Below are 72,089 nucleotides of genomic sequence, written 5' to 3'. Positions count from 1 at the left end.
CCTCTTTAGTCTTGTATTGCTCTATGGACCTGTCTAATCTTTGGCTAAAGGGTGAACCTCAGGAGTGACTTCATTACTGAGCTAAAAGGGTGTCTGGAAGCCATACTCTCAGGGTTTCTTCAGTATCTGTCAGGTCAGTAAATCTGGTCTTTTTTTGTGAGTTGGAACTTTGTCCAGGTCTTTTTCTCCAGGTCTGTCTGGGACCTTCTATTGTGATCCCTGTCAGAGAAGTCAGTGGTGGTGGCCGGGCATCATCTAGTTGTACTGCACTAGGTCTGGTGGAGACCATGATAGTTGTGGTCCATTAGTCTTTTGGACTAATTTTCCCCTTGTATCTTTAGTTTTCTCCCTTGCTCAAGAAGGGGTGAGACCAGCAGAGTATTCTAGGTGGCTACTCACAGGCTTTTAAGGCTCCAGACGCTACTTACCAAAGTAGAATGTAGAACATTTTCTTTATAAACTATGCCATGCCAACTTGAGTTAGATGTTCCCTGAGAACATGGTCCCCACAATTCAGAACAGCAATTCAGTCCCTCAGGGAATTTGGATGTATTTATGGAGCTTCCATGACCTTCCCTTGTACAAGTTGCGCTGGCTTCCCCAGTTTTGTGTACTGTCTTACCCTTCACCAAAGTTACCACTTATCTAATCGTCTATGTATTGTTTTTCCATTCCCACCCCTCCCCTCCCTCAACACCATCAAAGATTATTTTTTTTGTGTGTGTAAACCTTTTCATGAATTTTTATAGTAGTGGTCTCATACAATATTTGTCCTTTTGTGACTGACTTATGGCATGGATTGAATTACATCCCCCAAAGAATGTGTGTATCAACTTGGTTAGGCAATGATTCCCAGTATTCTGTGGTAGTCCTCCATTGTAACTTTATGATAAAGAGGATTAGGGTGGGATTGTAACATCACCCTTACCCAGGTCTCATCCCAGATCCAATGTAAAGGGAGTTTCCCCGAGGTGTGGCCTGTACCACCTTTTATCTCTCAAGAGATAAAAAGGAAAGGGAAGCAAGCAGAGAGTTGGGGGCCTCATACTACTGAGAAAGCAGTGCCAGGAGCAGAGCGCGTCCTTTGGACCTGGGATCCCTGTGTGAAGAAGCTCCTAGTCTGGGGGGACATTGAAGGGAAGGTTGACAGAGAGAGCATGTCTTCCCCTGGAACTGATGCCCTGAGTTTGGACTTTTAGCCTACTTTACTGTGAGGAAATAAATTTTCTTTGTTAAAGCATCTGCTTATGGTATTTCTGTTAGAGCAGCACTAGATGACTAAGACAACTTATTTCATTCAGCATAATACCCTCCAAATTCGTCCATATTGTGAGATGCTTTGCAGATCCTTTGTCATTCTTTATCTTTGCGTAGTACTCCATCAAGTGTCTATACCGTAGTTTGTTTATCCATTCATCTGATGAAGGGCATTTGTTTCCATCTTTTTGCTATCGTGAACAATGCTGCAATGAACATGGGTGTGTCTATGTCTATTCGTGTGACAACTCTTATTTCTCTAGGATATAGTCCTAGGTGTGGAATTGCTGAATCTTATGGTATTTCTATTTCTAGCTTTCTAAGAAAGCCTCATATCATTTTCCATTATGGTATCATTTTGCATTCCCACTAGAAGAGTATAAGAGTTCTGATCTCCCTGCAGCCTTTCCAACATTTGTTATTTCCTGTTTTTTTGATTTGTGCCAGTAATGCCAGGATGAGGTGGTATCTCATTGTGGTTTTCATTTGCACTTCTCTAACAACTAGTGATCTCAAGCATTTCGTCATGTGTCTGTTAGCCACTTGAATGTCTTCTTTGGCGAAGTGTCAGTTCATTTTCTTTGCTCGTTTTCGAATTGGATTATTTGTGTTTTCATTGGATTTTCCTTTAGATTTTAAAGATTAGATCTTTGTCGGATTTGCCATTGCCAATTTTTTTCCCCCAGTCTGGAGCTTCTCTTTTTAGTCTTTTGGTGAAGTCTTTTGATGAGCATAAGTGTTTAATTTTTAGAAGATCTCAGTTACCTAGCTTATCTTCTGGAGTTTGTGTGTTGTTAGCTGTGGTTTGTATCCTGGTAATGCCATGCATTAGAACCTCTAACTTTGATCCTATTTTTTCTCCTATGACCTTTATTGTTTTGGCTTTATATTTAGGTCTTTGATCTATTTCAAATTAGTTTTTCTTTATGGTGTGAGGTAGGGGTCCTGTTTCGCCAGCACCATTTGCTAAAAAGACTGTCTTTTCCCCATTCGATGGACATTGGGCCCTTGTTGAAGATCAGGTGACCACACCCAAAAACCCACTGCTGTCGAGTCAATTCTGACTCACAGCGACACCATACGACAGAGTAGAACTGCCCTGTAGAGTTTCCAGGGAGCACCTTGCGGATTCGAGCTGCCAACCTTTTGGTTAGTAGCTGTAGCACTTAACCACTATGCCACCAGTGTTTCCCAGGTGACCATAGGTGGTTGGATTTACAGCTGGGTTCTCAATTCTGTTTCATTGGTCATTATATCTGTCTTTGTATAAGTTCCAGGGTGTTTTGACTACCATAGCTAGATAGTAGGTTCTGAGGTCAGGTAATGTGAATCCTCCTACTTTACTCTTCTTCTTCACTAGTGCTTTAGTTATCAAGAGCTTCTCCTCTTTCCATATAAAGTTAATGATTAGTTTTTCCACCTCTTTTAAGAATGTTGTTGGTATTTGGATTAGGACTGCATTGTATTTGTAAATCGCTTTGGGTACTATTGTCATTTTCACAACATTGAGTCTACCTATCCATAAGAATGGTATGTTTTTCCATTTATGTAGGTCTCTTTTGGTTTCTTGCAGTAGTGTTTTGTAGTTTTCTTTGTATAGGTCTTTCACACGCCTGGTTAGACTTATTCCTAAGTATTTTATTTTTTTAGGGGCTATTATAAATGGTATTGTTTTCCAGATTTTCTTTTCATTATTCTCTTTATTGGTATATAGGAATCCAACTGATTTTTGTATGTTTATCATGTATCCTGCTACTCTGCTGAATCTTTCTATTAGTTCCAGTAGTTTTCTCCTGGAGTCTTTTGGAGTCTTGGAGTCATCTACAAATAGGGACACTTTTACTTCTTCCTCATTAATGTAAACCCAGCTAATGTGGCAGCCCTTTATTTCTTTTTCTTGCCTTATTGCTCTAGTTAGGAATTCTAACACAATGGTAAATAGTGATGGTGATAAAGGGCATCCTTGTCTTTTCCCTGTTCTCAAGGGGAATGTTTTCAGCCCCTCTCCACTAAGAATGCTCTTGGTATTATACCACCATGGTAGTTAAAACAGCCTGGTACTGGTACAACAACAGATATATAGACCAGTGGAACAGAACTGAGAATCCAGACTTAAATCCATCCACATATGAGCAACTGATATTTGACAAAGGCCCAAAGTCTGTTAAATGGGGAAAAGACAGTCTCTTTAACAAATGGTGGTGGCATAACCGGATATCCATTTGCAAAAAAATGAAACAAGACCCATACCTCATACCATGCACAAAAACTAACTCAAAATGGATCAAAGACCTAAATCTAAAGAGATAAAATTCATGGAAGGAAAAATAGAAACAATGCTAGGAGCCCTAATACATGGCATAAACAACATAAAAAACGTTACTAGAACTGCAAAACAGCAAAAAAGAAATTAGATAACCAGGAGCTCCTAAAAGTCAAACACCTACACTCATCCAAAGGCTTCACCAAAAGAGTAAAAAGATTACCTACAGATTGGGAAAAAGTTTTTAGCTATGACATCTCCGATCAGCAGGTGATCTCTAAAATCTACATTTTACTGTAAATACTCATCTACAAAAAGACAAATAACCCAATTAAAAATGGGCAAAGGATACAAACAGACACTTCACTAAAGAAGACATTCAGGTAGCTAACAGATACATGAGGAAATGCTCACGATCATTAGCCATTAGACAAATGCAAATCAAAACTACAATGAGATTCCATCTCACTCCAACAAGGCTGGCATTAATCCAAAAAACAGAGAATAATAAATGTTGGAGAGGCTGTGGAGAGATTGGAACACTTATACACTGCTGGTAGGAATGTAAAATGGCACAATCACTGTGGAAATTGATTTGGCGCTTCCTTAAAAAACTAGGAATAGAACTACCATACGATCCAGCAATCCCATTCCTTGGACCATATGCTAGAGAAATAAGAGCCTTTACATGAACAGATATATGCACACCCATGTTTATTGCAGCACTGTTTACAATAGCAAAAAGATGGAGTCAACTGAGGTGCCCATCAATGGATGAATGGATAAATAAATTATGATATATTCACACGATGGAATACTATGCATTGATAAAGAACAATGACGAATCCATGAAACATTTCATGACATGGAGGAACCTGGAAGGCATTATGCTGAGTGAAATTAGTCAGTTGCAAAACGACAAATATTGTATGAGACCACTATTATAAGAACTCAAGAAATATTTTAAACAGGTAAGAAAATAGTCTTTGATGGTTACAAAAGGGGGGGAGGGAGAGAGGAATGGAAAAGGAGACTCACTAATCAGATAGTAGACAAGAACAAATTTAGGTGAAGGGAAAGACAACACACAATACAGGAGAGGTCAATACTGGACTATACAAAAAGCAAAGAAGTTTCCTGAATAAACTGAGCGCTTCGAAGGCCAGGGTAGCGGGGGGACCATGGTTTCAGGGGATATCTAGGTCATTTGGCAAAATAAAAGCTATTAACTGCATCCCATTTTGGAGAGTGCTGTCTGGGGTCTTAAACACTAGCAAGCACCCATCTAAGATGTAACAATTGGTCTCAACCCACCTGGAGTAAAGGCAAATGAAAAACACCAAAGACACAAGGTAAGTATGAGCCCAAGAGTCAGAATGGGCCACATAAATCAAAGACTACATCAGCCTGAGACCAGGAGAACTAGATTGTGTCCAGCTACAACCGATGACTGCCCTGACAGGGAGCACAACAGAGAATCCCTGAAGGAGTAGGAGAGCAATGGGATGCAGACCCCAAATTCTAGAAAAAGGCCAGACTTAATGGTCTGAATGAGACCAGAGGGATCCCAGAGGTCATGGTCCCCAGACCTTCTGTTAGCCCAAGACAGGAATGGGTGCAGGATATATTATTCTCAGTTGGTGATTTTTTTTTTTTCTTTCAAGGTTTTATATATGTCATCTTATTGCCTTCTTGCCTGCATGGTTTCTGCCAAGTAATCAGAGCTTAGTCTTGTTGTTTCTTCTCTATTTTTGACTTTTGGTTTTTCTCAAGCTACTCTCAAGGCTCTTTCTTTGTCTTTGGTTTTAGTGAGTATGATTATGACATGCTTTGGTGATTTTCTTTTGGGGTCTATCCTCTATGGGGTTCATTGAGTTTCTTGGATGGTCAGTTTTTTGTCATTGATGATATTAGGGAAGTTTTCTGTCAGCAATTCTTTGATGATCCTCTCTGTGTTTTCTATTTACTCCCCGTGTTCTGGAACTCTGATCACGTGCAAATTTTTGCTTTTGATTGTATCCTACACAATTCTCAGAGTTTCTTCATTTTTCTTTGTTCTTTATTTCTGATTTTTCCTCAAACAGTGTGGTATCCAAGTATTTGTCTTCAATTTTCCTGATCCTCTCTTCAATTGTTTCAAGTCTGCTCCTCAGACTTTGTACGACACTGTCCATTTCTGAAATCTTGTTGTTTTCTTTTGGATTTCTAATTGTTGTTTTTCGTGATTTCCATTTGTGAATTTACTTTGACATTTTGTTCCTGTATCACTTTCCTGAATTCTTCCATTTTTTGGTCTGTATTTTCCATGAATTTGTCTGCCTTTTCCATAAATTTGTCTATTTTTCCTCATTTTTGACTGCTTTTTGCTTCAACTCTTGGAGAACTCTGAATATTAGAGATTTGAATTCCCTATCAGATAACTCTAGTGCCTTTTCTTCTACTGGAATGTCATCTGGTGTTTTATTATGAATACCAACAGGAACCATCCTGTCCTATATATATATATATATATATATATATATATATATATATATATATATATATATGTTTTGATATTGTCTGCTGTCTTCGGAACATTCAGCTGTTATTTTCTTCATTTATTGATTGTAGATTTGTTTGTTTAATCCTGCTGTTTTGTTTTATTTGGTTATGTCTAAGCAGATGAGCTGTGCATTCTTTGTTGTTTGGTCATCTGTGAGCATGATACTTATCACCTTATCCAATGGGCAGGGCCACTAGCTCAGCTGTGGTGCAGCAGGGCAGGTCCAGCTGAAGGGGAGAGCTGGGATGGGTTGTTTTGTGGTACTTACTGGCACCAACAGGGCAGGCCAGGGGTCAGTGCAGGGCAGGTTCCAGTAGGCTGTGCCTGTGCTGCTGGTGGGGGGAGGGGTGTTGTGATATTCAGCTCATGGTGCAGGTAGGACCAAGGAATGAGGGAGGTTGTGATGTATGGAGCTAAGATGGATATGTGAAAGAAGAGAGAGAGGAGAGACAAACAGAAGCTAAATAAACACCAAACAAAAAAAGCTTTGAGGGAGCTTGCCATTGGAGTGGAGAGGCGAGAAACTGAGAAATGAAGAAAAACAAAAATAAAAAAATAAGTAAATAAAAACTTAAAAATAAAAAAAAAGAAATGCCCCCAGGGATCCTACTGGTGACTGGGGAAGTGGCTCCCAGGTCTCAGGGCACAGCCCTTCTGGAAGGGACAGCAATGGCACACAGTGCCAAGTATTCAGGACACAGGGAAAGAAGGAAAGCAGAGAGAGATGAGAAACTGAGAAATGAAGAAAAAGAGAAAAGAAATAAAAAAAAAAAAAGAGGCTCTCAGGGATCCCACTGACACAGCTGCGCATTCCAGGGAAGTGGCTCCCAAGCCGTGCAGCATAGCCTGGCTAGAAGGACAAAGGTGGCACACAAAAGCACATATTCAGGAGACAGAAAAGAAGGTAAGTAGAGAGATGAGAAACTGAGAAATGAAGAAACACAAAAATGAAAATAGAAATAAATGCCCCCAGGGATACCACCGATGCTGCTGGGGAAGTGGCTCCCAAGCCGTGCAGTACATCCCAGCTAGAAGGGGCTCCCAAGCCATGAAAAGAAAAAGAAAACAAACAAACAAAACAAAAAAGGCACTGGGGATTCCACCAACCTGGTGGCGAGGACTGGGGCAGCAGTTCCCCAGTCAAGCGGAACTTCACAATCTGTCAAGAAGAAGCAAAGACGGCACATGGAGCCAAGGTTTGAAAGAAAGGAAGCAGAGGAGGTGAGAGGCAAGGAAGAAGCCAAGAAAAGCAACACCAGGGACAAAGAAATAACACTGAAGGACCTGACCAGTGTGCGTGGGGCAAATCCAAACTACATGGGACTGGCACCTCCCAGCCAGCTGAGCAACCTCTGCCCACTGGGAAGAGGCGGTAGCCAAGCAGAGGGAAGAAGGGTGGGGGGTGGGAAAGCATATATTCCTGGCTACTGGGTGCTATGTCTCCTGCTGGGGGCTCTGTGAAGCTATTTTCCCGTACTGCCTGCCAGCTGATCTCCAACAGGAGTACAAAATGCGGAATTCATGCTGTGTTAGCTGATAGGGGACCTCCGCTCATCTCTTTCCTCACCCTCTGTTCTCTGTCAGTTTCTTATTCCATTTGGCAAGTTCTTTATCTCTTCCTCTGACACTTAGGGTTCCAGGACTGACATTTGTCTCTGCTTTATTTGGTTTTTAGGTTCTTTGCTATGGAGGGACAGCATGGTGCATCTATCTATAGTGCCACTTTGGCTCAGCCTAAAATTCAGAGATCTTAAGTGACAAGTATATAAACCAGTGTAACCACCACCCAAAACAAGATGCAGAACATTATCACTCTAAAAATTCCCCTTGCCACTTTCCAGTCCGTAATCCGATTACATTTTTTGTTTAGTTTACTCTGGCTGCAGTATGGAGAATGGGTAATTGGGATGGAGGTACAGCAACATCTAGGCAAAATGATGGTGGACTATACATGGATAGTAGCAATGGGGATGGAGAGAGGAGGATGAACTCAAGAAATATTTAGAAGGTAAATTTGTAGAACTTGGAGATGGCTAGGAAGAAGCAGTGAGGGAGAGGAGTAGTTGAGAATGACTTCAAGGTTTCTGACCTGAGGAAATGGAGAGATAGCTAATCAGCTTGAGGGAGAAAAGGAACCTGGAAGGCTTTCCAGAACAGATAACATGGATGCTGAGTTTTGTAGAAAAAATAAGAGTCACCCAGATAAGAGGAGTTAAATCCAGTGCCGTGGAGTCTATTCCGACTCATAGTGAGAGGAGTTAGAAGAACATTTTAGGAAGGAGTGTGGTAAAAGGAAATGCAAGGTCTAAAAAGAGGTTCTTTCAGGAAACCACAAGTCATTCATCATGCCTGGAGCACAGAGAGCCACGAGAAGGGGGAAAAAAGAGACAGGGCTTGAGGCAAGAGTCCAATCACAGAGAGCTGGGTAAGTCACTAAGAGGTTTTTAGCTTTTTCCTGCAGGTAATGGAAACCCTTAAAGATTTGGACAGGAGAGTGCGTGATCAGATTTGCATTTTAGGAAGATCTGTCTGGTGGGAGCAGTAAGAATGGAAAAGAGGCGGAGAAATAAACTGAAATGCTGTTAAAGTAGTTTAGGTGAGAAATGATAAGGGCTTGAGCTAAAAGCATGGTTATGGGGAAAAAAAGAAAATAGTTGTTTGAGAGCTATTTATGAGGCTTACTCAGTAGAATTGAGTGAATAATGAAGTAAGAAAAAGGAAAAATCAAGAATTAGTCCTGAGTTTCTGGCCCAGAGAACTAATGCAGTACCATTTACTAGATAGAGTCCTTAAGTGGTATAAATGGTTAGCACACTCAGCTGCTAACTGAACAGTTAGAGGTTTGAGTCAACCTACAGGCTCCTTGGAAGAAATGCCTGGCAATCTACTTCCAGGAAAAAAAAAGAGTCATTAAAAACCATATGGAGCACAGTTCTACTCTAACACACATGAGGTTGCCATGAGTTGGAATGGATTCAACAGGGGCTATAGAAGAAAGAGGAGGTAATAATTTCCATTTTTAGTGACTTGAGTTTCAGTGCCCAAGATGAAGATGTTGTTGTTAGGTGCCCTCAAGTCAGTTCCAACTCACAGCAACCCTAAGTACAACAGAACGAAACACTGCCAAGTCCTGCACCATCCTCACAATACTTTGGTATGTGTGAGCCCATTGTTGTAGCCACTGTGTCAATTCATCTCATTGAGGGACTTCCTCTTTTTTGCTGGCCCTCTGCTTTACTAACCATGATGTCGTTTTTTCAGGGACTGGTCCCTCTTGATAACATGTCCAAAGTATGTAAGAGGAAGTCTTGCCATCCTTGCTTCTTTTAAGCATTCTGGTTGTACTTCTTCCAAGACAGATTTGTTCTTTCTTCTGGCAGTCCATGGTATATTAAGTATTCTTCACCAATACCATAATTCAAAGGTATCAGATCTTCCTCAGTCTTCCTTATTCATTGACCAGCTTTCACCGGTGTATGAGGAGATTTGAAAACACCATGGCTTGGGTCAAGCACACCTTAATCCTTAAAGTGACATCTCTGCTTTTTAACACTTTAAAGAAATCTTTTGCAGCAGATTTGCCCAATGTGATGTGTCTTTTGATTTCTTGACTGCTGCTTCCATGGGTGTGGATTCTGGATCCAAGTAAAATGAAATCCTTGACAACTTTAATCTTTTCTCCATTTTTTGTGATGTTGCTTATTGGTCCAGTTGTGAGGATTTTTGTTCTCTTTATGTTGAGGTCTAATCCATACTGAAGTTTGTGTTTTTTTATTTTCCTCAATAAGTGCTTGATGTCCTCTTCACTTTCAGCAAACAAGGTTGTGCCATCTGCATAATGCAGGTTGTTAATGAGTCTTCCTCCAATCCTGATGCCCCATTCTTCTTCATATAGTCCAGCTTCTCAGCTTATTTGCTCACCATACAAATTGAATAAGTATGGTAAAAGGATACAACCCTGACACACAGCTTTCCTTATTTTAAACCACATAGTATCCTCTTGTTCTTTTCAAATGATTGCCTCTTGGTCTAAGTACAGGTTCCTCATGAGCACAATTAAGTGTTTTGGAATTTCCATTTTTCACAATGTTATCCATAATTGGTTATGACCCTCACAGTTGAACACCTTTGCACAGTCAATAAAACACAGGTATACATCTTTCTGGTATTCTTTTTTTTCAGCCATGATCCATCTGACATCAGCAATGATATCCCTTGTTCCATGTCCTCTTCTGAATCTGGCTTGAATTTCTGGTAGTTCCCTACCAATGTACTGCTATAACCACTTTTGAATGACATTCAGTAAAAATTTTCCTTGTGTATGATATTAGTGATATTGTTCAATAATTTCTGCATTCTGTTGAATCTCCTTTCTTCAGAATGGGTGCAAATATGTATCTCTTCCTGTCAGTTGGCCAGGTAGCTGTCTTCCAAATTTATTGGTATAGACAAGTAGCGCTTCCAGCGCTGCATCCATTTGTGAAAACATCTCAGTTGGTATTCTGTCAATTCCTGGAGTCTTGTTTTTCACCAGTGCCTTCAGTGCCACCGGTTCTTAATCATATGCTGCCTCCTGAAATGGTTGAACATTAGCCAATTCCTTTTGGTGCAGTGACTCTGTATATTCCTTCAATCTTCTTTTGATGCTTCCTGTATTGTTTAATATTTTCCCTGTAGAATCCTTCAATATTGCAACTCGAGGCTTGAAATTTTTTTTCAGTTCTTTCAGCTTGAGAAATGCTAAGCGTGTTCTTCCATTTTGGTTTTCTATCTTCAGGTCTTTGGACATTTCATTATAATATTTTACCTTGTGTTACCAAGCTGCCCTTTGAAATCTATTTAGCTCTTTTACTTCGTCATTTCTTTCCTTCACTTTAGCTACTCTACGTTCAAGAACAACTTTCAGAGTCTCTTCTGACATCATTTTTGGCCTTTTTCCTTCTCTCCTGTCTTTAATGACATCTTGCTTTCTTCACGTGTAATATCCCTGATGTAGTTCCACATCTCATCTGGTTGTCGGCCCTCAGTGTTCAATGCATCAAATCTACTCTTCAGATGGTCTCTAAATTCAGGTGGGTTATACTCAAGTTAGTACTTTGGCTCTCCTGGAACTGTTCTAATTTTCTTCAACTTCAACTTGAACTTGCGTATGAGCAATTGATGGTCTGTTCCACAGTTGGCCCCTGGCTTTGTTCTGACTGATGATATTGAGCTTTTCCATCGTCTCTTTCCACACAGTAGTTGATTTGATTCCTGTGTATTCTGTCTGGTGAGTTCCAGCATATTTGTTGTTGATGAGGAGTAGGAAATTGGATGAAGATAAGCAGCAGGAATTGCATACATGGTCTTAGACCTCTGAAAAGACAAATGGACTAGAAATGTATACAAAGCAAATCATCACACCAAAGACTTAAGCAGTAGAATGACCTACTGGTAACTTTACATGTGTGTTTTCCTCTGACAAGAAATTACCTTGTCAGTCCTTTGAGAGTATGAAAAGGGAGGGGAATTACTCTTCAAGAAAGAATAGAAGGCATCATCTTTCCTAGGAAAAGTAAACAGGCTCTTTTATGGTTTCCGGGGTCTAGATCTTTCTTAATGAACCATTGAGAACTTCCTCACGGATTGTTAAGCTCTTTTGTGGGAGAAAATAGCAGAGTGAACTCTCTTGAGTTTGGGAGTGCAATATGGGGCTGTGGAGTCCCTGGGACAACACGGACATCTGTTGCCTTGGACTGCCTAGTGTCATTCCCCCTTTTTCTGGCAACAGCATATTGACTTCCCTTTAGCGAACCACCGCGTATCCCCTCTCAGTCCACATGTTTTTGGTGGGGCTGCCACTACCTCTCTCCTGGCTCTGGAGATGAACATGTAACCTTGACCTTGCAAAGTACTTATCCATTCCCCTGGACATGTGCCTGATTTAGGAATAATATGTGGTTCAGGTGGCTCGGTGAGACTCAATCCACGATCTATGATAGAACTACTGGGAAACAGAAATATGATAGCCAACTTGCCACCCCAAGGGAAGAGCCTGAGGATGAATACAGACCATGGAAGCAGAGCTGAGAGATGTAAAAGAAGTCCTGACAACAGTTTGAGCATCTGAACCTAGCCTCTCCTTCAGCGTATCCTTAGACATTTTAGATATGTGAGAAAGCAAATTCTCATTTGTCTTAAGCCAGTTTCAGACACTTGCAACAAAAAGAGTTGTTACTAATACTGACCCTGGGAGAAAATTCAAAGGAATGGGAAAGGAGATGAAAAGGGGATCTAGGTCTGGGTTATTGAGCCCCATCACAATTCTGGTTCTAGAATCCATTTGTGTCCTGGTGTTACTAGAATAAGGTTCTTGCCTCTCACTGGTCAAGAATGAGCAGGTAAGGCATGTAGAGTTTTCCACACGAGTAGGGCCTAAAGCAACGCTTACCCCTGTCTCACAGAACAAAAGACGGGACTGGACTTTTAAAAGTTCTTGAGAGGGAAAAGATCCATGTTTATTCATAGGCACAGACGAGGATATGTTAACTAAGGTGCACACGCAGCAGCTTTCTAAGATGGCTCCTGTCCCAGCGGCCTCTGAGATCCGTAGCAGGGCTTATTATGGGGTGTCATGCCTGTGCAGTGTCTCGCTCCCCAGGTTTTGATTCCCTGGCTGCTGCAGCCCCTCACTTACCCTGGTGGAAGGTCACATAGCAGTCACAGGTGGATGTTCTGCGCATGTCCTTGGGGCTGGTTTTCTCCAGCTGCTTCTGAAGGACAACTTTAAAGAAGTTTGCGAGCTGTATTCTGATACCCTGCCCCATTGTTCTGGGGAATGTCTTTGTTTCTGTGCCCTGGCCCATTTTGTTACAGGACAAGGCTTCCCAGCTTGGGACTAAGCCCTGCCTAGGTTCTTACCTTCTTCTGACCAAGAATGACCAGGAGGTCAGAGGCTCCACACGAACACAGGTTTATTAGGGACAGAAAAAAAGTAAAAGGCTTCCGAGGGAAAGAGGGAGAAGGGTTTCCTCCTACACTAGCCTCCAGTCTCTCACTGAACAAAGGATTCCCTAGGCCTTATGAAAGTTTTAGGTGGCGGGGGGGAAAGGCATTATCTTTATTCGTTAGATGGGTGGAGATATCCAGGAGAAGGGGAGGGATTATGAAAATCAAATGCACGTGCAGTTGGAATTCAGGATGGACGTCCTCGCAGAGGTTGCTGGAACCAAGATGGAGTCTGTCACAAATGCTGCCAGGATGTCAAACGGGACTTATTCTGGAATGTTGTACATGCGTGATGCATCTGGATCTTGGTTCGAGCCCCGGCGAGGGGTCCCAGTTCATGTTTGTCTCACGTGGAAGGTCATTCATAGTGCACGTTGATCTTTACTGCGCATGCTCTGCGCCTGGTGAGACCTTGAAAAACAACTCAGGAGGATTATCAGTAATTTATAGCTGGTCATGCACACAGAGCTTTGAAATGTAGCCCCTTATCTTGTCTAAGCACCTAGTTTGTTAACCACAAGTAGTTTTTAGGTGCCAGCAGTAAAAGTTATGGGGGTCTGCACTTAGGTTTAGGTTTAATTGTAGCTGGTTGAACACACAGGGCCTTGAAATGTAGCCCTTATTTAATTCAGCCAGCCCGATCACTTCCCTGTCTCAGTTTCTCATTACTTTGCAGATTTGGGGGTTCCCTATCTTACTGGAAGTGCTTGGTACAGCAGAGTTGGGAAAGTGATTGAGTAAGGGGTATCATTTGAGCGTCCAGGCACAGTGGCTGGACTGCAGAACCTGCTCCCATAGTGCAGTCAGGGACCTCTCCCTGCTGTGTGAGCCTACTATACATTAAGACACTCTCCTGACCAAGGCTTGAGGACTCCTGACAGCAACACACCCCCAAAACTCATAAGCTCCAGGGATCCCTGGAAACTTGCCAGGTAGGATAGTTCCTCAACCATCCTTTCTTTGAGTGGGGGAGGCTGGCCATATCAGTACACCCCAACCTAGGGACAGCAGAGAGTGGCAACCTCCATTACATGAATTTGAGAGTCATTTGCTCTCAGTAGACATTGAAGTCATGTGAGTGGATGAAGTCATTCAAGAATATGTTGCTTATGAAGAGAATAGGGTAAGGACAGAAACCTGGAGCCCACTAACATTTAAGGGACAGGCAGAGAAGGAATGGTTAGGAAGACAGAAAATCATTCAGGAGAGTGTGGCTTATGAGAAGCCAAGAATTAAACAAATGCTCAACTGTGCCATCAGTTAAGTATCACAAGGATTGAAAGGAATCCATGACTTAGAAATTGAATGTTGCAAAGAGGCAACACCGTATGTTCCCCCAAGGAAATACATAAGAGTTTGAAGGGTACTGAAGGGGTAATAGGGAAGTTTGCAAGAGAAGCCCAAAGGCCTCATGGGAGGGAAGGGACTCAGATACCCCCTCTCTATCCCCTTCTCCCCAGTAATCTGCTGAGGTGAATAAAGTGGCCCTAACAAAAGCCTTCCCTAGAGGCAGGAAAGGTCAGCAAGGGCCCTGAAATAATATCACCATGAGCATAAGAAAGTAGACCATGGACTAGCCTGTGACAGAGTCAGCGGTGGTTGAGGAGGAATGGTGGTACTGGGTTGTTGAGAAGGCAGACACTGGGACTTTCCCAACCCAACCCTGCTTGGGGAAGAGTTGTAAATAACCTGTGCTCTCCCACTCCCGGCCGGTTTTGGTGTGAAACTTCCCTGGCCAAACCTAAATTGAAGGAACCGAGGTGGCCTTAGGCAGCACCAGGACCACAAGGCTCAGCCTACCAACCCCAGTCAGTGTCTCTGAGCATCTGAGTTGGAATTTACAAGTGCTCAGGCAGGAGCAAGCAGGACTTGCCCCTCAGATAATCAATGGGCACCAGTGGCTTCCAGGACTCATGAGGAAAAGGGACCAGGAGGGAGCTACGAGACTCCTATAAATCTCAGCATATGGCTGACTGGGCACTGAACTTAGGCACCTCCGCACACTATTTTCTGCACCCCAAAACAAAGCCATGATGCTGGAAACAGGGTGTCCATGGATGCCATTGACCAGTGTCATTTCAGTGAAGAAATGGGGTGGAAACCATCCTAATGAGGTACGGATGCAGGGAGGAAGTTGAGACAGTAAATGTAGGAAATCTTTCAATGGAGATAAAACCTTGCCTGTGGAAGGAGAGAAATGGGGCTTGAGTTAGAAGAATGTGTAGGAAGAAAAACTCTGAGAACAGTCATTTCCTGAAGGAAAACAGGTTGTGAGGGAGAGGTTGGAGATAAGAGGAAAAGAATTAAAGCCCCTGAAGAGATGCAAGAGAAGGAAATCCAGAGCCCACCCTTAGAAGAGGGGGCTCTTTCCTTCTGTGAGACAGGAAGGAGCGAGCTGAGGAACAGAGCTCAGAAAGTGCCATGCCATCAAGAAGCAGGCTTTCGTGACCTAATAAAGCCTGCCCAAGGATTCCAGAAACCCTGAATCTGTCCCGACCAGGTCTCCTAGCAACCAGATGGTGGGGCCATGGCACTCTTAACACCCCAGGGAGTGAAAGAAGTCTTCCAACTTCAGGTGAAGAGAAAAAGAAGCTTCTAAAAGAAACTTTGTTCAGATTGGTCTAATAGTGATATGTGTGTGTGATAGAAGCAGCTCCATGACAGTGCCTCTTTAGAGGACACCTTGGATACCCACCCAGTTCATAACCATGTGTTTACTAGCTAGGACTGGAGGCCCATGGCTCACCAGCCCCGACAGCTTACAGTTACTTTGGGGGCCTACAATGACAGCCCCAAGGTGGCAGAGCCTGTCTGGGAAGGAGCAGCCTTACTGGAGGCATTCTGCCTGCCTGAGGAAGGGCTAGAGAAAATCCCTGGGACAATTTTATAATCTTCTTTCTAAAGACAGGATTTTCACCAGGGAGCCGCCAGGCCCTATGAATCCTCTGGAATTGTATGCTAATAAGTATAGAGGGTGTGTGTGTGTGTTGAGGGAGAGGAGGGCTTCTGTTGCTTTGGGGTAGATTTATTGTTAGTTGTTAGTTGTAGTCCAGTCTTGGCAACCCCAAGTACAGCAGAAAGAAATGTTGCCCAATCCCAAACCATCCTCAAGACTGTTGGTATGCTCCTATGCATTTTTGCAGCCACAGTGAATTTTGAGTGCCTTCCAACCTAGGCGGGTCATCTTCCAGCACTATATCAGACAGTGTTCTGTTGTGATCCATAGGGTTTCTATTGGCTGATTTTCAGAAATACATAGACCTTTATTCCTACTGGAAACCCTGGTGGCGTAGTGGTTAAGTGCTACGGCTGCTAACCAAAGGGTTGGCAGTTCAAATCCACCAGGCGCTCCTTGGAAACTCTATGGGACAGTTCTACTCTGTCTTATAGGGTTGCTATGAGTTGGAATTGACTCAACAGCCCTGGGTTTGGCTTTTCTTTCTTCTTCTTCTTTTTTTTTTTTTTTCGGTTCTTCCTACTGCAACTTAACCTGGAAGCTTTGCTGCAACTTGTCCACCATGGGTGACCCTGCTGGTATTTGAAATACCGGTAGCATAGCTTCCAGCATCATAGCAACATGCAAGCCACCACAAGGGTAGAGAGGAGGGCAAATTTCATCAGTTTCTCAGAACCAATTCTCAACCCAAAAGGGTGAGCAAGGAGGGCATGTGGAGTCATGGAGGCCCGGAAGGCACACGAGGACCTAACCTGTGGGGCCCCTAAGGCTTCTCTGCAAGCTCCTTCCAAAGATAGGTCTGTCCAAGAAGGGTTTCAGGGCACAGCTCCCAACTTCAAGTAAGAGGACCATGTGTGAACTGTGTGTACAGTTGGGCATCATCTGATCCACAGTCACATGCTGCCCCCTTGGCTGGGTTCTTCCTCCCCATCCTGGGACATATATGTGCTTTCATGAATCTTCTCTAGACCTTGCAATCATCTGTCCCATCCCCTCCAACCTGAGGCCCCAAGTGGGGATCTATGAGGACAGGAAGGAAGGGTTACCTGAGCTGGGCACAAGTAGTGGTGGAAGGGGAATCCCTGGGGGCTGAGGACAGGACTGTGGACCTCCCCCTATCGCCAAGCCTGCCATAAGTCCCCTCAGGGTCCTCTCAGCCAGAGCAATCCTTGCTCTAAGGAGAAAACATTCTTGTGTGTGGTGAGTCTCTGCTACACAAGAAAACATTCTTGTGTGTGGTGAGTCTCTGCTACCTTTTATTACCTCTCCTTTAAGTGGGTCTTGATTCTCCTCTATCTGGTAGTGACCTATAAGAACACTTCTGGAAGGACCAGTCAAACCCTCAAGTAAAATAGGTTTTTACATAGGATAAAAGATACCTCAATCAGTCTTTTCCTCCTGGCCTGCCAGAGTGCCTGAATTTTCACCAAGCAAAACACATTTCTTCTGCCAAAGTATTGCCTCACCAAGTCTCTTCTCAGTCAGTCATTTACACTTTAACATGAATTTCATTATCAGATCACTACTTTCTGGGGCAGCTAGCTGAGAGTAGGCTCTGAGGGAAACTAAATTGCACTGGGGAAGAGGGAAGAGGGACTATAATTTAGAGCTTGATGCCTCAAGTATATAAACGTGGGGCTGCAGTTCCTAGTATGATAACTGTCAGTAGAAAAGGCAGTGCTAGAAAGAAGAGCACATCATCCCTACAAAGGGGAGGGAAAACTGCCCAGAAGCCAAATCACAATTCTGCTTGGTGTATCCACATTTCTGCTCACTCTTCAGGGCTCTGGGAAGCTGCTGTGGAGTCCTCAACAGTGTTTTCCCAGTAAGGATGGCATCTTGACTCCCCAAACCCACCACCTCCTTATCTCATGCCCTGCAGAAACCAGAGGGTCGTAAACATCTGTGGGCATTGCTGAACTGGGAAGAGTTTGATGAAGTGAGAGACTTCCGCAGAAGCATCCTGCTGGACACTCTTTATGAAAGCATTGTCTTTGCAGTGGGCAAAGGCTTCCCATGGGTCAAGGTGGCCCAGGTGGCCAAGTTCACAGAGGAACTGCTCCAGGAAGCCAAAGGTAAGGAGTATCCACAACCCCACGAGGCCTCTGAGCAGCTGGGGCCCTTCCTTTCCCTGACATTTAGTCTCCTTATGAGCTTGTAAACCATGTCCCCGTCAAGGTTTTCTGAAGAGTGGAGCAAACCTTGCTCGCTCCTTACTAGTCTCCCTGGCTGCAAATCTCACACCACTCCAAGCTGTTCACACAGCAGCCAGGGTGTTTGTGTTTTGTTTTTTGCTTGGCTTAAGTCAAACACGTCATTCTCCTGCTTAAAACCTTTAATTGACTTCCAGTTACACTCCTGAAAGATGGTATATTTTCCTTCAGGTTTTGCTCTGCCAAATGTCTCAGGGGAAGTTGGACATGTACCAGTTTGCTGACACATAAATGAGGGAGTTGCAGGCAGAGGAGTTTTTAGAGCATCTCTACCGCCCTCTGCCTTGTGGTGGGCTTTCATGGGAAAGGTCACGAATGCCTCTCCCCTGCAGCCCCATGACACGAAGTTGGTCACCTCTTGGGCTGTGAAATGTAGATTCATTCATCGAGCAGCCTTTCTGTGGTGACCATCCTAGTAATAATTAACTCAGCCAAGAAACATCAATAGGTTCTCAGACTAGTGAGCGAATTCTTGATAAGGGACAGGATGCTCAAATACAAAGAGCTTCCCCACAACACACTTACTGATTCCAAAAAGGAAAAGAATAACCTCACAGTGAAGAAGCCTGCAGATACCACCTTAATCAAATGATCCAAATGAACATCATCAAGAATAGGACAAACTGGTAATGATCATGTATCACCTGGGAGGATACAATGAGAAGAACAGAGCATCACTTCAAGGATGCTTCTAACAAAGACACATGACCTGAATCTAATCATGAAGAAACATCAAATTGAGGAACTTCGTGCAAAGTCACTCGCTTGTAGTCTTCAAAAATATTAAGGTTATAGGAAGCAAGGAAAAACTGAGGAATTGTCCCAAACTGAAAGAGACTAAAGAAGCATGGCAACTAAAAATTAAATGTGATGTGTGATCCCCAGCTTGGATCCTTTTGTTGTGAAGGACATTACTGAAACAATTAGTGAAACTTGAATAAGATATGAGAATTAGACAATAGTAACATATCAAGGCAGCCCTGGGTGGCAGTTTCCAGTCAATTACTAACCTAAAGTTTGACAGTCCAAACCTACCTAAAGGCACCATGGAAGAAAGGCCTGGATATCTGCTTCTGTAGAGATGACAGCCAAGAAAATCCTTTGTAGCACAGTTATATTCTGTAACACATGGGGTCACCATGAGTTGGAATTGACTTGATAGTAACAGATTTAGTTTCGGTTTTTAACATACCAAGGTTAATTTCCTTATTTTGATGGTAGTATCTATGTCTTTGCGGTTATGAATGTCTTTGTTTTAGGAAATTAAACGCTAAAGTATCCCAGGGCTATTGGGGCATCATGTTGGCAACTTTTTTGTAAGTAGATTGGGAATGAATTTCTTTATACTATTTTTGCAACTTTTCTGTACTTAATTTCTTTTATTTTAAAATTGTTTTAAGATAATAAGATTTTTAAAAATGTGTGGCACATTTCAGGTCTTCCTCTGGCCCTCTGCCATGATCTCCAAGCCCACAGGCTACATGATGCCCCTAGAGCTGATTTGCCAAGAGCTCATCAGCTAGTCCTGCCAGCAAAATCTCCAAAGTCCTCCCCTAATCTTGACAATTCTCACCACCTCCACAGCCACCGCACTTTCTAACTCACCTCCATCTCTTGACTGGCCCATTGCTTTCAAATCTTGTTCTTCCGCAGACCGTCCACCAAATTGCAGAGTGATTTTCCAAAAACACAAATAAAATTGCATCACTCCTCTACTTAGAACCATGCAGTGCTCCCAACACGTGTTCTATGCGTGCTTGGATTCAAACTTATTTTTATTTCTTGAGCTCCATTTGTCCCCTCCAACTTCTCTCGTCCAGGCCAGCATGTCTAACCAAGTGGTCTCAGCCTGAAGACTCTCATGAGTCGATCTCAGAGATCCTCGGGGAATTTCATTCCACCTCAGGCACCCTCTCAGCCCCACCCGGGGCCTTCCTGGCATCCCTCTGTGTCACTCCTTTCCGCTGCTCACAGCAATATCCGGGTACCAGAGTTAAACCCTGTAGTTTGAGCTCTAAAGTGGCTTGTGGCCAGAACAAACACTAATGAGCGGGAATAAGAATGACGACGCCAAACAGGTGGGAACTCAGACTCTTTTAAGTTTCCATCAGAGCCTTCCACAAGCCAAGCCCTTGACAAACAGTCAAGATGGTGCAAACCCAACCTAAAACAGAGGCAATTAGATCACACCTGAGCTTTCAGCCTTGCTGATTATAAGCGTACCTTGCCAACACATCTATGTCTCGTAGACTTCTAAAACCTTAGAGTTGGAAAGAGACTTAGTGGTCAGAAAATTTTAATTCCCCCTGTTTCAAGGAGAAAAGGAGCCCTGGTGGTGAAGTGGTTAAACACTCGGTTGTTACCTGAAAAGATGGTGGTTTGAACCCACCAGCTGCTCCGCTGGAGAAAGATGTGGAAGCCTGCTTCCATAAAGATTACACCCTTGGAAACCCTATACGGCAGTTTTACTCTGCCCTGAAGAATCACTGAGTTAGAATCAACTCCCTGGCAAAGAGCTGGGTTTTTTAATTTTGTTTTGTTTATTTCAGGGAGCCCTTTAACATGCCAATGAGCGTTCATACAACCTCTGTTTGTACCCTTCAAGTGTCAGGGAGCTCACTAGTTTATTAAGAACAAGTTATTAGAAAGTTCTTACTTATACCTAGCTTGTCTCTGCCTTCTTCACCTTCTACTCATATGTCCAAAGTTTGTCCTCTAGGAACAGAGCTCTAGCCCTGAAGATATTTAATGTCTGTGACTATTATGTCTTCATGTTTAGGCTAGACATCTCCTCTGCCTTTTATCATTCTTAATATGGCATAGTTTACATAGAATCTTCCACCTCCTCTCCCCCCCCCCACTGCCCCCTCATCTGGGCATTCTTAACGTTTGTCAATATCTATGGCATCCAGACTCAAATACAATATAACCTGCAGCTTGATTAGTGAAGTGATCAGTGGCTTTATCACATCCCTTGTCTTGGTTCTGATGCTCCTCTTTATATAGGCTATGGGTATATTTACTTTATTGGCACCAAGGTCACATTGACTTATACTTAGTTGGCAAGCCGCTAAAATCCCTAACCATTTTTCTCATCCTACCCTTGCACAATGGCGATACTGAATGTACATGCAGGACTTTACAATCATCCCCATTAATTCCATCTTGTTAATATTGGCCCATCTTCCTTTCCTCCTGAAATCTTTTAACCTTGATCCTGGGCCACCCAGTTTACAAGTCCTTCCTCTCACCTTTATAGAAAACAAAATTTTTTTTCTTTATAGTACCTGAAAATTTGTGAAGTTAATTGATATAAAAATTGAGTAAGAATGAGCTCTTAGATGGGTTCCCAACGCCTGAAATTTGACTCTCTGGAAACAGCATCCATCAGGAGGCCAGGGCAGAGAGGGAAGACTCAAATCCTTACTCTTCCTCTTACTGTCCTGTGTGGTCTTCGGCAAGTCACATAACCTCTGATCCTCTGATCACACATTTAAGCAAGCTTCCATTGAGTCAATTCTGACTCACGGCAAGCCCATCTGTTTCAGAGTAGAACTGTGCGCCACAGTGTTTTCAAAGGCTGATTTTTTTTTTTAATTGTGCTTTAGGTGTAAGTTTACTGCTCATGTTAATTTTTCATTCAAATATTTATACACGTATTGTTTTATAACATTGTTTGCAATCCCTACAATGTGACAGCATGCTCCCCCTTCCCACCCCAGGTTCCCTGTGTCCATTTGTCCGGTTTCTGCCTTCTTGCCGTCTCCTCCAACTTTTGGAAAGAAGCCGCCCATTTGGCCTCATATATCTGATTGAACTAAGAAGCATGTTCCTCACGTGTGTTATTTTTTGTTTTGTAGGTCTGTCCAATCTTTGAAAAGTGGGCTTTGGGTGTGGTTTCAGTTCTGGGTTAGCAGAGTTTCTAGGGGGCATACTTTCAGGGGCTCCTCCAGTTTCTGTCAGACAATAAAGTCTGGCCTTTTTTCATGAATTTGAATTCTGTTCTACATTTTTCTCCTGCTCTGCCTGGAACTCCTTGTTGTGATCTCTGTCAGAGCGGTCATTGTTGGTTGCTGGACACCATCCAGTTCTTCTGGTCTCAAGCTGGTGGAGCCTCTGGTTCATGTGATCCTTCAGTCCTTTGGGCTAATATTTTCCTTGTGTCTTTGGTTTTCTTCATTCTCCTTTACTCTGGGTGGGATGGGACCAATAGATGTATTTTAGACGACCACTTGAAAGCTTTTAAGGCTCCAGATGTTACAAAAATGGGATGTAGAACATTTTCTTTATGAGCTATGCTATGCCAATTGACCTAGATGTGCCCCAAGACTATGGTTCCCAGGCCCCAGCCTCAGGTACTCTGCCCCTTTAAGTTTTGGGATGTGTATAGGAAACTCCTGTGCTTTTGCTTTGGTCCAGTTGTGCTGACTTCCCCTGTATTGTGTGTTGTCCTTCCCTTCACCGAAGTTGACACTGGTCTGCTATCCAGTTAGTGATTTCCCCACCCTCCTAACCATGAAAGAAAGCTTTTTTTCTGTGTGCAAACCTTTTCTTCAGTCCTTATAATATTGGTCTCACACAATATTTGTCCTTTTGTGACTGACTTATTTCACTCAGCATAATGCCCTCCAGATTCATTCATGGTGTGAGATGTTTTGAAGATTCATCATTGTTCTCTATCGTTACATAGTATTCCATTGTGTGTATGTACCGTAATTTGTCCAGTCATCTGTTTGATGGGCATTTGTTTCCATCTTTTTGTTATTCTGAATAGTGAATAGTGCTTCAATGAACATGGGTGTGTATATGTCCATTCGTGTGACGGCTCTTATTTCTCTATGGTATATTCCTAGGAATGGGATTGCTGAATCTTATGGTGTTTCTATTTCCAGATTTTTAAGGAAGCGCCATATTGTCTTCCATAGTGATTGTACCATTTTACATTCCCACCAGCAGGGCGTAAGAGTTCCAATCTCCCCACAGCCTCTCCAACATTTATTATTTTCTGTTTTTTTGATTAGTGCCAGTATGGTCAGAGTAAGATGGTATCTCATTGTGGTTTCAGTTTGCATTTCTCTGATGGCTAATGATAGTGAGCATTTCCTCATGTGTCTGTTAGCCACCTGAATGTCTTCGTTGGTGAAGTGCTTGTTCATATCCTGTGCGCATTTTTTAATTGGATTGTCTTTTTGTTGTTGAGGTGTTGCAGTATCTTATATACTTTCGAGATTAGCCCCTAACTGGGTGTATCATAACCAAAATTTTTTTTCCAGTCTGTGGGTTTTCTTTTTATTCTTCTGGTGAAGCCTTTCAAAGAGCATTAAGTGTTTAATTTTTAGGAACTCTTTTATCTAGTTTTTCTTCTGGTGTTTCTGTATTGTTAGCTATGGTTTGTGTCCTATTTATACCATGTATTAGGGTTCCTAGAATTGTCTCTATTTTTTCTTCCATGATCTTAATCATTTTAGATTTTATATTTAGGTCTTTGGTCCATTTTGAGTTAGTTTTTATGTATGGTGTGAGGTATGAGTCCTATTTCATTTTTTTACAGGAAGACATCCAGGTATGCCAGAACTATTTGTTAAAGAGACTGTCATTTCCTGATTTAATGGACCTTGCCCCTTTGTCAAATATGAGCTGCTTATGGATGGATTTACGTCAGGGTTCTCAATCCTGTTCTATTTGTCTAGGTGTCTGTTGTTATACCAGTTCCAGGCTGTTTCTACTACTGTGGCTCTATAATAGGTTCTAAAATCAGGTAGTGTGAGACCTCCCGCTTTTTTCTTCTTCAGTAATGCTTTACATATCCGAGGCCTGTTCCCTTTCCGTTTAAAGTTGATGATTTGTTTCTCCATTCTTGTTAAAGGATGCTGTTGGAATTTGAATTGGGATTGCATTGTATCTGTAGATCACTTTGGATAGAACTGACCTTTTCACAATGTTGAGTCTTCCTATCCATGAGCATGGTATGTTTTTCCACTTAGGTAAGTCTCTCTTGATTTCTTGCAGTAGTGTTCTGTAGTTTTCTTTGTATAGGTCTTTCATGTCCCTGGCTAGATTTATTCCTAAGTACTTTATCTTCTTGGGGGCTATTGTAAATGGTATCGATTTGGAGATTTCCTTTTTGAAGTTCTCTTTGTTGGTGTAGAGGAATTCTACTGATTTTTGTATGTTAATCTTGTATCCTGCCACTTCACTGAAATCTTCTGTTAGTTCCAGTAGTTTTCCTGTGAATTCTTTGGTGTTTTCTGTGTATAAGATCAGACCATCTGCAAATAGTGATAGTTTTGCCTCTTCCTTACCAATTTGGATGCACTTTTTTTTTTTTTTTCCTTGCCTTATTGCTGTAGCTAGGACTTCCAGCACCATGTTGAATAAAAGTGGTGATAAAGGGCATCCTTGTCTGGTTCACATTCTCAAGGGGAGTACTTTCAGTCTCTGTTTAGAATGATGTTGGCTGTTGGCTTTGTACAAATGCCCTTATTATGTTGAGGAATTTTCCTTCTATTCCTATTTTGCTGAGAGTTTTTGTGAGGAATGGGGTTTTGGACTTTGTCAAATGCCTTTTCTGCATTGATTAGATAATGTGGTTCTTTTATTTATGGGGTGGACTATGTTGATTGATTTTTTAATGTTGAACCATCCCTGCATATCTGGTATGAATCCCACTTTGTCAAGATTTTTTTTTTTTATATGTTGTTCAATTAATTATATTGGTTAAAATTTTGTTAATAATTTTTGTGTCTATGTTCATGAGGGATATTGTTCTGTAGTTTTCTTTCTTTGTAGTGTCTTTGCCTGGCTTTGGTATCAGGGTTATGCTGGGTTCATAGAATGAGTTTGGGAATATTCTTTCCTTTTCTATGCTCTGAAATACCATCATTAGTACTGGTATTAACCCTTCTCTGAAAATTTGGTAGAATTCTTTAGTAAAATGCCTGGTCCAGGGCTTTTTTTTTTTTACTGTTTCAATCTTTTGTTATGGTCTGTTTAGTTTTCCTACCTCAGTTTGTGTTGGTTTAGGCTTCTAGAAATTTGTCCGTTTCCTCTAGGTTTTCAAATTTTTCACAGTATTCTGCTATGATCCTTTTTATTCCAGTTGGGTCTGTTGTGATATCACCCATCTTATTTCTTATTTGGGCTATTTGCTTCCCCTCTGTCAATTTTGTTGATCTTTTCGAAGAACCAACTTTTGGTCTTGTTGATTCTTTCAATGGTTTTTCTATTCTCTCATTTATTTCTGCTCTAATCTTTATTATTTCCTGTCTTCTTGTGCCTGAGGGCTTCATTTGTTGCTCTCTTTCAATTTCTTCAAGTTGTAGTGTTCATGCTTTGATTCTGGCCCTTCTTTTTTGATGTGTGCATTTATTGCTATAAATTGACTTCTAAGCACTGCTTTTGCTGTATCCCAAAGGTTTTGGTAAGATGTGTTTTCATGCTCATTTGATTCTATGAAATTTTTTTAAATTTCATCCTTGATTTCTTCTATTATCCAGTAGTTTTAAGCAAGATATTGTTCAATTTCCATGTATTTGATTTTTTTTCCTTGTGTTTCTGTTATTGATTTCTACTTTTATGGCATTATGATCAGAGAAGATACTTTGTATTATTTTGGTGTTTGTTAAGGCTTGCTTTGTGGACTAAAATGTGGTCTATTCTGCAGAATATTCCATGTGCTTTGGAAATGAATGTATACTTTGTTGTTGTTGGGTGGAGTGTTCTGTATAAGTCTTTAAGCTTGAGTTGGTTGATTGTGGCATTTAGATCTTCTGTATCTTTACTAAGTTTCTTTCTAGATGTTCTGTCCTTCACCAAAAGTGGCAAGTTGATGTCTCCTACTATTATCGTGGAACCATCTAATTCTTTTTCAGTGCTGTTAGAGTTTGTTTTATGTATTTTGAAGCCCTGTCATTGGATGTGTAGATATTTATTATGGTTATGTCCTCCTGGGGTAAAAAAACAAAAATGTCCCCCTGGTGTACTGACCCTTTAATCATTATATAGTGTCCTTCCTTATCCTTTATGATAGATTTTGCTTTAAAGTCTATTTTACTGGATATTAATATCGCCACCTGTGCTCTTTTTTGGTTATCATGTGTTTGATATATTTTTTTCTACCCTTTGAGTTTTAGTTTATGTCTTTGTGTCTAAGGTGTGTTTCTTGTAGACAGCATATAGATCATGTATTTATTTTTTTTTTTTTTTCTAATCCATTCTGCCACTCTCTCTTTACTGGTGCATTTAGGCTATTTACATTCAGTGTAATTTTTGATGGGTATGAGTTTACTGCTCTCTTTTTTTGTGTATGTGTGGTGTTGACAGTTTCCTTGCTCCACTTAATTTTCTGTGCCATGTTCTTTTGGTTTATGTATTTTCTTTTCATCTCTTTCATTATTATTGATTTTGTGTTTGCCAAGTCTTTATGTTTTTCTTCTTTTTTATTTTGATGGACAGGTTTGTTAACTTACTTTAGCAACCTTGAAATTTACCTTTATTTTTCTAAGTTTAAAACAGCCTTTTATTTCTTGATATCTCCTTCCTCTCCATATGGAAGTTCTATGACTACACCATTTATTCTCTCTTTTTTGTTTTGACATTGTCATTGATTACATAATGACATCTCTGAGTCCCTGTTTTAGCTTTGATTTGTTTTTGTGAATTCCCTATCTGGGTTGATATCTGGTTGATCTATTCTGTGTCCTACTCTTGGATTGTTGTCTGATGTTGTTGGTTCTCTAACTGGAGGACTCCCTCTAATATTTCTTGTAATTTTGGTGTGGTTTTTACAAATTTCCTTGATTTCTATTTTTCTGGAAATGACCTAATTTTGCCTTTGTATTTGAGAGACAGTCTTGCTGGATATGTGATTCTTGGCTGGCAATTTTTTTTCTTCAAGGCTTTGTATATATCATTCCATTGTCTTCTTCCCTGCATCGTTTTTGCTGAGTAATCTGAACTTGGTCTTATTGGTTCTCCTTTGTAGGTGACTTTTCATTTCTCTGTAGCCACTCTCAGGATTCTTTCTTTGTCTTTGGTTTTGGCAAATTTGGTTATGACATGTCTTGGTGACTTTCTTTCAGGGCCTACCTGTTATCAGGTTCATTGAGCTTCTTGGATAGATATCTTCTCATCTTTCCTAATACTAGGGAAGTTTTCTGCCAGCAAATCTTCAACAATTCTCTGTGTGTTTTCTCTTGTCCCTGCCCTCTTCTGGTACTCTGATCACTGGAAGGTTTTCCCTTTTGATAGTATTCCAACTAATTCTTCAGCTTTTTTCTTTTTTTCATTCTTTTTTCTGATTTTTCCTCAAAAGATTTATTTTCAGTCTCACTAATTATGACTTCCATTGTCTCAATTTTACTTCTATGACTTTCTTTCTAGTTGTCTAATTCTGAAATTTTATTGTTAATCTTTTGGATTTCTAGTTGCTGTCTCTTTATGGTTTCTAGCAGATTATTCTGTTGTTTTGTTCTTGTACTGTTTTCCTGAAATCTTCTATTGCTTTGTCTGTGTGCTCCTTGGTTTGGTCTGGGTTTTGCCTGATCTCCTTCCTGATCTCTGGGAGAGCTCTGTATATTGGTCATTTTAACTCTTTATCAGGTAGTTTCATTGCCTTATCTTCCTCCAGAAGGTTTTCTGCCTCTTTATTTTGATCAGTGGCTGGAACCATCTCATCCTGCTTCCTTATGTGATCTGACATTGACTGCTGTCTCTGAGGCATCAATAAATTATTGTATTTATTTATTATATTTTTCTTTTCTGCATTCTGTTTTGTTTTGATATGTCCAGGTAGGCTGGGCTTGTGTGCTACTTTGGTTGTTGGTGTTACTGAAGCTCTCACCTCCTGCCTTCAGGTGGTCAGAGCAACTTCTAGATGTGTGAGCCCAGGAGTCTGTTCACTGTTCTTGGGGAGGGGGGATACAGTTGTTCAGCACACGGGTGTTCAGATTGATCACCAAGTGTGTGATGCAGAGGCTCACCTACAGTCCTAGGCAGGCAGGGCTGCATGGGGGTGTTCAGAGCAGCCACAGGTCTTTAGCTGCACTGGAGGTGATGTGTGGTGCATGGTAGGGGGGAAGGCATCGGGCTGCCCTGCCCAGATCCCTATTCACTAAAAGCACATTGTGTGTGTGTGGGGGGGGGGGTGTGAGTAGTGAAACTTGTTCTTGGGCACCCAGTGCCATTGGCTGGAGGGAGTGGGAGGCACCATTAACTCTCATGCCCCTGTCATGCATCGCTAGATGGAGTGGGTGGTACCAGAAGTCCTCAGGCACCTGGTGTGGGTGGGTGACACCCCTTCTTAAGGGGTAGGATGGTGTCAAATGTCACAAATCTGTAGCTCCCACTTGGGTACTGCAGGTGAAAATGGGCTTCAGGTAGATGCCCTGCCTGTTTATGCTAATGAGGTTGTGAGTTGTTGAATCTGCCCTCAAGGCACTAGGGCAGGAATGAAGGGTGCTGCAACTCTATGGACCCCCTACACCAGTGGCTGGGTGAAGGGACATGGCCACTAAGCTGGGGTTTTGGTGCCAAAGCACAGTGGGATGGGGCCTTGCACTTAACTTTCATAGGTCTGGTGTCACTCCTGTTTGGTTCTGGAGGTACATGCAGGTTTGCTGCTGCTTGGCTGCACCAGATGGTGTGGGTTTCATATTGGGACGTTGCTGCTTGCCTGAATCTGTGTACACTGTGCTGATTCAGCTAGCAGGACGCCAGCGATTCTGTGATCCGTAAGTCCCAATTTCCCCTGTTTTTGAATTGTCTCTCCTTCCACCTGCTTCTGAGTCCAATTCTTCAGCTATGTCTTTGATGATTAGGGTTCCTAGATTGTCACATATGTTCACTTGTTTTTTTAGGTCTTTGTTGTAAGAGGTACGGTACAAAACACCTAACTATCCCACCATCTTGGCCTCACCTCTCAAAGGCTAATTTTTCTGAAGTAGGTTGCCAGGCTTTCCTCCCAAGACATTTCTGGGTGGACTTGAACCAACAACCTTTCAGGTAGCAGTTGAGTGCATTAACCATTTGTACCACCAAATGGGAAAAACAAGAGTATGTTCTCCCTAGGGTTGTTATCAGGATTAAATAAGGTTCTGTATGTAAAGCACAGAACTTGGTACATAGCAAGTGCTCAGTAAGTGGTAGCTATTACTTTTATGAGCACAGGAGCAAAGACATAGAGACTAGGGAAAGCCTTATGTGAGTCAGAATACTGGTGTAATCAGTTGTGGCTGGGGCGGTTCATGCAGCACCTTCCTCAGATCAGTCCTCTAAAAGTAACAAGCCGCATCAGCCCCTTCTGTGAGGACATGGCACTCAAGCAGTGGAGACCATCTCTAGGTTCTTTCTCCTCAAATGCAAACAGTGCCCCTACACTGCAGGAGCAGGACAGGTCAGGAGAAGGGACCTGGTGCTTCAAGCAGAGGCAGGCCAAGAAGGCAAAAGCAAACTGCATATTTGTCCTGGTAGTGGGGATATGAGAAAGAAGGCAGACAAAACTGCCCAGGCTCTGCTCCTGGGTACTGACCCATTGTAAAAGGTGACTTTCGAGAGCAATGCCCAGACCACAGGGGTTGAAGACAGTGGGTGTGTGGAAAATAGATGATAGATAGATAGACAGACAGGCAGATGACAGATAGATAAATAGATAAGATAGACTGACAGATTTTAATGAATTAGCTCATATGATTGGGGAGGCTGACAAGTCTTTCAAAATCCGTAGCACAGACCAGCAGGCTGGAAACTCAGGAAAGAGTTGACGCTGTAGTCTTGAGTTCGAAATTCATACAACAGGCAGCAGGCTGCAGGCTGGAAACTCAGGCAGGATTCCTATGTTATAGTCTTGAGGCAGAATTTCTTCTTAAGCTTTTTGCTCTCAAGGCCTTCAGCTGGCCTTATTATCAATAGTAATCTCCTTTACTTAAAATCTGCTGATTATAAATATTAATGACATCTACAAAATACCTTTACAACAACATCTCTTAGTGATTTTTTTTAAACTGATAATTTTGTTTATCTTTTTATTGTGGTAAATATATATGTAACACATTGTTTGCCTTTTCAACATTCTCCAGCGACATTTGTTATGTTTATCATATTGTGCAACCATTAACATTATCTGTATTTGACCAAACAACTGGGCACCACAGCCTAGCCAAGCTGACACATAGTTAACCATGGCAGTGGCAAGGCCATATGTGAGCCCAGGCCCCTGAAGCTGAGTCCCGAGCACCTTGGGCCCCACCATGGAGTCTTTCAGAATGGTGGCTGCTGCTTCTGAAGACTGCGAGCCTAGCCTATGTGGCAGTCCTTGTTAGCAGCCATTTCTACACTGCCTCCCAGAAGCCTGGCACAGGACAGGCTTAAGAGTAAGCACAAGCTCAGCAACTCCCAGAGGCAGAGGGTAGAATTTCAGCTGATGCTGCCTTCCTCTCAGGTGATTCTCCTCTTCACTCTGCCAACTCTTTCTCTATAGCCTACTTCAGTCTCAGGTTGGGCATCAACATTCTAGAGCCAGATTGGGTTTGAATCCTGGTCCTAGCTGTGTGACTTTGAGCAACTCCCTTAACCTTTCTGTGCTTCAGATCACTCATCTGCAAAATGAGGACATTTATGCACCTACCTCATTGGGTGGTTGCAGGGACCGAATGAGTTCATTTACCTAAAGCACTTAGTACAGTGCTGGTATATAGTAAGCCCTGTAAACATGCAATGGAGCTGGCCATTATTATTATTCCCACTCTGCAGGGGTTTCAGGCACTCATGTGGGTTCAGCTGTCCACCCAGGCCAGCTATCCAGTCAGAACTTCAGGTCATCTGTCTGAGCAACGCATATACCTGCAACAGGAGGCAGCCACCCAGCACTGGTCATAGATATTCCCTGGCTTTGTTCCGTAGGGCCCCCTGGTTTGCTCAACTCCAGCCCTAGTCTTGGTCTTCTCTTTCTCTTCCCTTCTGGTGATCCCTGAACTGCACTACCCAAGGAATGGCTAGTACCTACCCTCTGTCCCTTCTGCTCTCACCAGCTCTGGATAAACTCCCCTCCTGATCAGGCCCCAGGACCTGGGACCCAAATGCCAGAGTGGGCCAGTCGAGCCAGTGTCCAGCTAAGCAAAGGGGTGTCTGATATAAGCTCCCATCTGTTGGCAGATGTCTCCAAATCTACCCCTAAGTGCAACTGTAAACCTTCCAAGAAGAGTTCCCTTGTTAGAGAACCCAGGTATAAGGGCTATGAAGAGCTGGGGAAGGTGAATTCTAGCCCTTCCTGTCTCGTGCCTGCCCTATTCCTCCTCTGGGCATATGACCTACCTATCAACAGGTTGTGCAGTGCAGGATGCAGACAGTGGGGGTCCCACTGGCCAGCCAATTCATATTCAATGTTTGAGTTTCTGTTTCAGCTAAAATCCATCCTGGCCTGTCACTCTTCTTGGAAGGTAGCTTTTCTCCTGGAATTTTTCTTTTCTTTTTTTTTTTTTTTTAAATCTGGGGCTGACAATGTTTGACTGCTGTTTTGTATACTAGATAACAAAATTGGCAGACAGAAATTAAGGAGGGTTATGTTTGCACAACAATGATTCAATGTTCAGCCAGGACAGTTGCCAGCTCAGCTTATCTCCTGGCCCAATCAGGTCTCAGTGGAGGGAGGGGAAAAAAACAAAACAAATCCACTACTGTTGCTCTATTCTGATGGTGAGGGAAAGGGTATAGGCCTTTATTCAAGACCATAAGCTGATTCTGTTCTGGCAAATGGCTCACCTGGACTCTCATCTCCACTGTAGTCCAGAGAGAGGTACTGCTTTTGTTGGTACCTCATCAGCCAGCCTTGGGAAAGCCCTGGGCAAGATCACACCACTGTCTCCTTGGGCCAAGGTGGAGTCACGAGCTGTGACACAGAGGAGAGAAATATTCCAGCTCTGGTCACCTTGGTGGAAGAAATCACAGGAAAAGGCAGATTTTGCAAACCTTATCTAGGCATTCCTGGGTGGTGCAGTTAACATGTTGGGCTGCCAACCGAAAGGTCGGAGGTTCGAATCTACTCAGAGGGGCCTCAAAAGAAAGGACTGGAGATCTACTTCCAAAAAATTAGCCATTGAAAACTCTATGGAGCACAGTTCTACTCTGACTCACTTGGGGCCGCCATGAGTCAGCATCGACTCAATGGCAACTGGTACCTAGGCCCTGGGAGACTCAGGAGAGGTGACGGATGTTAGGGAACTTGGGGACCCTGATGTCTCCTCTCCCTTCTTGGGGAGCTGCAGAGATTTAGGTTGCCCAGGAGGCCCCACACTTCCTAACACTGACTCACAAACACCCACAGCTGGGGAATTGGGGCAGGGGACCTGTGGGAATCAGTGTCCTCCCCTGAGTCAGGCTCAGGACTTTGAACTGGTTTGAACCCCTGCTGAGAATTTGCATTTCTAGCAAGTTCCCAGGTGATGCTAATTCTGCTGGTTAGGGATCAATTCTGAGAACCACTAGTAGAGCAGTGGGTTTCAAAATTTATTATACATAGGAATCACCTGGGGATCTTGTTAAACTGTAGGTTCTGACTCAGTATATCCCAAAACCAAAAAAAACCCAAACCCGCTGCTGTCAAGTGGATTCTGACTCATAGCGACCCTATAGGACAGAGTAGAACTGCCCCATAGAGTTTCCAAGGAGTGCCTGGTGGATGTGTACTGCTGACTTTTTGGTTAGCAGCCGTAGCACTTAACTAGTACGCCAACAGGGTTTCCAGTATATCCCAGGAGAAATGCAAATTCTCAGCAGAGGTTTGAACCAGAATGACCCACCAGAGTACTGAGGGCCAGAGAGAGGGTGGGAGCACTAGCAAATGCTCATCTGGGGCCCATGATCACCTGCTCACCTGCCGAGCCTTCAATGCCCACATCATCATTTCAACCGTTTTCTGCCTTCTACCTCATCTCATCACCAACGTTTGGTGTGCCCCCAGCCTCTCTCTGATGCTTCACCTAGATATTTGGGGTAGAACCCACTTCCTGCTGACCTGGCCCCCAAATCCTGATCCTGGGAGGAAATGGACCTTGATGACCAGTAGGTGGAGGCACGAGAAGGCCAGGTGAGTGCCTGAGTGAACAGTGTCACAGCACTGGTATCTGCAGCTCCATCCACAGCCACTCCCAATTCTCCAGGAAATGTCACCCAGGAGGCTGTAGGATGGAAAGGCAGCCACCCCACCCACCATGACAGTCTGGGGCTGACAGAGGCAATTACTCTCCAAAGCTCCCATGCATGAACTGTTCTTCCCAGGACACAGTCATGGCCATGCCTAGAGTCTACCCTGTTGATCCCCAAGCAACCAACACCATTTGGGGATCCTCCAGCATTTTAGAACCAGCTGGAGCAGAGAGCAGGTGCCAGCCTCCAGCAGCCTGGGAGAGGCCTCCAATGACTCTCATTCTCAGCCTGAACCCAACACCCTGTAGACCCAGAGGAGGCGCCTTTGAGTACAACTTCTTTGCTGAGGATGATGGGAGTTTCCACAGAAGCTGTTGGCAACAGTCCCACAGAGATCTTGGGAGAGAATTTCTCAGGGCAAAGGGTTAACTATCATTTCAGAGATACCTCCCTGAGTGAGGTCATAGCTCAACAGGTAAGACTGTGCCAGTAAGTAGGCCAGAAATCAAGATTATGCCATAGATGCCTTCCCTCACCTTCCCTGAGAGGCCTTTCATCCTGCAGAGGGAGGCTCAGGCAAGGGCTTGCATGAGCCTGGCACTTTCACATATTTTATCTGTAATCCTCACTGTAGCCATGCATCGTAGGCATTATTTTAAAGATGAAGGAAGAATTGAGGTCCAGAAAGGTTGAGTAACTTGCCCAAGGTCACACCTCTGGAGTCAGGATTTGAACCCAGCTGTCTTATGACAGAGCACAAGCCCTGCCACACAGCCTTCCGTCTTGACCAGGGAGATCTGTGCATAGGGGTAGATGAAGACCTGAAGAGCACACTAGGTGAATGGAAGTAGGCTGCTGATGTACAGGAAGAGCCACACACTTGGGAGAACCATACAAAACACCCGGATGGTGTGTTCCTTACTGGGTCACCTGAAGTTACAAGGAAGAGGCTGGCATCCTGGCCCCTGCAGGACATCTCCAAGGAGGTAGATGGCACAGGCCCAGCTGAGAGCATGAGCTCTGCCCATCCTAGTGTGTTCTGGCCTGGATGTGGCACCTCTGTGTGGGTAGACCAGATCCCTGATCCCTACATTCTAACCTCCTATGTCCTTCCTCTGTCAGCTGGACATGCTGGTTGGCCTCAAGGTGTGAGTATGAAGTAGCTGATTCTCGGGCTCTGGACAATGCCTTTTTCCTGAGATGATGGACAATGCCTTTTTCCTGAGATGATGGAGTTAGTTGGTCATTTCATCTCAAGGAGATGATGACAAGGGCTCCCCTCACCAAATCTGGGTCAGCTGCAGAGCTTAGCAAGGAGGCACCCACAGCATGTCAGAGGTGTATACCACTGAGGAGCTTACAATAGCTGGGAAAGAAGGGTACACCAGAGATCTTAGAGGAAGTCATGCATTGTTAAGGTACTCAGTAAATGGTCTCCCTGAAAGTCTTACTCCCTTCCCCTACCCTCCACAACCCGATAACCAGGGGCCCACCTGCTCACAGTTAGTGTTGGTACGGTTAGGGGAAGAAAGAGCCTCTACTCACTCCTCATTCAGAATCACATGCTCCATCCTCCCACTACATTAAATACAGCTAACTAACTAACCACTGCCCTTGAGAGAACCCTGATTCATGATGACCCCATGTGTGTCAGGGTACAGTTGTGCCCCACAGGGTTTTCAATGTCTGATTTTTCAGAAGTAGATTGTCAGGCCTTTCTTCCGAGGTACCTCTGGGTGGGCTCGAACCTCCAGCCTTTCAATTAGCAGCCAATCTCATTAACTGTTTGTACCACCCAGGGACTTCAAAGTTAAATATCACTATCAGGTAATGACCAAGAAGGAACTGGATTGAGGAAACCCAGTCTCTAGGATGCATTACCTTAGGGTCATGCTTCACCCTCTGGAAAGCCAAGTTGATTACAGGATACCACTCAGTTCCCATGGGCGTTAGAATGCCAACAGAGGCATGGCAATGATGATCATGACAATGATAACCACATGACTTACTAAGGGCTCACCATGTACCAGGCACTGTATACACATTACCTTCTATGGATTAGGTATTTTCATTGTCTCCATTTTACAGATAATAACATTGATGCCCAGAGAGGCAAGATAACTCGCACAAGTGATTAAGTAGCAGAAGCAAGATTTGAGCCCAAGTCTGTCTGAATTCCTAGTCTGTTCTCTTAACCAACACACCATACTGTCCCCCTGTAGAGGAACCAAACTCTGAGGAACAGGGTCCCCAGCATCAATGCCCTTGTCAGTCCAGCAGATGCCCTAGGCTCTGTGTTGACAGTGGTGGCCTCCCAAGTTACTGCGAACTGGGGCTGAGATCCAAGCATATGGCAGACAAGGATGTTGCCATGGAAGTCCTTGGCACTGCAGTCATAGGGCAGTAGGTGGTTTTATCTACAGCCAGTTTGGTCCTCCTCTGTCCAAGCACAGGCAGCCCTGATGTCAGGATGCTGCTGGTCATCCTCCTATCCTTACCTTCCCAGGTGGAAGGTGTCTTCATTCAGGCTGAACCAGATCACCCACTTTTCTCTTCATGCAGCTCACCAGGCAGTTACACCACTGGACACTCCAGGTGTGTTTTCAAAGAAGTGTTTGCCCTGCAGTAGAAAAGAGGGGAGGCCAGTTTCCCAGAGATGCAGGACCAGGCGGAAGCCATGGAAAGAGGTCTCAAGCAAAGGTGGAGAGCTCTCAGGGATCTCACCTCAGATTCCTGCCTGTCCCTAGGCCAATGATCAGCAGGGTAGCCCCAAAGCAAACACCCAAGAGCAGAACTAGATCCGTGGTATCCAGGGCCATGTCTCCTGCCCTGGCTCATCCCTTCCTCGGGCAGGCAGCACCCCAGCCCATTCCTTATAAGACATTTCAGACCTACCATTTTAGCACCAAGAAGTAAGGGGGCCAGGAGGGTGATGGTAAGAAACAGAAACCAGTCTCTTCTCCACACCTGCAAATAGGTGAGGGAAACTCCATGCCCAGGTTCCTGACTTGATCCAGAAGGATGGTAGTAGGACTGCTGCACTGGAGTTCAGAAGACAGTCCAGGTCCTGACTTTGCCACACGTGCCCCTTAAACAAGTCCCTTCCTTTCCCTGAGCCTCAGTTTCCCCATGTGTAAAATGTGTAGAAGATGGAAGTAATTTTCAGAGTCACTGTACCAAAAAGAATTGGTCAACATTCAACCATTTCAGGAGGTAGCATATGATCAAGAACCCAAGGTATTGAAGGAAGAAGTCCAAGCTGCACTGAAGGCACTGGCAAAAAACAAGCCTCCAGGAATTGACAGAATACCAATTGAAATGTTTCAACAAACAGATGCAATGCTGGAAGTGCTCACTTATCTATGCAAAGAAATTTGGAAAACAGCTACCTGGCCAACCAACTGGAAGAGATCCATATTTGTGCTATTCCAAAGAAAGGTGATCCAACAGAATGCAGAAATTATCAAACAATATTGTTAATGTCACACACAAATAATAGTTTGCTGAAGATAATTAAAAAACAATTGTAGCAGTACATCAAAGGGGAACTGCCAGAAACTCAAGCCAGATTGAGAAAAGGACATGGAATGAAGGATATCATTGCTGATGGCAGATGGATCTTGGCTGAAAGCAGAGAATACCAGAAAGATGTTTCCTGTTTTATTGTCTGTGCAAAGGCATTTGACTGTGTGGATCATAACAAATTATGAATAACATTGTGAAGAATGGGAATTACAGAACACTTAACTGTGTTCATGAGAAACTTGTACATAGACTAAGAGGCAGTCGTTTGAACAGAGGAAGAGGATACTGCATGGTTTAAAATCAGAAAAGGTGTATGTCAAGGTTGTATTCTTTCATCATACTTATCCAGTCTGTATGCTGAGCAAATAATCTGAGAAGCGGGACTATGTAAAGAATGTGGCATCAGGATTGGAGAAAGACTCATTAACAACCTGTGATATGCAGATGACACAACCTTGCTTGCTGAAAATGAAGAGAACTTGAAGCACTTACTGATGAAGATTCAAGACTATAGCATTCAGTATGGATTACACCTCAACATAAAGAAAACAAAAACTCTCACTACTGGAGTAATACGCAACTCCATGATAAACAGAAAATACTGAAGTTGTCAAGGATTTTGTTTTACTTGGATCCACAATCCACACCCATGGAAGAAGCAGTCAAGAAATCAAATGATGCATTGCTTTGGGCAAATCTGCTGCAAAAGACCTCTTTTAAAAAAGTGTTAAAAAGCAAAAATGTCACTTTGAGGACTAAATTGCACCTGACTCAAGCCATGATATTTTCAATCGCCTCATATGCATGTGAAAGCTGGATAATGAATAAGGAAGACCAAAGAAGAGTTGATGTCTTTGAATTATGGTGTTGGCGAAGAGTATTGAATACATCATGGACTGCCAGAAGAATGAACAGATCTGTCTTAAAAGAATACAGCCAGAATGCTCCTTAGAAGTGAGGATGGCAAGACTTTGTCTCCCAGACTTTGGACATGTTATCAGGTCGGACCAGTCCATGAAGAAGGCAGTAAAGCAGAGGGTCAGTGAAAAAGAGAAAGCCCATCGAAGAGATGGGTTGACACAGTGCCTGCAACAATGGGCTCAAACATAGCAATGATTGTAAGGATGGTACGGGACCAGGCAGTGTTTCATTCTGTTGTACATAGGGTCACTATGGGTCAGAACCAACACAACAGCACCTAACAACTACAGAATAAAAGAATTGGACTAGATCAGTATTCCCCAAAATATGTTCCTTGGTCCTGAGAGACTGTTTGCCCCGAACAAATTTGAGAATGATTGCATATGCTAAACCTTTTTGGTGACTTTCTGAGCATTTTCTCATATTAAGGGTTTTGCTTAATTTCAAACATCTCTGACCATGGAACACTTGTCTATGTAATATCTACTGCATCCTTTGAAAAACTGACTGAGAGTTGGATGCACCTTCCTGCATCCACCACTAAGGATCTACAAATAGCTTCCAAGTTGCTTGGAGCTGGAAGACTGAAAGATGCCTTCTCACAGTCAGGCCAGGCTTTGAATTCCGGCTCTGCCATATACCAGCTCTGTGACCCGAACAAGCTGGTGCCTTGATCTCTTTGAGCCTCAGTTTCTCTCACGGGTCAAGTGGGGATAGTGGCTGCACCTGCCTCACTATCCAGAGTGGTGGGCGGAGTCTGAGATTACGCAGGGCATGGCAAGTGCAGTGGGGGTCTCCCTCCGAGAGTTCTCTGCTTCCCCGAGGAAGCACCTGTTGTTCTGAGAGGTCAGTCACTCAAGAAGACACTTTAGTCACTGGTCCCTCAGGGTGAATGAGTTTAACAGAGCCTTCTCCAGTGCAGAAAGGTAGGCCAGGGTCAGCATTCAGGAACACAGGAGCAGGGATGGGGTGGCTGGGCCCTGTGCTTTCATCTGCTTCCCGTGGCCTGGCCACCCCAGTAAGTGCTCAGGTATTCAGAAAGGTAAATCCGGCCAGGCTGCAACTTGACTTAGTTCCTCCCCCTCAGAGCCAAGGCAGGGACAAGCAAACCGGTTCATTATGGGGCACCAGTGGCATCTGGGTCCTCCCCATCGCCCGCCTCTGGAAGGAGTAGTCCCCCTTCACCACCCCCAGCTCCTCCAGGACATGGCTTAACTCCTTTTCTCTCCCCATGGGGGAGAGTGGAAGAGTGCTCTCTGGTCCAAGTCAAATGCCATTTTGCCCTGATTCTGGAACTGCCTGATGTTGACATCACAATCTCCTTCGCCTCTTCTCATTCCTCTCTTCCTCCATTCCCCGTGCCCACGGTCTCCCGCGCAGGTGTCAGCCTCCAGGGAGTTGGGGACTGTCTTCAGGAAGTTCCCAGCAGCCAATGCAAATGAAGGCAACTCCCTGTTATTGAACAGCAACTTGCAGGCACAGATCTGTCTGCCCCAGCTGCCCGAGGCTTCTCATTGATACTTTCTGAGTCATCCAGGAACTTCTCAACCTGGGACTCATGAAGAGTAGTCTGGGGGCCAACAAATTGTGCCCCATGAGCCAGCTTTGCACCATCATTGCTGACAATCAGAACAGGCACCATCATGGGGCTGAAATTTATAATTCAGCCCTGGTGCTCCTTCCCTGGAGTCCCTGGGTGGCACTTGATTACTAACCAAAAGCTTGGTGGTTTGAGCCCACCCAGAGGTGCCTAGGAAAAAGGGCCTAGTGATCGGCTTCCAAAAAGTCACAACCTTGAAAACTCTATGCTCAGTTCTACTGTGAAACACACAGAGTCACCATCAGTCAGAATCCACTTGGTGACAACTGGTTTGGTTTTTGTGTGTTTGCCCCTATTAACCTGGGACAAGGTCTACACTTGCATTTTATCACCACGTGTGGCTGAGACCATAACCCATGCCCACACTAGAGTGTCCATCAGAATGCTAAAGCAGCTGAAAATGTGCTTACTGATGGCAGTGGATGTGGCTGTGCCTCAGACCACCTTGATTCAAGGCTGGGTTCAATACATGGCTTTTGGGGGCTCCATTAGAGAAGACCAGGTGGTGGCCTTGATAAATGTGGCAAATATGGCCACCACTTCTGCAGGATGTAGATGGCCCTGCCTCAAGCACCAAAAGGTCACACTGCCAACCAGGATGGAGAAGGAACAGAGCACCTTCCAGCAAGTTCAGCTGCGTGGAGCGCCAGAGAAGGTGCAATGAGTCCTGTCATGAAGAACACACAGTCGCCTCCATGCAGGCCTTCATGGGGCCACCACCCCTGAATTCCTTTATTGGATGTCCCTGCTGCCCCCTGTTTGACCACCACCATGCCTCTGGAGGTGGAGCACTGGTGGTGCAGTGGTTAAGAGCTTAGTCTGCTAACCAAAAGGTTAACAGTACGAATCTACCAGCTGCTCCTTGGAAACACTATGGGGTAGTGGTACTTCATCCTATAGGGTTGCTATGAGTCGGAATTGACTGGATGGCAACGGGTTTGGTTTGTATCCCTTTGGAACACTCATCTGATCTCCCACTTTTCATCTTAACACCTCTAAGTAGCTCCACAGTTGTCTGCTGTGGTTCTTAACATTCCTTTTAGGAATTTGATGATTCTCTCTATGCACATTCTCCCCAGAAAAATGTGCACACAAAATCCTGGATACAGTTCCAGGAGGAGGGAGGTGGGAAACTGTCAGTCCTGAGGCCCATCTTTGGATACCCTAGGGTTCCATGAATTCCAGTTAAAAACCTCCAGTTACTATGATAAAGTCCAGCTCTTTCACATGTCATAAAATTTTTGAAAGACAAAAACAATTGCTGTCAAGAAGACTCTGACTCATGGCGACCCCATGTGTTTCAGAGTAGATTCGCTCCATAGGGTTTTCAATAGCTGTGATCGTTTGGAAGTAGATCACCAGGTCTTTCTTCTGAGGTGCCTCTGGATGTATTTGAAACACCAAATTTTAGGTTAGTAGCCATCCCAATAAAGGAAACCCAGATGTCAGGGAGCAGGGGGAGGCAATGTGTTTCTGCTAATCAGAGCTAAACTCTAGTATTGCAACACCCAGGGACTCCACATAGCATACAAGGCCCTTTATGATTGTCCCTTCCTAAACTCATAGACCTCAAGCCCTCCTCTTCCCCATAGCTTGGCCCCCCAAACTCCACCTTTGCATCCTAGAAACACTGAACTCTCTGTGGCTCCATGAGCATACCCAGACTGTGCTCTCTTGCCTCTGGGCCTTTTTCCCTGCAGTTCCCTCTGCCTGGAGTGACCTTTCCAAACTCTTCTACCAAACTTCTCCTCATTCGTCGACATTTGGCTCCAGCGTCCTCTCAGGCAGAAAGTCTTCCCTGCCTCAGGGCCCCTTCAGCATCTGGGGTTGGGGCACCTACTCCGTGTGAGTGCTTACCCAACCTCATTGTGCTTCACACTTCATCCCCTGACCTTCTGGGCATTCTTCCCCCCATGCCTGGACCCTCGTTTGCATATTGCATTGTAGAAGTTTTCAACTGTTTATGTTATCACATAATGATCATGAGCCTCATAAAATGAGCAGAGGCCACATTTTCTGCATGATTTTTAATCATTCCTCTCCAAAAGAAAACAGGGCTAGGACAAAATGCCCACAAATTCTAGCAGCATGAAGCTTACACCTGTGCGGGAGGACACCTAGCAGCCATGTTGCAGAGGAGGGCACCAAGGTCCTGAGAGCAAGTGTGATGAGCTCAAGGTTGTTCTACAGAGCAGAGTGTTTGAGGGCTCCCTGCTCTGTCCTTCTACCAATTGGTCATTTCGTTATTCGGTGGCCCTTGTGTCAGTGCCTGAGCTCTTTTTGTTCATTCTACTGCCTCTGATCAAAGTGATGAGCCAGCAATTCCCAAAATAGACCCTAAACTGGGAATCAGAAGTTCCCTTTTTGAGATGGTTGGGTGTGTGTATGGGGGGTGCAGGGTGTGGTATGTACATTTAGAAAACTCCTGGTGATTCTAGAACACAGCAAGGGCTGAGAACCACAGGTCTGGTGCTTCTAAGTCCCACAGCTGAGTTGGAACACAGGTTCAGCAGCAAAAGAGCCCTGTAATCAGTGGGTCTGGGCTGCCCGTTTCACAGCAAGGAGGTAGGCAAGAAGTGGAAGGAGGAGGGGTAGCAGAGTCCTGGTGCTGCTGGGTCTTCCAGAAGCAGGTGTGGTGTTGTGAGAATCAGATGAGAAAATGGATGGGAAAAGCTATTGCACACTGTAACATGCTAATGCAGCATTTCTCAACCGTTTTTTCATTATTGCCTCCCTGAGTAGCTGTTTTAGATCTTTTTTCCTAATTGCACACCTCCATCATATTTCAGGAGTCCCTGAGTGGTGCAAATACTTAACACGCTCATCTGCTAACTGAAAGGTTGGAGGTTCAGGTCCACTCACAGCTGTCTCAGAAGAAAGGCCTGGTAATCTACTCCTGAAAAAATCAGCCATTGAAATCCCTATGAAGCACAGTTCTACTCTGACACACATGGGGTCGCCATGAGTCAGAACTGACTCACAGCAATTAGTTTCTCAAATTTTAATACCATGGGTATATTGTATATCTGATTGTGCACCATATGTATTTCTGCTTTATGCACAAGAGGAATACATATAAAACTTAGTCTTTATACTCATTGCAGGGTGATGTTGTTGTTGGATACCACTGAGTTGATTCTGACTCATAACAATCCCAAATGATAGAGTAGAACTGCTCCATAAGGTTCCCCAGGCTATAATCTTTATGGGAGCAGATCAATAGGTCTTTCCCCCCCAGAGCTGATGGGTGGGTGTCATGGATTGAATTGTGTCCCCCCAAAGTATCTGTCAACTTGGTTAGGCCATGATCCTCAGTATTGTGTGGTTGTCCTCTATTTTGTGACCTGATGTGATTGTCCTATTTGTTGTAAAACCTAACCTCTATGATATTAATGAGGCAGGATTAGAGGCAGTTATGTTAATAAGGCAGGACACAATCTAAGGATTAGGTTGTATCTTGAGTCAATCTCTCTTGAGATATAAACGTGAGAATAAAAGGGAGACTTCATGCCACCAAGCAAGAAGAGCCAGAACAGGAGTATGTTCTTTGGATCCCAGATCCCCTCATTAAGAAGCTCCTAGACCAGGGGAAGATTAATGACAAGGATCTTTATCCAGAGCTGGCAAGAAAGAGAAAGGCTTCCCCTGAAGCTGGCACCCCAAATTCAGACTTCTAGCCTCCTAGACTGTGAGAGAAAAAAATTGTTTGTTAAAGCTATCCACTTGAGGTATTTCTGTTATAGCAGCACTAGATGACTAAGGTAGTGGATTTGAATTGCCAGCCTTTCAGTTAGCAGCCAGGTTCTAAACCATTGTGCTACCAGGGATCAAAATAACTAAATTTTTAAGTTTAAATTTTTTAAGTTATCAATATTTAAACTTTATAACTGCATTTTCTGAGTAACTCTTAATGTTATTTCTTTAGTTATTGTAAATTACAATGTATCTAATTATATACGCGAAGAAGCCAATTCTTCCTACTGTATATCCTCCTAGCCCCATGTAGCACTTAGTGGAGTTATAATATCTGTGTATTTTCTCCCTACCCCTCCACTGAATTCCTGGAACCTCGAAGAGCTCTTGGCACATGAAAGGGCCTTAATAAATATTTGTTGAAATAATATTAAACAGCTCTATCACTGCACTTAATATATTAGTTTGTTCATTTGCTCTCTAGACATTTTACTGGGGACCTACTGTACACGGAGCTCTGTGTTGGGTGCTGAGAATATGAAAATGACCACCATTCATTCAACTGTCTCCTCTTCCAGACTGAAAGCTCTCTGAGGGCAGGAATCATGTTAGAAATAAATATCCCACTAGTATCTCAACTCAAATCCTGCCTGCCCCTCCTGCATTCTCTCTCTCTGTTGGTGGCACCACCCTCCCCAAAGTGCCCCAATAAGAACTTAGGGGTTGTGCAGGAAGGGGGAAGAGAGTGCCAGGAGAGACTTTTTCTCACAAGGGTAGAAACAAACTCTTCCTGCAGCATTTCTTGATGACTATCTTGTAGCAGGCTCTATACAAGGCAGGTGGACATGTTACCTTATTTGATCCTCCCAATAATCCCATGAAGGAAAATAATCATCCTCCATTTTACATTTGAGGAAATGAAGGCCCAAGGTGTCACAACTAGGAAGGGACAGAGCTGTCTCAGGCCTCCAACGAGGCTGCTGGTTTGCTCTGAAGGAAGGGGAAGAATACAGCCCACCAGCCTTTAATTTTATAAGTTCGAGAGGCCTCCCTTTTTCTCTCTCTAAGGAGGCTGAAGCCTGCCTGAACTGAAGTGACACTTCTGGCCCAGCTTCCTGGATCAGAGCCCACTCCTGACACATCCCAAAAAGGCTCGTGGTGGAACCATGCCCCTTGTACTAATATTTTTCAAGACAGTGGTACCTCCACTCTCTTGGTGCTCTAGGGAGATTTTTTTTTTTTTTATCCCACGTATGGCTAAAACAGCCACAGGGAAGAGAGGAGAAGTGAACACAGAAAATGAGAGGGGTGGATTTTAAAAAAGAACCCAGCGGGCAAGACTGAGACGGCGCCTTCTGAAGAAGCAGGGAGCACCTGTCTCAGGGAGGTGGGGAGGCTCACCAGGGCTTCATGGATGGGCTCAAACCAAGAAAACAGGGAGAGGTGGTCTGCAGACAGGTTGGACCCCCACTTCCAGAGGAAAGCCAGGCTCCCTGCAGTCAACACTTGGTTTCCATCTTCAGTAGATAGAACTGTGGAACTCCCCAAAAGCATGTGACTCAGAGGTCACCTGGCCCTACTTTCATCTGCAGAGGCAGACACTGAGTCCAGGGTGCAGGGGAGACTTGTCCAAGTGTACCTGCACTGCAGGGATGACATGGGTATTAGAACCCTGTTCTCCTGACTTCAGGAGCAGTGTTCTTTCCCTGCTCCTCAGTCCTGCAGTCTCTCTGCTCTGATGTCTGATCACCATGACATGCACATAATCCCACCATGACCCTTTACTGACCCATCCTGTAGGCCAGGCCCCAGGGCACATGTTGGGGGGGTGGATTTTACCTCCCCAACCCCACCATACCACTACCCCAAACCCCTGAAGGAGCAGTAACCAGGGAAAATGGACAAGAAAGGATGGAAGCAAAGAGGATGATGCTACCCTCAGACCCCTGGTCCTTTGCATGGTATAAAATATATTTTTCTAATTCTGTGACACAAGTCACCAGTATAAAGGTTGCCTGGGCATCTTTCCAATCACCTCATGCTCTGCTCTCACTAGAATTCCTTTTTTATACCCTCATCTCATTTTCCAAAGAGTTTGAAGTGGAAATAACATAAAGCAGAACTATAGTAAATTTGGGTAAGGTAGATTCTTAAAACAGAAGTAAAAAGACAAGACATGGGTGAAAAGTGGAATAATCATATGAGAAAAAAATGCATAAATTAATGCATAAAATCAGTTCTGAGCTTCCTGGAAGCCAAAGTAAAAAGGGAAATTTAATACACTACATAGCTTTCAAGAGCTAATAAAAGGTAGTATAGTATAAAATTCTGGGTGGTGCAAGTAGTTAACAACCTCAGCTACTAACCAAAGATTGGTGGTTGGAATCCACCCAGAGGCACCTTAGAAGACAGACTGGAGATCTACTTCCAGAACACTAGCCATTGAAAACCCTGTGGAGCACAGTTTTACTCTGACACACATGGGGGTCACTATGAGTCGAAAACTGACTCAGTGGCAACTGTTTTGTTGTAGTTCTTTAATAGTATAGCAGGTAGGAACGTGGGCTCTGGGGTCAGAGTGCCTAGGCTCAGTGTCTTTGTTGAGTAGCTATCGATGCAACTTTGCCCTGTTCACACTCTGTGCCTGGCCCCTCTGTGCTCCCAGGTTGCTCCATCACTGAGGCTGTGATGATCCTAGGCAACAAGCTCAGAGATTACCAGGAGCAGTTCAACACTACCCACCTACTGGCCCTCTGCGACTACTTCCACAACACCTTCATCTGCCATTACAAACTCTACCAGTTTGTCCTGTGCCAGGACCAGGAAGTCAACCTGATTCTCACCCCCCTGGAGGTGTGCACACCACCCCAGCCCCTCCCATTGACCAAGGGCATGGACAAGGACACCTGGCAGCATGAGCAGCAGGTGGCTGAGCTCACGACGGCCGAGATGCAAAAGCGCACCAATGTGCTACTCCTGAAGGAGGCACTGTACTTGGAACAGGAGCACATGCTGCAGACGACTTTCCAGGACTTATCCGTGCAGCAGAGACGGGTGCTAAAGAGAGAGGTAAGGTTCTGCTACCCGGTGAGGGTTCTAAACCCTGCTAAGTGCAAACGTACATTGCTAACAGGAATTTCTTAACCAAGAGAACTTCCTAGGCTAAAGTTAGATGTACAGACTGGACCTTGTCATCTGCTGATATGGGAGGGGGTGGAAGGTATCTAGCTTCTACCACAGGCTGTACATGCAAAACAACTCTGTGAGGTAAAAAAATATGTTCCCATTTTAAGGATGAGACAACTAAGGCTCAGAGAATTGAATCAAGTCAGCCAAGGTCACAAAGCTAGCGTGTGGTAGAGTTTACCTTTGGACTGTGATCTGGTTGGCCCCAAAGTCCTTGTTCTTTCTATTGCATCATCACTGGGGAAAGATTCCACCAAGAGAGGAAGCAGCAGGAGCAGGAAAAAAGAACCCAGGCCCTGAGCCACCAGAAATGATCCCCGTGCCCTTCATCTGCCTGCAGAGCAAGCATCCATCAGGCCAGGGGAAGATGATGGAGGATGCAAGGACATGGGGCACTGCTTAGGGGGGTGATGTGGAGAGGTGGGCGAAAGGGTAGAGCTGGTGGCCCAGGAGGACCTAAAGGAGACTGGTGTGTGGATCCAGGAAATTGGGCTGATCTTTAGACAACCAGAGTCTCCAGCTACCAGCTCTTCAGTAAATGGTGACTACCCGGATGCCGGAGCAGCCAACTTCTTGAGGGCCTGGCAAATTCTAAATTCTTTTTTTATCTATACACAAGCACTGATATCAATGCCGCATGATCTTTGAACACAAGGGCATGTACGTGCATGTGTATGTATGTATGTGTGTACGTGTTACGGGAGCTGGGGATGATGGGAGTGGTGGGGTGGCGGGGAGGAGTTGCAGGGGCTGTGTATTTCAAAAGGGTTTTGGTTTCTGAATTGTCAGCCTAAGAGTAACTGGCCCTGGGAAGTGTTAGATTTTTTCTCAACATTGGAAAATCTCTGAAGAGCAATTAACACAACAGAATGGATGATATTTACTTAAGGTCAGATCTCCTGAACAAATAGCTCATCAGGTTGCATGTAATCTTAGTGCCTTGAGACATTCTACAGGGCAGTGGTATCACTAGGATTGGTGTCACCAGTGCAGTAGCTCATGGTGCCACTCCCTACCCCCATGGACCTCCTCCTGTACCAGACCATACAGAATCCCTAGTAATGTTTTTTGTACTAATGTTACTTGTAAAATGTAATTCCCATACATCACTCCTTCTTTTCCTTTAATCACTATTTCATTCTCAAAAAAGTTATTGATATAGAGTCACAAATACTGATTACCACAATATTGTAGCTAAAACACCAGAAAATTTGACAAAATCAGAGGCTATAAAAGCACCTGCAGCAACAAAAACAACAGTGCCTGCTTGTACTGTGCGCAGATGAAACCACCTGATTCGAAGTATCATTGTATTTGGGTAATAACGACAGCTCTGACCAGAGCGCATTAGAAAGTTCAAAAAGTAAATTAGCATAAAGTTTCAGTCTTGAGGTATATATGTATACACGTAAGCTGGGCTTACAAAAAAATTTTTTGTTATTTACTAGCCCAGCAGACAACACTGATCAAACGTTAGACAACCCCATTCTTAAAAGTTGTTTGTTCTCTTGCTTCTGGGGCTTTCCAGTGGCCATCTTTCTACTTGGGGCCATAGCCTTCCTTCCTACCACTCTGTCCTTTCAGTCTTTTCTCCAATCATTTCCCCCCCCTGCTCTCTTGGCCCCAACTCACATGTGTGATCATTCAGCTCCTTTTGTGTTCCCCTAACTCCTTCCAGTCCAGGCCAAGAGACTTCACCTTCCATATCCAAAGCTTATTATCAATATATTTTCCAAAGAGAATTCTCTCCCCAAAAGGAACATAGGTACCGACTCTTTTATCCAGACTTTTTTAAATCCCTTTACTCTTTAAGTACATACTTTGGACATGTTGTCAGGAAGGATCAGTCCCTGAAGAAGGGCACCATGCTTAGTGAAATAGAGGGTGAGCGAAAAAGAGGAAGACCTTCAATGAGATGGATTGACACAGTGGCTGCAACAATGGTCTCAAGCATAACAATTGTGAGCATGGCGCAGGACCGGGCAGCATTTCGTAGTGTGGTACATAGGCTCGCTATGAGTCAGAACCGACTCTATGGCACCTAACAACAACAACTCTTTAAGTAGCTAACTCTCCTCTCCCTCAGGCTTTTGTTGCTCCATCTTCTACCCCAGCTCTCCTACTCCTTTCCTCACCTCCCCACTCTCCTCTTTCCTATGCAATATAGTTGCTCTCCCCTTCCCTTTGTTTAGCGTGCTTCCCTTCCCTTCCCCTACCATCATCCCAAAGGCAGTGTGTGTATATATGTGTGTGTGTTAGGGTGGGGAGGGAATCATAGCAAATTCACAATTCATAGCTTTCTGTCTTCTGAAATAAAATAGTTTAAAAGCAGAAGCCAAAAGACATCTTGGGGTCAATGCTTCTCAAACTAGGGCATGTGTGCCCAGCACCATAGGATAAACATGGCCACTTCTCTTGGAGGAGTCCCTGAATGGTGCAAGAGGCTAATGTGCTCAGCTGCTAACCGAATGGTTGGAGGTTTGAGGTCACCCAGAGGCACCTCAGAAGAAAGGCCTGGTGATCTACTTCTGAAAAATCAGCTGTTGAAAATCCTATGGAGCATGGTTCTAAGCTGACACACCTGGTATCGCCATGAGTCAGAGCCAACTGCATGGCAACTGATACTGGTATCCTGTTGGAATACAATTTTCCCCAAGGATTTAGGGGGAAAAACCCATTGCAGTCGAGTCAATTCCAACTCATAGAGACCCCATAGAGTAGAACTGCTCCATAGGGTTTCTAAGGAGTAGCTGGTGGATTTGAACTGCTGACCTTTTGCCACCAGGGCTCCAAGGATTTGGGAAAGAAGGTTCTTTTTATATAAAAACCAAAGAGATAATCTGGAGCAAACATAAAAATTTTCATGAGGTTTTAAGTTAAAATAAGAAATCTCAAGGAAATGTATTACAGGCAATTGGATACTCCAAGCTATGTTCCCAGACGCCCCAGGATGTATATAAATTCACCTCTGCTGTTTGAATGCCTAGGCAGGGAACTTTGAGAAACACAGTTACGTAGTCCATGTTTCCATGATGCTATGATGCCATGACCTTAATTGAGGTTTGAAAGGTTCTCCTGTTTAATAGTAGATGGTGGCTGAGTTTCTTTCCATGGCTGGCTGGTTGGGGGACATGCCCACTCTCAGAAGCAATTTCTTCTGTCCTGTCCAATGAATCTGCTAGTAGAACTTTGAGATGTGAGAAGGAGACAGAGGAAGGGGCAGTGATATCCAGATGTAGTTTGCAATTGACCAGAAAGTAGAGCCTATAGGGGAGATAGGGCTGGCTTATGGGCCCAGAACAATCAGGAACAAATGACACACGTTAACAGGATAATTGCCATTTTAGGCCTGAAGAGGGAGGGGGAGGAAGCAATTACTAGAACCTGAAAAGAAAGAGATAACTACAGCCAAGGGCCACTGACAGGAACTATGGCTTTGGCAGAGGAACCATGGCCAACCCACAGTCTACTCCAGAGAGTGGGTGAGGGAATAAATACCCCAACCTCTCTCTCAATCTCAGGTCTCCTGTCAATACGTCCCATTGGCTGAACTCAACCAGAAGCCAGAGGTCAAAGTAGTTGTCAATTCAGCCCTTATAAGTCAGCCTCCCAAGGCAGAGAGTAGGGTGGAGAAGGTGGAGAGTAGATCTGAAGGAAGAACGTGGCTGAGTTGAGAACAGGATGCAGGTTGAAGTACTCTATCTGAGATGATCCCAGCCTTCCCCAAAGCCTGCTCACCAGCAATGTTCCATTTCTTCCAGGAGTTAGAAAACCTCATCAGTAAGGCCATTCACATCCAGATCGAATGCCTGAAGGAGCTGTTGCAGTATGAGATACAGATAATGTTTGATATTTTGGACCTAAAACTTCAGAAGAAGACTTTAAATCTCAATGCTCCCATTCCTTTCCCTCCCTCAGTCACTGACCAGTCAGGCCAGGTTGAATCTGTAAAGTCCTACAAGGCAAGCAAAGGAAAGAAAGTGAAAGCAAAGAAGTAGAAGACCCCTGTAGTCCCTTTTTAAAAAATGGACTCTGATTGAAGAAGAGCCATCAACAATTGTGATGGTATTATGTGGTGTGTTCAGCATCCAGTAGATCAGAGACCTCTAGAAATTAAAGAAACAAAGCAATACTCATCACTTTGTCTCTATCTCAAAACCATCTTCTGCCACCTGAAAATCCAACCCAAATGGATTTTTCCCCAAGTGTTGGAGGAATGCTGTCCATCTCTGCTAAGTGCAGAGCTTTGTGTTTGATGGGTATTCAAAAACCACTTGACCAAGCCTGAGCTCCACTGAATAAAGAACCATCACAAGTGGGTTTAAACAGGTAAGAGGGAGGGGGGACATTAGGAAAGATTTCCAGATGACACAGTGATTCTATTACTAGATGGGTCCTGGGGTTCTATTTCCTTCCTGAGATATTTGGAACAGGATTTAATTGCATAAAGCCTGCTATGCAGGCATGGTTGCCCCACTAGAGGACACAGAATCTCATGCTCCCTGGAAAAGATTTCCTTCTGTGAGAATCTATAAGCATTGTCCTACAGTTGAAAGACCTGGATTTGAACCCTGGCTGATTCTATAACCCACCTACTGTGTGACTTTGCCTGGGTCCCTTCTGTTTCTGGGCCCTAGCTTCACCTTCTATCAAATAGAAGAGTTGGCTGGATTGTGTCTAAGGCCCTGTCTCACAATCACATTCTAGGAAAGATACAAGGCAAGGTTTACTATTCCCATTTTCCAGAGGAGGGTCTCAAGGTTCAAGAAGTCAATTCATTACCCACGCAAAGTCACACAGCCAGACAGTGAAAGATCTGGGCTTAGAATTCAGGCCTCCAGACTCTTATTTCTGTGCTCTTTCTCCTGTAACACTGTGTTTCTTGTGCAAACAGCTACACAAGTCCTGTAGCTGTTGGTTTATCACAACCCATGTTATTAACATGTGACTGTGGCCTTAGAGAAATACAGGCAGTATGCATGTTACCACATGTTGCCTCTTTCTATGCCTCCATCAGAGGCATATCTAAGGTATGGCAGGTGTGGCACGTGCCCTGGGTGCCACTTGAAGGGGGGGCACCACCAAACAGTTTCTATTAACCTGGTGTAGCCCAACTTCTTCCTCAACCATGGTAGACACAGAGGCATAGTGAGGGAGGGCAGAGGGGGACAATTGCCCCTGGGTGCAAGTCCAAAGGGGTGCCAGATGAGGCACAGAATGACATTCCAAGGCACCACAAATATGAAAGGCACTGACTGAGGCAGCTGAACAAGATGGCAGAAGGTGTTTCTGCTGCCGTTCTCAATGTCTATTCATCTAGAAACGGGGGTGGGGGGTGCAACTTAGAGATTGCCCCTGGGGGCTCACTATCCTTGCTATGCCCCTGCACGGGGGCACAATTTCAGTGCTCGCCATAGGGGCTATTTTCTATTGCTATGCCTCTGCCAACAATCTGCTGTGCTACCTCTGCCATTGCTCATGATCCTTGCTCGTGATGATGTAGGCCACTGTGCAACATTCCGTGTCATCATCTTATCAGGCCCATCTCTCCTTTGCCACAGCGGCTTTCTAGGTCTTGCCATGTAGGCTATGCCTGGGTACATGCATTTCCAGACAAACTCTCCTACATTTGAATGCAAGGCTGAATTTAGGTAGAGTGGGAGCTCTGGAAAGGGTATCACCAGCTCTCTGGACACCTCTTAGAGAAGTCTCAGAAGCTCCCAGCTGGGAAGGACGCCTTACCAGGGACTATAATCCAGACTCTTTCTCCCCATCTGAGGCCCGGGTGTGTGAGGGCTGCCATCCTACGCTGTCCAGGTCTGACCAGGATCGCAGCCACCGTGAACACCCATACAGCCTGCGTAGAAGGTGGTGGTAGTGATGGTGGAGGGGTGTCTGTGTGTGTGTTCAGGGAGTTGGAGAAGGCAAATGGGGACTGCTTCTGCCCGGGGTTATGCTGGAGCCCCAGTATGCCAGAGCAGGAAGAATTAGAGAACCCGGGCAGCCTAGGAATAACCTGAACCAGGCCCGCAACCTGAACATGGCCCACAAAGCAGTGGAAGCAGGGACTAATTACCCAATTATCAAGGTAAGCATGTGGTTCGGACAGCCAGGAGCACTGGTTGTGCAAAGAAAGATCCATAGATGCCAAGCAGACAGGACACAAAGAAAAGCGAGTGCAGAAGTAGGAGGGAACTGGCAGGGCACGAAATGAACCTGAGACCAGCTCCAGTGTATGAGAACGTGCTGCATGGAAATAAAGTTCAGGCAGGGTCACAAGGGCACCCACGCACAAGGTTGTTTAAGCTATGAGTTCCCCTACAACTTCAACACCTTCGTTGACATCTGTGTCCTACGGTCCTCTCTCATGTGACTGAAATTTCCTTATCTCAGTGGGTCTTTTGGGAGTACACTATTTCTTTCTAAGAAACAAGAGATAGGGATGGGCTCTCAGGTCTAACTCTTGCTACGCTCACCCAATACGCAACTGGATCCAACATGTGCAGTTACTGGGCAAGGACAGATTATATTAATTGATAACCGTTCTCTGATCCATTTTGATAGAACTGTCTTGTACATCCACGTCTGCTGATACAGCAACTCCAGCCAGGAGGGTCAGCAATGCTCTCTGCCATGATACAAACACAAGAGTATGCTCTTGCACATGTCCTAGTAAACAACCAATGGGAACTCCAGTCCCAGATAATGTGCAAAAACAAGGGAACTTGAATAAGTCGACCATTGCAATGAATTTAATCTAGTTACTTTTTAAATGTATAGCATTTACATAGTTATGTCCTAAGTTTTATAAACTATAATATTTATAACTTTAACTTTAAAATATCTTTGGTACACACGCAGCTACAATCTAGCATACATTTAATATAATACTAACATAGGTAAAAATTTAATATAATGCTAACATAGCAAATGTCCAAAAATTCTAGAAATATTAATATTTACCTAACATGGAACATTTTCTTTTATGTATCCAGTGAATTTCATTTTTTTTTTTTTATTGTCTGCTGCATGGGACACAGTGCTTGATATTACTCTATGTATGGTAAGAAATTATATATATAATATATATATAAATGTATATATAAAATTCATACATCTTACTGGAATGCATGAGTAAGCAGAGGAGGGGGAACCACATCCGGCCCTGTTTGGAAGTATCGGGTGAATACTGGGCTCGGTCAGTTAAGTCCAAAGAGATTAATAGCTTCTTTTTTCCTTTCCTTTCTCCCAGGATGAGGGAGTTTTGACCATCCCATCCACACCACTATCCCATGTCCCACCTTTGCCTTCCAGTGCCCAGAGAAATCCGTGAATGCCCAGAGGCTTTGAACCCTTTCAAACTCAGGCCATTCAGACCTTAGCTATGGCACTGGCCTCCCCAGTGGGCCTGGGATTTCCCCAAAAAGGCCCCTGCCATGGGAGCCAGTCACTTACCTGCTTCAGTGCACCCCCAGCTTGGCCAGGCTCATCCCCCTAGCACCAGCCAAGCTGCCACCAAGGGGGTGGGTGTTGCAGGGGCTCTGAGGGCAGAAGGTAGCTCCTGCAGCCTTGTGTGCATGCAGTTAGCCCTCAGGGGCCCCACCTTCATCCTCAGGGCTCCTCTTCTGCCTAACCTGGGGGGTTAGGGTTGGGGCTAAGGGCTTTGGCCGTGAAGTAAATGTGAATATTAAAAAATATTTGTGAAGTGAAGGAAGAATGAAGGAGTGAATGAATAAAGGGATGGAGAATTTAAGAAAAAACTGGAAATCCCTTCTCCTATGCAAAGAGGTATTGTGAAGCATATCAAACTTCTCACATATAAAATACCTCACTATTGCATTTAACCTGCCAATGGAGAAAAAAATGTTGTAGGTTCTACCATGCTTCTGGAAGTCTGAGTCTGTCCCAACCTGTCCCCTCTCTGTGGAACATTTATCCTAGCACCTCTGCTGGGCTCAGCACCATGCTAGAGCGTTCTGCTCTCAAAAGTTCCCAATTTAGCAAAAGAGACAAACACCATACCCATGACTTCCTCCCACAATTATTTGGTGTCATCTGCTCAAGGGGCTTCCTATCACTGACAAGCAGAGGAGGCCTGGGGCTTAGTGTCTGAGAGGCAAACCAAAAGGGGAGGAGGGACACCCTGCAGAATTCTGAGGCCCAGACTCACATGGGACCTTCCAAACTCAAGAGCAAACTAAGCGTCCTTTGAAGTGTTGAATTGCAGGCAATGTGCCCTGAGCCAGCTTGGGAAGCCACCTTCTTCCCTCAAAACCAAAAACTAGTTGTCATGGAGTCAATTCTGACTCGTGGCAAACCCGTGTGTGTCAGAGGAGAACTGTGCTCCATAGGGTTTTCAATGGCTGATTTTTCAGAAGTAGATCACCAGGCCTTTCTTCTGAGGCACCTCTGGATGGACTCAAACCTCCAACCTCTCAGCAGCTGAATACGTTAACCTTTTGCCACCCAGGGTTTCCCTTAGCCCCTACTCTAAACATGTAGAAATACTGGATACAATTATTTTTAATATATATATTTTATATGTAGCTGAATTGTACCTATAAAGAAAGTGAAGTGGGGAACCACAAGAGGCCAGTAATGAAGTGGGAACCACAGCAATGAGTGCCAGCGGAAAGGAGTGGCCCAATTAGGAAAACTGGACTAATGCTATGCTGTAGGTGCTGGAGTTTCAAGGCATCCTTAAGGACAGGACTTGAGGCTTCAGACCCCATATACCATGGGAGCTAAAACTGAGCTTTCTACATCAAGAATGGAGCACAGAATGGATGGTCACATTGTGAAAACCCCTCCCACCAGGCTGAGGAAGCAGCACTGAGGCAGCCTTTGTCTCTAGATTATGGGTGGAAACCACATACACTGATGGCAGAATCCTCGTTTGTGCCCCACACTGGTGCCAGGCCTGAACTCTTGCACTCCCCAGATGGCAGAAATCCCAAACTGAGAAATTGTCCTAAAACTGGTCTGAGATTGGAAAACCACCCATCAGCCCAAGGGTAAAGTGTCCCTAGGTGAGGCAACCGTACATTCTGGTTTGCCCAAGATGGTCACGGTTTTTCCTGATGTCTGAATCTCTCATTGTGTTTGTCTGCAATCTCTCATTGTTTAGTGGAGTACCGTTGATAGTTGCTTTAAAAGGAGCCAAAATAGGGTTGGTAGTCTTCCACTTCATACTTCCAGCTTCTGCCATGATTGTGTTTCTTAGTGTGTAAGTCACATGTGCAGTGAACTGAATTCTCACATAAATGTGTGGTTAAATTTGAAAGACGAGGAGGGACGTCCTGTCCCTCCTTCCCAACAGTCTTAGTTACCTAGTGCTGCTATAACAGAAATACCACAAGTGGGTGGCTTTAATGAATAGAAATTTACTTCCTCACAGGGGTTTAGGATTTATAATACATATTTTAGGGTGACACAATTCAATCCAAATATCAGCCCTTTCCCTGCTCAGTGTAGCCCTCTCAAGGACAGTGTGTGGGGCCCTGACTTGTTCAATGAAGTACACCCAGACACAACTAAGGAGAGCAAACTCCTTCCATCTGGAGTGCTGATAAGAGAAGGCCACTCAGTACACCAGCCAGCTATGCCACCCCCAGAGGTGCCGCCTGGGAGATGTGTGAAGCCATCAAGCCACCAGGTTGTGGGGTTAGTGGGATAAGTGGGAAGTGACAGGCTAGGTACATATGCAACATGTGCAGGAAATAGGAGGCTGGCAGTCCTACTGAAGAGCTTATGGACAGTAGTCAAAACATTCTCTCTGCAGTGACTTGTCAGTTACCGTAAGGTATAAATCTACAACTTTTTTTTAAATCTTATTGTTTACTATTGCATTTTCACTTTTAGCAGCAATGAGTTCAACAAAAAAGGAAAGTACACAAGTAATCAAAATTTAAGTATCTTGAAATTCTTTTTCAAGAAAGTTAATGATGAACCTAATGTGCACAATGTTTTTACTTGCATTTATCACCCACCGTGAGGCCATAGTGATATTAAAGCAGTTTCTGTGGAGTCATTTCTGACTCATGATGACCCATGTGTGTCAGAGCAGAGCTGAGCTTCATAGGGTTTTCAATGGCTGACTCTTTGGAAATAGATTACCAGGCCTTTCTTCTGAGGTACTTCTAGATGGACATGAACCACCAGCCTTTTGGTTAGCAGCCAAGCACTTAACCATTTGCACCTTACTACCTAAAAAGCAAGATCCAGGTCTGATCAAGAAGCAACATCTACTTTAAAACTTCGTAGTAACATTAAGAAGACTGTCTAAAAGCTATTTACACATGCAGGTGCAGATGGTCAAGTGACAGTTCTAAATTAATTTTGTTCTTTGTCAAGTCTAAGTTTGCATGTCCACATTTTAAAAATGAAATGATAGCTGTTAGTTTGATAGTACCACTAGTAGAGTAACTTCAACATGGTTAAATGCTGCCAGTTTCTTATTAGTAATCAGGAGCATGAACAGAAATATCAAAGGAAAAATATGTATGAGACCATTACTGTAAAAACTCATGAAAGGGTTTACATACAGAAAGAAATAATCTTCGATGGTTACGAGGGTGGGGATGGAAAAACACTTAATAGACAATAGATAAGTGGTAACTTTGGTGAAGGGTAAGACAGTACACGATACTGGGAAGGCCAGCACAACCTGTACAAGGCAAGGTCATGGTAGCTCCATAGACACATCCAAACTCCCTGAGGGACCAAACTGCTGAGCTGAGGGCTGTGGGGACCATGATCTCGGGGAACATCTAGCTCAACTGGCATAATGTAGGTTGTAAAGAATATGTTCTACATTCTACTTTGGTGAGCAGCGCCTGGGGTCTTAAAAGCCTGTGAGCAGCTGTCTAGGATACTTCACTGCTCTCACCCCTTCCGGAGCAAGGAATAATGAAGAAAACTAAAGATACAAGCGAAAGATTAGTCCAGAGGACTAATGGACCACATCTACCATGGCCTCCACCAGACTGAGTCCGGTACAACTAGATGGTGCCTGGCTACCACCACTGACTGCTCTGACAGGGATCACAATAGAGGGTCCCAGACAGAGCTGGAGAAAAATGTAGAACAAAATTCTAACTCAAAAAGAAAGACCAGACTTGCTGGCCTGACAGAGACTGGAGAAACCCAGAGAGTGTGGCGCCTGGACACTCTTTCAGCTCAGTAATGAGGTCACTCCTGAGGCTCACCGTTCAGCGAAAGATTGAACAGGCACATGGAACAAAACAAGACTAAAGGAGCACACCAGCCCTGGGGCAGAGACTGGAAGGCAGGAGGCAACAGGAAGGCTTGGTAATAGGGAACCCAAGGTTGAGAAGGGAGAGTGTTGACATGTCGTGGGGTTGTTAACCAATGTCACAAAACAATGTGTGTACTGTTTGATGAGAAACTAGTTTGTTCCGTAAACCTTTATCTAAAGTACAATTAAAAAAAAAAAAAACAGAAATATCTGTTAATTCTGACAATGGTTCAATTTTTTCATCCAATTCTGGTAATCAAAGTAAAGTTTTGGAAATTCACCCTCTCCAAGGTGAAATATCTTGCAATACTGCAAATACTATTGGAAATTTACTTAAAAAGTTCAACATTAAAGATAAAACTACTTGTTTTCAAGGTGATAATGCAAATATAAATTTTGGTAAATCTCAGCACCTTGGTAAAAAAGAAAAAAAACTGTTCTCACTAAACCTATAGAGCAGAAATATACTTAGGAATGCTTACATAAGTCATATATAAGTCATAACTGCATCTAGAGGGACAGAAATAGTCCACCAACTAAAATGCTAGGTTGAACCATATGGTCATATGAATTTTTACCTATAAGAGTGATAATTTCAGATAACTCAACCTAATAGAAGTCATAGTTGTCAAAATTTGCCAAATAAAAAAATTACATACATAGTTGAAGTAACTGAACTGCAAATTATTTTAATGAAGCTGATGCTGGGAAGAAACTTTAAAAATAATTCAGCATAGCAATACCTGCTTTATATTTTTGTTTCCAGCCGTTAATTGAATTTTAGAAGTGTTTGAATCTTTGAAGAACAATTTTGCAAATAGACCTAAGAGGCTCTAAAACATCTCTAATAGGAGTTTCCAAGAACATAATACAAGTTGTTGTTGTTAGTTGCCATTGAGATTCTTCTATCTCATCTCTACCTTACATATACAAAAAGAAATGTTCCAGGTCCTGTGCCATTCTTGTGATCACTGGTATATTTGAACCCATTGTTGTAGCCATTACAGTGCAAGAGAGAGGTACAATTAGAAGAGAACAAGGCTTAGAAATTTCCAGAATTGAGTATTCAGGTAGAAAATTCACTCAAGTATAGAGTAGAATAAATAAAAATAAGTCCACATTGAAACACTTCTAGTGAAACTTCAGACAATCAAGGAAAACGACAAAAGATGCCAGGGAGAAAAAATAAAGTATCTATTCTGTTTTTTATATGTATCAATATTAGATTGATGGCTTAAATATGTGAGAAAACAATGGAATACAATCTTTAAAGCATCAAAGGAAAACAACTTAAAATTCTATTCCCATTCAAATTATCATTCAGTTATAAAGATCAAAGAAAGATATGTTCAGATATAAATTAAAAAAAGAAAACTAATATAGTTGTCTACTTGGGATCCTCACTAAAGGAACCACTTAAAGAGATCCTTCAGCAAGACAGAGCATAAACTCAAAGGAAGTGAGATGCAAGAAGTAATAGTAAATAAATTGATTTTCTAAAATGTGTGTAAATACAAGTAAATATTACCTGCAAATAATAACTAACACTGAAGGAAATGATAGTTAGAAACAATAGGACTGCCAGAAGAATGAATAAATTCGTCTTTGAAGAAGGAGAGACAGAATGCTCCTTAGAAGCGAGGATGGTGAGACTTTGGCTTACTTTGGACTTGTTACATGGAGGGATCAATCCCTAGAGAAGGGCATCATGTTTGGTAATGTAGAGTGTCAGCGAAAAAGAGGAAGGCCCACAACAAGATGAATTGAGACAGCAGCTGCAACAGTGGGCTCAAACATAGCAACCACTGTGAGGATGGCACAGGACTGGACAACATTTCGTTCTGTTGTACTTAAGGTCGCTATGAGTCAGAACTGACCCTATACCTAACAACAGTGAAGAGCAGGATACGAAAGAGAAGAGTTCAAAGGAAAGTTAAACTGTTACAAGTCCTTATTTAATTTTGCATAAAAATAAAAATATTAACTGGAAACTTTGATAAAAATAATCTTAACTGGCATGCTAAAAATTCTTGAGCAAACTCTAAAAGAATACACATAAAATGAATAACGTGAATTAGTAGAGAAACAAAGATGGATTAAAGGAATCTCAATATGATAGAAGTTAGGAAAAGGGGGAAAAATAAGCAAAGAAAAATGCTTAATGAAAACACAAAATAAGTTGGTAGAAATAAGTCCAAATATATCATAATAAATGTAAAAGAATTAAACACACCTATAAAAATTTTTTTATTTTATTTTTTATAGGGTCGTTATGAGTTGGAATCAACGGGTTTTGGTTTTTGGTATTAAAAGGCAGAGGCAACTACAGCCTCACCTACCTTGAGACCAGAAGAACGGTAGTTCCTGGCTACCACTACTGACTGTTCTGACCAAGGAACTAATAGATGGTTCTGGATAGGATGGGAGAAAAATAGAGAACAAAACTCCGATTCCTAAAAAAGGCTAGACTTACTGGACTGATTAGAGACTACAGGAACCCTCAAGACTATTGCCCTGGGATACCCTTTAAACTTGGACCTCTAACCACTCCCAATGGTCACCTATTAACCAAAAGAGAGAGTACTGTGCTCCTCTAAACAATCATTTAAATGAGACCTAACAGTCAATGTTTGAAAACCCTGGTGGCATAGTGGTTAAGCGTTATGGCTGCTAACCAAAAGGTGGCAGTTCAAATCCACCAGGCACTCTTTGGGGCAGTTCTGCTCTGTCCTAAAGGGTCTCTGTGAGTCAGAATCAACTCAACAGCAATGGGTTTTTTGGTCAACGTTTACCCTAGACCAAAGATAAGAAGGTAAGGGGGGGACAAGGAAGTTTGATTAATGGAAACAGAACAACCAGAATGGAAATAATGAGAATGCAGACACATTGTGAAAAGTGTAGCCAATGTCACTGAATAATATGTATAGAAATGGTTAAATGAGAACCTAATTTGCTGTGCAAACTGTCACCAAAAGCACAATAAAATATTTTTTTAAATATTTATCAGAGGTAAAGATTGAAATATTATCAGAGGTAAAGATTGAATTGAAAAAATTATCTGTAACTGTAAAGAAAGAAATAGAAAATGGCATGTTAGGCAAAAAGTCATTTTGAGGCAAAATGCATTAATTAGTATAAAAAGGGTCATTACTTAATGATAAAGGAAAATCCACAAAGAAAATATAATCTCAAAATATATAAAGCAAAAACTAATATACTGCATATGTAGGTACTCATAGAATTCTGCATACTTTAAATAGAGAAGACATTCTCTTCAAGCTCATGTGGAATATTTATAAAAACTCATGTTTGTGGGTCACAAAGGAAATCTCAGTTCCGACAATTAACATCAAAGGCCATGTTCCCCAGTCCCATACTATAGAATTAAAAATCAATAAGAAAATGTAGCCAACTCCCAACTGTACACAAACACACCTCAAACTAAAACACTTCTAAATAATTAACGGTTAAAGAAAAAATTCAACACAAATTACAAAATCATTAGTACTTTGACAAGGAAAGTACTAATAAAATTTGCATTGCAACTAAAGTAGTACTTAGGGATATTTTATAATTTCAAATGCATATATCAGAAAAGAAAAAAAGATGAAAATTTATAAGCTGATGAAGCCAAGAAGCCTGTCTGCTTTCCCAGTAGGCTGTGTGCTCTTAGAAGGTAGAAACCAGGTGTGTAATTTATCTTATTACCTCAAGGCCTAGTGCGTAAGTACTCGAGATACACACACGTATACGTCAGTATGTATAGCTATAAGTTTTTGGAATACATTAGTGAATTAATTATTTTCATGTAGCTGCTGCCTTAACCCAGCTGTCTGTCAAGGATGGCCCCAAGAGGACCACAAAGTAAAAATAAGGGGAATGGGAGAAGGTGATAAGCAAATTGGAATAACAAACCAGACTCCTTCGATGAAGACACTGTGATTTGGAAACATTCGGCATACATTCTTTTCATTTAACAGATATTAATTGACTAATTTTTTTTTTTAAATCAGACACTGTGTTAGCACTGGGGATTCAACAATAAACGAGACAGTTAAGGTCCCGCCTTTAGAAGCTTACATTCTAATGGGGAAGCTGACAAGCAATTAAACAAATAACAAATGAACTGATCAGGACAAGCTATTGGAAGGGCTAAACAGTGTTACATAACTTAAGTAACTATGGGGTATCATAAATTCATCACCAAGGCTATTCAACAGGCATATAATAAGTGCCCGTCATATGATAGACACTAGAATAGGTTCTGTATGTAAAGATAAAAAGACACATCTAGCACCCTAAATGAACTTACAGTCTAAAGCAAGACAGCTATGTGTACAGCTAATGTTAATAATACATCAATGAAGGAGACAAATGCTAACAGACAAATAAAAAAAAACAAAAAACAAATCCGTTGCCGTTGAGTTGATTCCAACTCAGAGGCACAGAAGGGACAAATTTAGTATTACAGGAGGGATCTGGGAAAGATGCTTGAATGAAAACTCATGTGAAGTGAACTTTGAAAGAGAATTAGGATTCTAATAGATGAGGATGTAAGGGAAAGGACATTAAACAGAAAAATAAAATAAAATAAAGGCATAAGCAAAGATCTGGAGATGGAGCAGAGAAAAGCAGACTCCAGGAGCCATGGGCACTAGCGGGCTGTGGAGGCTAGGGCAGAGCAAGAATGGCAGACGACAAGGCTATCCACACAGAGTGGGGTTGATCATAGAGGGTCTAACGCGCTGAGCTGTTTTCACCCTTGTGGAAAAGAGAACCATTAAAAGGTTTTAGAGAGCAGAGCAAAATGATTGAAATAGAAGCTGCAAGAAGGGAGACCAGGAAGGAGTCTATTAAAATTGTTCAAATCAAGAAATCAAGTAAACTAATACAAAAAAAACAAAACAAAACCCAAACCCATTGTGGTTGTGTCGAATCTGACTCATAGCGACCCTATAGCTAACATTTATTCAATATGCGGATATTTAGTAAGTGCCTAGTGTGTGCTAGAAACTATTCTAAGCCTTGAGGATACTGTCAAAAAAAAAAAAAAAAAAGGTCCACGCATGAACTTTATTTTTCTAGTGGGGAGAGAGTTACAGATGAAAAAGTGATTATTTGGTGTAACCCAACCAAAAACCAAACCCACTGCCGTCAAGTCAATTCCGACTCATAACTACGCCATAAGATCTCCAAGGCTGTAAGTCTCCACAGAAGCAGACTGCCATGTCTTTTTCCCACAATATTGCTGGTGGTTCTGAACCGTTGACCTTTTGGTTAGCAGTGATCTCTTTAATTTGGTGTAACAGGTGGTGACAAGTTGTATGGGCTGAGCACTTACCATGTATTAGGCACTCTTTAAGCACATTATATGTACTAAAGATATTTAATCTTCATGACAATTCTATGAAGTCAGTACCATTATTGTCATCCCCTTTTATGAGAAAACTGATGGATGGGGGTTAAATAACACCAGACTTTATAGCACTCCCACTCTTAGCCCCACAATTTTCTGCCTTTCAAGGGCAAGTGATCTGGCAGTGGCAGGGCTGGGGAGGAAAAGCCCACCAGAGCAGGAGTCTTCCTCTCCCCAGGCCAGGCATACTGAGCCCCCAGCCTCTCTATTCTCTCCTGTCTCCTGCCAGCTCCACACATATCCCTTCACACTGCTGTCGCTTGTTTGCCAGCTGCCCTAGCCCCCAAGTTCCTTGAAAGCCAGGAGCCAGTCTCTAACCTCTGCTGTATCTTTAGAGCCACACACAGGGCTGGACACATCAGACATACCAAAACCTGAGCTCATTGCCAAAGCCCTTCTGTGCAGCAAAGAGTGGAGTAGAAAAGGGGAACCATGATGGGGGAAAACACTTCAAGTGCATCCATCCCAGGTTCCCTGTTTTAAGAAGATGGAATTTTCACTGGTGGGTAAGAAATCACACCCCCACCCTCCTTGGCCAGGATGCTCAAGCTGAGGGAGGGTCCCAGTCCCTGGTACCTCCCACAGAAACTCAGGTATAGGGCTAACAACAGAAATATTGATGGCATCTTACAGAAGCCTGGCACCTACAGGCTTACAAAGAAGCCCTACCCCTCAGTGGATATTTATAGTTTTGACTGCTCAGATCAACAGCCCCTTCTTTTAAAGATCTGTTCTCCACCTCCTGCCTCAGCCTGGTGGTTCTGATGGGGACTCCAAACACAGTGCCTACCTCCTGGGCCAAAGGGTGAACTCATTCCCAAAGTGAACCAAACATAGTACTTCATTGACCTTGGCCACAGTGATTGAACCAGGCATGGGCACATAACCCAGACTAGACCAATCAAAATACCCCGTCCTCACCCCACTCCCATCCCCCATCAATGGCGATTGATTCAGGGATTTTTCTACCTAAAGCTTGCAGAGTTCTCTTCCTCTTCGCTTTGAGGCTGTAAGGATCCTAAGAAGCCAGAGCAGCCTGAAGCTGTGGTTCCAGCAGGAGAGATGAAGAGAACACGAAGAGAAATGGAGGCTGGTCCCTTAATTCGATCACCCTGGAGGCAGCTCCACCTCTGTCATCAAGTGATTTGACTATATGAGTCAATGTACACACACCCATGATCTGACTGAGGTCAGTGTGATAGCAGGGCAGGGAATACTTCACCTATGACAGACGAGGACACTGAGGCTCAGACAGGTGAAATGATTGCTCAAGTTCACTTGACTAATGGGGGTGAAGCTATGACAAAAGAAACCAGATCTTCTAACCCCTAAATGAAAGCTCTTGTGTCACTTACTACCTCAAATGGCACGGCCTCTGTAGTCAAGACATCCCTCTGACCACATGTGTAATGGCTCCTGGATACCCACCACTACCTTTCTGCTCTGGACCCTGAAACCACAGTGTCTGCTCAGATAGAAAACAATACAGGCCATGGGAGGGAGAGCCTCTTCTCTGGGAACTTGGACACACAAAGTCAAATGGGGGCTTTACTATTTACCAACAATCATCATTACTCCTTCTTCAGATGTCTACCCCAACAACAAGGTTATCATAACACATTTGTTCAATAGGGTATTTACCATAAAATGCATTGAGTCCAAACTTGTAGCAACCATTAATGTTTTCTTATAGGTCCTCACTATACTACTTGTAAAATGTCCTTAAAGAACCCAGCATTTTCTGGGTTCTGAGAAAACAGGCCATTCTCACTTTTTAACAGATCAACACTTTAAAAGAGGAGCTAGGTGACCCTTGTTTACTTTTTTTTATATATATAATTTTTATTGTGCTTTAAGAGAAAGTTTAAAAATCAAGTCAGTCTTTCACACAAAAACCCGTATACACCTTGCTACGCACTCCCAATTACTCTCCCCCTAATGAGACAGCCCGCTCTCTCCCTCCACTCGCTCTTTTCATGTCCATTTCATCAGCCTCTAAACCCCTCCACCCTCTTATCTCCCCTCCGGGCAGGAGATGCCAACATAGTCTCGAGTGTACCCCTGATCCAAGAAGCTCACTCCTCACCAGCATCCCTCTCCAACCCATTGTCCAGTCCAATCCATGTCTGAAGAGTTGGCTTTGGGAATGGTTCCTGTCCTGGGCCAACAGAAGGTCTGGGGGCATTGACCACCGGGGTCCTTCTAGTCTCAGGCAGACCATTAACTCTGGTCTTATGAGAATTTGGGGTCTGCATCGCACTGCTCTCCTACTCCCTCAGGGGTTCTCTGTTGTGTTCCCTGTCAGGGCAGTCATCGGTTGTAGCCAGGTACCATCTAGCTCTTCTGGTCTCAGGATGTTGTAGTCCTTGGTTCATGTGGCCCTTTCTGTCTCTTGGGTTCATAATCGCCTTGTGTCCTTGGTGTTCTTCATTCTCCTTTGATCCAGGTGAGTTGAGACCAACTGATGCATCTTACATGGCTGCTTGCTACCGTTAAAGACCACAGATGCCACTCTTCAAAGTGGGATGCAGAATGTTTTCTTAATAGATTTTATTATGCCAATTGACTTAGATGTCCCCTGAAACCATGGTCCCCAGACCCCTGCCCCTGCTACGCTGGCCTTCAAAGCATTCAGCTTATTCAGGAAACTTCTTTGCTTTTGGTTTATTCCAATTGTGCTGACCTCCCCTGTATGTGTGCTGTCTTTCCCTTCACCTAAAGTAGTTCTTATCTACTATCTAATTAGTGAATGTCCCTCTCCCACCCTCCCTCCATCCCCCCTCTCGTAACCACGAAAAAATGTTTTCTTCTCAGTTTAAACTATTTCTCAAGTTCTTCTAATAGTGGTCTTATGCAATATTTGTCCTTTTGCAACTGACTAATTTCACTCAGCATAATGCCTTCCAGTTTCCTCCATATTATGAAATGTTTCACAGATTTCTCACTGTTCCTTATCGATGTGTTCTATTCCATTGTGTGAATATACCATAATTTATTTACCCATTCATCCGTTGATGGGCACCTTGGTTGCTTCCATCTTTTTGCTATTGTAAACAGTGCTGCAATAAACATGGGTGTGCATATATCTGTTCCTGTAAAGGCTCTTATTTCTCTAGCATATATTCCAAGGAGTGGGGTTGCTGAATCATATGGTAGTTCTATTTCTAACTTTTTAAGGAAGTGCGAAATCGATTTCCAAAGTGGTTGTACCATTTGACATTCCCACCAGCAGTGTAGAAGTGTTCCAATCTCTCCACAGCCACTCCAACATTTATTATTTTGTGTTTTTTGGATTAATGCCAGCCTTGTTGGAGTGAGATGAAATCTCATTGTAGTTTTGATCTGCATTTCTCTAATGGCTAATGACCATGAGCATTTCCTCATGTATCTGTTAGCTACCTGAATATCTTCTTTACTGAAGTGTCTATTCGTATCTCTTGCCCATTTTTTAATTGGGTTATTTGTCTTTTTGCAGTTGAGTTTTTGCAGTATCATGTGGATTTTAGAGATCAGGTGCTGATCAGAAATGTCATAGCTAAAAACTTTTTCCCAGTCTGTAGATAGTCTTTTTACTCTTTTGGTGAAGTCTTTGGATGAGCATAAACCAAAAAAACAAACCCACTGCCGTCGAGTTGATTCCGACTCAGAGAGACCCTATAGAACAGAGTAGAACTGCCCCATAGAGTTTCCAAGAAGCATCTGGTGGATTCGAACTGCTGACCATTTGGTTAGCAGCCGTAGCACTTAACCACTACGCCACCAGGGTTTCCATGGATGAGCATAAGTGTTTGATTTTTAGGAGCTCCCAGTTATCTAGTTTTTCTTCTACGTTCTCTACAACATTGTCCCTATTTTTTCTTCCATGATCTTTATCGCTTCAGATTTTATATTTAGATCTTTGATCCATTTTGAGTTCGTTTTTGTGCATGGAGTGAGGTATGGGTCTTGTTTCATTTTTTTGCAGGTGGATATCCAGTTATGCCAGCACCATTTTTTAAAAAAGACTGTCTCTTCCCCATTTAACTGTTTTGGGGCCTTTGTCAAATATCAACTGCTCATATGTGGATGAATTTATGTCTGGATTCTCAATTCGGTTCCTTTGGTCCATGTATCTGTTATTGTACCAGTACCAGGCTGTTTTGACCGCTGTGGTGGTATAATAGGTTCTAAAATCAGGTAAAGTAAGGCCTCCCACTTTGTTCTTCTTCTTCAGTAATGTCTCATTTATCTGGGGCCTCTTTCCCTTCCATATGAAAATGGTGATTTCTTTCTCCATCTTATTGAAGAATGTCCTTGGGATTTGGATCAGAATTGCATTAAATGTATAGATCGCTTTTGGTAGAATAGGCATTTTTATAATGTTAAGTCTTCCTATCCATGAGCAAGGCATATTCTTCCACTTATGTAAGTCTCTTTTGGTTTTTTGCAGAAGTGTACTGTAGTTGTCTTTATATAAGTCTTTTACATCTCTGGTAAGTTTTATTCCTAAGTATTTTATCTTCTTGGGGGCTACCGTAAGTGGCATTGAATTGGTGATTTCCTCTTGGATGTTCTTTTTGTTGGTGTAGAGGAATCCAACTGATTTTTGTATGTTTATCTTGTATTCCAATACTCTGCTGAACTATTAGTTTCAGTAGTTTTCTGGAGGGTTCCTTAGAGTTTTCTGTGTATAAGATCATGTTATCTGCAAATAGAGGTACTTTTACTTCTTCCTTGCCAATCTGGATGCCCTTCATTTCTTTATCTAGCCTAATTGCTCTGGCTAGGACTTCCAGCACAATGTTGAATAAGAGTGGTGATAAAGGGCATCCTTGTCTGGTTCCCAGTCTCAGTGGGAATGTTTTCAGGCTCTCTCCATTTAGGGTGATGTTGGCTGTTGGCTCTGTATAAATACCCTTCATTATGTTGAGAAATTTTCCTTCTATTCCTATTTTGCTGAGAGATTTTATCATGAATGAGTGTTGAACTTTGTCAAATGCCTTTTCTACATCAATTGATAAAATCATGTGATTTTTGTCTTTTGTTTTATTTATGTGGCAGATTACATCAATTGTTTTTCTAATGTTGAACCATCCCTGCATACCTGGTATGAACCCCATTTGGTCATGGTGAGTTTTTTTTTTTTTTTTTTTTTTGATGTGTTGTTGAATTCTATTGGCTAGAATTTTGTTGAGGATTTTTGCATCTGCATTCATGAGGGATATAGGTCTATAATTTTCTTTTCTTATGGTGTCTTTACCTGGTTTCGGTAACAGGGATATGGTGGCTTCATAGAATGAGTTTGGGAGTATTCCATCCTTTTCTGTGCTCTGAAATACCTTTAGTAGTAGTGGTGTTAACTCTTCTCTGAAAGTTTGGTAAAACTCTGCAGCGAAGCCATCCAGACCAGGGCTTTTTTTTGTTGGGAGTTTTTTGATTACCTTTTCAATCTCTTCTTTTGTTATGGGTCTATTTACTTGTTCTACCTCTGTTTGTGTTAGTTTAGGTAGGTAGTGCATTTCTAGGAATTCATCCATTTCTTCTAGGTTTTCAAATTTGTTTGAGTATAGTTTTTGATAGTAATCTGATATGATTCTTTTAATTTCGGTTGGGTCTGTTGTAATATCACCCATCTCATTTCTTATTTGGGTTATTTGCTTCCTCTCCTGTGTTTCTTTTGTCAGCTTGGCCAATGGTTTATAAATTTTGTTGATTTTTTCAAAAAACAGCTTTTGGTCTTGTTAATTCTTATCAGTTGTTTTTCTGTTTTCTATTTCATTTAGTTCAGCTCTAATTTTTATTATTTGTTTTCTTCTGGTGCCTGTGGGTTTCTTTTGTTTGAGCTTATTCTTATTGGCTCTCCTTTGTAGGTGACTTTTCTTTTATCCCTCACTGCTCTTATAGTTGTCTCTTTATCTTTGGTTTTGGCAAGCTTGATTATAATATGTGTTGGTACCTTTCTTTTCAGATCTACCTTATGTGGAGTTTGATGAGCATCTTGGATAGATATCTTCTCATTTTTCACAATATCAGGGAAGTTTTCTGCCAACAAATCTTCAAGAATTTTCTCTGTATTTTCTGTTATCCCTCCCTGTTCTGGTACTCCAATCACTCGTAGGTTATTTCTCTTGACAGGGTCCCACATGATAAGGTTTCTTCTTTTTTTTTTTAATTCTTTTATCTGATTTTTCTTCAAATATATTAGTGCCAAGTGATTTATCTTCGAGTTCAGAAATTCTAGCTTCTGCTTGCTCAATTCTGCTCCTCTGACTTTCTATTGAGTTATGTAATTCTGTAATTTTATTGTTAATCTTCTGAATTTCTGATTGCTATCTGTCTATGGATTTTTCCAGCTTATTAAACTTTTCATTGTGTTCGTGAATAATCTTTCTAATTTATTCAGTTGCTTTATCTGTGTGTTCCTTGGCTTGTTCTACATATTGCCTCATTTCCTTCCTGATGTCTTGAAGGGTTCTGTATATTAAACTTTTGTATTCTGCATCTGGTAATTCCAGGAATGCACTTTCATCTAGAAGATCCCTGGATTCTTTGTTTTGAGAGCCTGTTGGGGTGATCATGGTCTGTTTCTTTATGTGACTTGATATTGACTGTTGTCTCCGAGCCATCTATAAGTTATTGTATTAGTTTATGCTTCCTTACTGTGTCATAGCTACTTTGTTTTGTTTTGGTATACCCCTATGGGTTGCTTGAGTGAGATGGCTTGATTATTTTCACCTTTGGAGCTCTGGTGTCCTGTTCCCAGCTGGCTAGAGCTGTTATCAGGTATATTAGTCTATGAGTCCATTCAGTTTTCTTGTATGAATTCAGCTCACATTTCCAGGTAGCTGATATCAAGTGTGTGGTACAGGCTCTGTCCTACAGTCTTAGAGGGGCAGGGGTGATTGGCGTATATACTGGTATCAGATTGCAGCAGGGGGTCACGCTCTGAACAAGGCAGGGGGCTGAGAACCGACCCCCAGGTGTCTCTGATGAAAGTGCATTCCTGTTCCCTACAGCGTGCCGATGGGTGGGTTCTGCAGAGGGACCATGGGCACCCAAAATTTTTGGTTGTAAGGACTGGGAGGTACCAGTTATCTTTGGACCCCTGTCACGGGTGGCTGGGTGACCTGAGTGGAGCTACCAGTCCTTAGGTCCCTGTTGTGGGTAGGTGAGGACCTTGTTCAATAGGCAAAGCAGTGTCAAACATCAAACTCCCACCTCTCCACCACACAGCTGAAATGGTTGGAGTTTGCCAGCAGGGCCTATTCTCCCAAAATAGGCCCACACAGGTCCATGCAGAAAGGAAAGGTGCTCAAGGTCCACGGATGGTTTATGCCTCGACAGGAGCCGCTTCTGTCCTGAGCTCCCCTGGTTAATGGAGCTAGCAAATTATCTTTTCCCCCCAGTTGCAAATTTTTCCTTCCCCAAGGCCGGGAGGATGGCTCTAGGTGCTCACCAGGGTCTATCTCAGGCCCAGAGATTCAGCCGCTGAAGCCGGCTTGGGGAGGGGGTGCGGTAAAATTTACGCAAGTACTTAGCTTTCTCCGAGAGCACGCTTCTCCTCAGGTTCCAGAGGTGTGAGTGGGCTGTGTGGCTGGCTGCTTCTGCCTGAGAAAACTGCGGCCAAAGGCTAGTACCAGCCCTCCACCACTGCCACCACTCCAGGAATGGTGCCTGAGGGCTCCCTGCGATTCAGGTCCGGTAACTCCTCTCCACTTCTGAACGGCCTCTTCCTTCCCCCGCCCGTCAGTTCGTTGTCTAAGCTTGCCTTTGATGCTCAGGGCTCCCAGCTTGTCACAAATATACTCATTTCACTTTTTTTTTTTTTTGGTCTTTGTTGTAAAGAGGGCTTGACGAAAGCATCTGTCTATTCCCCCATCTTGGCTCCGCCTCCCCTTGCTTACTTTCTAAGGCTCTTCCCAATCCAAATTCTAAGAACATAGATCTCAGCAAAAGTTCCAAGACACCTGGGCCAGAGTGAGAACTGGAACATAGGTTTACTGAATCTGATCCAGGCTTCTGATGCAATAAGACTAATGTCATCTAAGCTCCATTACTCCAGAATGGCTTCTCAGGAGGCTGTTCTTCCTATGGGTGTCAGATTTCCAGAGGAACCTGAAAATGCTGCCTTCATGGACCCCAGCAGCTGAGAAAGAGGCGTAGAGTGAAGTTGCTCAGACTCTGTCATGTAAACAGGCCTCAAGGGTTGTCTTTCTAACGTACAATAAGGGGATGTCAACACAATTGGACTAAACCAAAAGCAAAGAAGTTTCCTGAGTACAACCAAACACTTTGAAGAACAGAGTATCAGGGACAGGGGTCTGGGGACCATGCTTTCAGGGAACACCTAGGTCAATTGGCATCACAAAATGTACTAAGAAAACATTCTGCATCCCACTTTGGTGAGTGGTGTCTAGGGTCTTAAATGCTAGCAATCAGCCATCTAAGATGCACCAATTAGTCTCAACCCAGCTGGAGCAAGGAAGAATGAAGAACACCAAAGACACAAGGTAAATATGAACTCAAGATACAGAAAGGGCCACATAAACCAGAGACTACATCGGCCTGCGACCAGAAGAACTAGATGGGGCCCAGCTACCACCAATGTGTTTCCCTGACAGGAAACACAACAGAGAATCCCTGATGGAGCAGAAGAAAAGTGGGATGCAAACCTCAAATTCTTGTAAAAAGACCAGACTTAATGGTCTGACTGAGACTGGAGGGACCCCAGAGGTCATGGCCCCTAACCCTCTGTTAGCCTAAGGACTGGAACCATTCCCGAAGCCAACTCTTCAGACAGAGATTGGACTGGACTAAAGACAGAAAATGATACCGATGAGGAGTGAGCTTCTTGGCTCAAGTAGGCACATGAGGCTATGTAGGCAGCTTCAGTCTGGAGGTGAGATGAGAAGGCAGAGGGGGCAGGAGCTGGTTGAATGGACGTGGGAAATACAGGGTAGAGAGGAGGAGAGTGCTGTCACATTAGGGGGAGAGCAGCTAGGGTTACATAGCAAGGTGTGTTTAAGTTTTCGTATGAGAGACTGACTTGATTTGTAAACTTTCACTTAAATAAATAAAGAGTTGTCTTCTTGAGGACCCCAAATACCCCTGGTGTTTTTGCAAATGTGTCTAGGCCAAACAGATGGACAAAGACAT

General features: G+C 43.3%; 1 protein-coding gene across 1 annotated transcript; it reads left to right on the top strand.

Annotated features, from left to right (window-relative positions):
* The first annotated feature begins 15,183 nt into the window (after nt 1-15,183).
* C19H8orf74 (chromosome 19 C8orf74 homolog) lies at nt 15,184-50,413 on the top strand. Its single transcript, XM_003412453.4, has 4 exons — nt 15,184-15,624; nt 17,888-18,080; nt 45,761-46,164; nt 50,043-50,413. Exons 1-4 carry the CDS (start codon nt 15,577-15,579, stop codon nt 50,277-50,279), a joined length of 882 nt encoding a protein of 293 aa, XP_003412501.1. The 5' UTR covers nt 15,184-15,576; the 3' UTR covers nt 50,280-50,413.
* The last annotated feature ends 21,676 nt before the right edge of the window (nt 50,414-72,089 follow it).

This window comes from Loxodonta africana, chromosome 19 (genome assembly GCF_030014295.1).
Source record: "Loxodonta africana isolate mLoxAfr1 chromosome 19, mLoxAfr1.hap2, whole genome shotgun sequence".
Taxonomy (NCBI): Eukaryota; Metazoa; Chordata; class Mammalia; order Proboscidea; family Elephantidae; genus Loxodonta; species Loxodonta africana.
The sequence above is the reverse complement of the archived record's forward strand: the minus strand, read 5'-3'. Positions and strand labels throughout refer to the sequence as shown.

Coding starts and splice junctions, on each gene's coding strand:
- C19H8orf74 (XM_003412453.4), top strand. CDS start 15,577: ATGGCACTCTTAACACCCCAGGGAGTGAAAGAAGTCTTCCAACTTCAG. Junction 15,625..17,887: donor AAGAAGTCTTCCAACTTCAG/GTGAAGAGAAAA, acceptor CATGCCCTGCAG/AAACCAGAGGGTCGTAAACA. Junction 46,165..50,042: donor GACGGGTGCTAAAGAGAGAG/GTAAGGTTCTGC, acceptor CATTTCTTCCAG/GAGTTAGAAAACCTCATCAG.